The sequence below is a fragment of the Dendrobium catenatum genome, unplaced genomic scaffold (genome assembly GCF_001605985.2).
Source record: "Dendrobium catenatum unplaced genomic scaffold, ASM160598v2 fragScaff_scaffold_716, whole genome shotgun sequence".
Classification (NCBI taxonomy): domain Eukaryota; kingdom Viridiplantae; phylum Streptophyta; class Magnoliopsida; order Asparagales; family Orchidaceae; genus Dendrobium; species Dendrobium catenatum.
Window position 1 is genome coordinate 24,958,223 of NW_021319178.1, and position 69,290 is coordinate 25,027,512.

General features: G+C 34.6%; 5 protein-coding genes across 7 annotated transcripts; 1 reads left to right on the forward strand and 4 right to left on the reverse strand.

The window, feature by feature from the left end:
* Positions 1–5,084: 5,084 nt before the first annotated feature.
* Positions 5,085–5,429, reverse strand: LOC110114169 (aquaporin TIP4-1-like). Its single transcript, XM_020846952.1, has one exon. The coding sequence runs from the start codon at positions 5,427–5,429 to the stop codon at positions 5,085–5,087; it is 345 nt and encodes a 114-aa protein (XP_020702611.1).
* A 6,776-nt stretch (positions 5,430–12,205) lies between these two features.
* Positions 12,206–23,854, reverse strand: LOC110114189 (coronatine-insensitive protein homolog 1a-like). Its single transcript, XM_020846976.2, has 3 exons — positions 22,837–23,854; positions 13,983–14,460; positions 12,206–13,181 (listed from the first exon to the last, which is right to left on the reverse strand). Exons 1-3 carry the CDS (start codon positions 23,322–23,324, stop codon positions 12,387–12,389), a joined length of 1,761 nt encoding a protein of 586 aa, XP_020702635.1. The 5' UTR covers positions 23,325–23,854; the 3' UTR covers positions 12,206–12,386.
* A 458-nt stretch (positions 23,855–24,312) lies between these two features.
* LOC110114188 (pentatricopeptide repeat-containing protein At2g41080) lies at positions 24,313–32,899 on the reverse strand. Of its 2 annotated transcripts, XR_003701249.1 has the most exons (3): positions 30,699–32,899; positions 30,476–30,609; positions 24,313–30,264 (listed from the first exon to the last, which is right to left on the reverse strand). XR_003701249.1 is itself a non-coding variant. In XM_020846975.2 (2 exons), exon 1 carries the CDS (start codon positions 32,664–32,666, stop codon positions 30,708–30,710), a length of 1,959 nt encoding a protein of 652 aa, XP_020702634.1. In that variant the 5' UTR covers positions 32,667–32,899; the 3' UTR covers positions 24,313–30,609; positions 30,699–30,707. The 2 variants fall into 2 exon arrangements, 1 of the variants encoding a protein (XP_020702634.1); XM_020846975.2 differs by having other exon boundaries at positions 24,313–30,609.
* Positions 32,900–38,144: 5,245 nt separating this feature from the next.
* Positions 38,145–50,268, reverse strand: LOC110114150 (peroxisomal nicotinamide adenine dinucleotide carrier). 2 transcript variants are annotated; one of them, XM_020846925.2, is made up of 11 exons: positions 49,989–50,268; positions 49,813–49,890; positions 49,599–49,673; positions 46,380–46,510; positions 45,919–45,973; positions 45,639–45,749; positions 45,194–45,262; positions 40,024–40,146; positions 39,726–39,794; positions 39,504–39,558; positions 38,145–38,375 (listed from the first exon to the last, which is right to left on the reverse strand). In XM_020846925.2, the coding sequence occupies exons 1-11, from the start codon at positions 50,067–50,069 to the stop codon at positions 38,173–38,175; spliced, it is 1,050 nt and encodes a 349-aa protein (XP_020702584.1). In that variant the 5' UTR covers positions 50,070–50,268; the 3' UTR covers positions 38,145–38,172. The 2 variants fall into 2 exon arrangements, with proteins under 2 accessions (XP_020702584.1, XP_020702585.1); XM_020846926.2 differs by having other exon boundaries at positions 40,024–40,131; positions 49,989–50,267.
* A 6,427-nt stretch (positions 50,269–56,695) lies between these two features.
* LOC110114205 (protein SRC2) lies at positions 56,696–58,061 on the forward strand. The gene has a single exon (XM_020846999.2). The coding sequence runs from the start codon at positions 56,839–56,841 to the stop codon at positions 57,796–57,798; it is 960 nt and encodes a 319-aa protein (XP_020702658.1). The 5' UTR covers positions 56,696–56,838; the 3' UTR covers positions 57,799–58,061.
* Positions 58,062–69,290: the final 11,229 nt, after the last annotated feature.

Sequence of the window (69,290 nt, forward strand, 5' to 3'; positions counted from 1 at the left end):
CTCATCTGCGCCCTTTGTTATGATTTCCTCTTCTAATATATATACATGTACCTGGAGAACAAATGATTCATTCAGTGAAATGAAGCTTCACTAATCCTTAAGCCAGTTCTTACTGATTCAGTTTTATTTGATCTTTCTAACCTCTGTTTTACGGATTCTTCATGAACGAGTAGACCTGACCCAACCCGGTTATGTAAAAGAGTTAGAAATTCAGAGCCGAGCCCGACCCATCGGGTTGCCGGGTTGAACCGTCCAGATATGGTTGATCCAATTTTTACAAAGGTAGGTATTCTTATTTATTTCTTGCACTTGGGTTTTCATAAATTTACTAAAATAAATAATAATTTTAGTTTCCACGTAATCATAAGCCTCCAAGGTATAAACATTTGGGTGGATCCGACATTGATTGGATTTAAATTAGTTTGAAAATTTTATTTAAACTTTTCTAAAATTGACATTATTGGAAGCCCAATAAACATTATATAGAGGCCTACAAATCTTCATGGAGAGCCTTAAAAAAATTTATTTCATGAATATTTAAATTCTCTATCTTTATGACATTTTACAATTTTTTGTGGTGCAGTTAAGTTTGAAAATAAAATATTAACAAATTAATTGTGTTAATCGTATTTAAGTTTTTTATACTAAAAAACTCACATTATTTTATTATAGGTGGAGTCTAAAATATTATTTAAAAAATAATCTGAGTCCTAAATAAAATTATTCAAGGGTGCTACTAGAAAACATATTGAGCTTATTTTGCCATTTCAAATTATATTGAGCTTAATTAGCTTGCTAATCATGCATGTTGGCAAATCTTTTGCTTTGGTTTACTTAATTTTACATATATAAGAATCAAACTTATTTTGTAACTTCTTCCACAAAGGATCATAAATCGCTAAATCTTGTGAAGCATGTAATACAAGTGATACACAAGAAATATACTGTCATTAATGATAATTTAATGGTGCACTATGTGATTTTTCCTACTTTTTTTCTTACCAACGCTCCAAGCCATGTACTTAAGAAATTATCTCATGCAAGTGTTCTTGTTCTTTAGAACTTCTCCCCCTTTATCATAATAAAATGGGGGCACCATCAAAAAGACAAAACAAACCAATAATACCACAAGATAATGTGACTAACTATAAGCAAAATACAAATAAGAAATCAAAAGTTTATGTCAAGAAATAACATATCAAGAAAATTATAACCACTTCAAATCCAAAGAAAAATAGGTCAGCCAAAAAATAAATAACCCAACTTAGAACTACCCAAATTCTTCATCATCTCCTTATTCTTTTATTTCTTAAAAATCTTATGCTACTTTTGATGCGGTCATTCATCAATAGGAGTTGATTGATCATCCACGCAATTTGTCAATCTAGATTGCATGCTATCTTTATATAGTGGATAAAGGTTAGGTTTCTTATAAGTAATGATAAACTTAATAAAATGAAAAGGATGAGATTGTGAGAGCACTAATAATTTGGATCTTGAAGCGACATAATTTAATGCATGATTGGAAAAATCATCCTATGAAATTAATGGGTTAATTATAAAAATTATCATAGTTGACAAATGAAAGGGCTTGATTGAGTTTTTCAGAGTCATCAACATTTTAAGGATTGGAGTGATGAAGAAAATACTAGATGTAGTACACTTTCATAGATAATTGTAAAGTGTAAATTGGGTGCAATGAAAATATTTCATTTTAGTTATATTTGTGCAGAAATTGTTTAGGAAAAGCAAAAAAAATTATAAGTACTTAACGAGCACCGCACCGCTTATATTTTAGCACCACAATACTGACATCTATATCATCATAGTGCCTAATTCAGACATTGTAGCACCGGCTGTAGTGTTTCCATCTACAACACCCCGACGCTTAATTTAAACATTGCAGTGTTAGCTGCTCAGGAATTTTAAGGAGATCAACAATGTAGTAGAGCCAAATTTAGCACCACAGCTCCTCACAATGCCAATGTGACAAAAATCAACACCGTAACAATGGAGTCATAATGCTCAACTTTTGCACGTTGACCATGTAGCATTCTACACAGATGAGAAGTCGCATTGAATTAGCCAAAGGATGTGCTAGCTAACCATTAACCATGCCTGGTTAGCCTAATGTCATAGCAGAGCAAGCCCAACAACATTGAGGTGCTAGTTCATTTTATACAATCGCAACGCAACCATGTCTAGCGTCGCGATGTTAGAGGCCATTTTTGCACTTGTATAAACAATTTTGTAGTTCTTTTATTGGAAGAGTTCTATCCTTTTTAGTGGAGTCTTGTACATTTGTGTGCCATCCTTTACTGCCCCCTTTGAGTAAAGTCAAAGGGAGGCTTGGTAAGTACAAAATACTTTTATTTGGAGATCTTAGCCTATATTGTATAAGTAATTTTATTTTTCGAGAAAAGAGTGTGAAGAATATCAATTGATCCTTCCAGGTTACATTTATCTTTATTAATTATCCTTTATCTTTTTATTATGAGAATGAAATGAACATGAGTTTACTTTTTTGTGTTATTAATGTTTGGATGAATCTCTAAGTTTTGGATTAATGATGTAAATATATAATAAGTATTTATATAGATTCTTATCCTTTGATTACTTTATAGATATTTTTAATATCCCTCATTCTTAATTTAATGCATACAATGTCCAAGTATGCAATTAATATCTAGTTAGATGTATTGCCTCGATAGAGGAATATTTGAATTAATAAGAGTATTGAAATGGAATGTTGATATAAGTATACATAGGATGTTAAACCTTCTAGGTTTTATGGAGATATTACCTAGACATAGGATGATAAACCTGACTTTTCACCCCTACAGGTTCAACAAAGATCTAGGGATGCATATGCTATGATCCACAACTACACATACATTTTCCTAGTGAGTGTATAAGCTGTTGTTCAACTGTTCACTAGATGTACACTTGACATGCTTGTTTGAGGACAGAATAGCAGTTCCTTGCCGTTCTAATCAAGGGAGTATGTGTTAGTTCTACCATCATGCATAGCTCCTGTGACAAATTGTCAGGGTCTTCCCAATATGATATAGCACACATCTATATCTAATACATTACAAACGATTTTGCATTACTAATATTTTTCAATGAAAAAAATAACATGACACATTTTTGCTACCACTACATCTAATACTTTCTTAACCCAACTAATTTTATAAGGTTGAGAGTTTTTTGTGGTCTTAAGGTGAAGTTTTTGCACAGCTGCTCTTGAAATTATATCTCGGTACACTCACTATCAATTAGCAAATCACATACCTTTCCATCAATAGTGCACTGGGTCTGGAACAACATATGACGTTGCAAGGTAGCGAGATGTCGTGGCGGAAGCACCAGTTTCTTTAATATGTATGTTAAATATTCTCTGTTATCCCCATGTTCTTCCACCTCAAATTCTGAGGACTTTAGTTTAGATGCCCCCACATCAGCAACAATTTCCTCTCCGTTTCCTTCAATTACTTGTAAATGTGGTTGATTCGAACATTCATTTGATTTGTGGCCTGATTGGAAACACCTATTGCATTTGAGAGTGTTTTCTCTAGCATAAGGATTAGCTTTGATTGGAGCCTTCCATTTAACATATGTTTTTGAATCCAATGGGGTGTTGCTACTCACTGGAGCATTATTGTTTGTAATGGGGTTATAGGTGGTTGTGTACTTGGTTTAGCATTTTTTCTAAATTGGGTTGGTGATGGTCATTTATTGATTCGATGGAAGAACCATCGTAGTAGCTACGATTCTGGTTTCAATGCAACTTTAACAGCCTATGAGAGTGTCTATATCAAATTGAGCTTCAATTTTTCTTCATTCAAATCCCCATTGTAGAGAGTGACCAACAAATTTTCAGATTCCTTCAAATTGTTGTGAGCATTGAGGCAATAGAATTCTTAAGTGTAAACACTAATGGAGCATGATCCTTATAAACAATGCTGATGGCTTTGATATAACATCTTCTCAAAATTAGTAGGAAATAAGTGGCTGCATAGGATTTGCTTAATTTTAGACCAACTTCACAATGGTCCTTTGCCTTCTCTTTGTCGATTCTTCGTCAACTGCATTTGCCAAGCCCCCACACCCCATTTAATCGGCATGCCATGTACTTAACATGTCGCTCTAGAGCAATCTCCATGTATTCAAAGAATGTCTCTGTCACATGTTCCCAATCTAGGTAATCCTCCACATGTAATCGACTATATCGAAGAAAGGTATGTCTAGCTTCACCCAAAATTCTCCATTTTTTTTATGGAGCGTGATGCATGGGATCCTCATAATAACAAAATGATTTGTCATTTGTTGCTCCTATCACCCTATGGTGCATGTGTGGTTTCACTTCCTCCTCCGAATTAGAGACTTCAGTAGCCACAATAGGGATTTGCCTCCAGTGTTGGGTCTTTGCTACAAGGACTAAAATGTCCATAATGGGTACCTGAGATTGCATTCATGAAGCTGGTTGTGAAAGCAACATTGCTCGGAACTGTTGAAGAGCATTTCTCAAATTTGTGGAGAGATGAAAAAGACCCTCTGTCAACTCGTCTAGTTGTATGGTGACGCTCACATGCGCTGCCCACAAGGCTTCCAAACATGGATAACTGTTAAGGGTTGCACTTATGCTTCTTTGTTCCGTGATTTTTTTAGAAGCTTACTAGCTTTGATACGAACTAGCATAAGAGCTCATATTCCTCCACACATGAAGAGAATAATTCAAGTTAAAAAGCTATAATATTATATAATCTTCCCTCTATAAAAACTCCTAAATAAATTATATATTTGAACTGCAAAAAGTTATAAAATGTACTACGTAACTAAAAATAGCAGAAATTGTAAAGAGTAGTGCTAAACATAACAAAAGATAAAGTGTGCAGCGATGCACAATAACTATGATGATCCACATCAGAAAGATACATATATTTATTAATCATAGGTCTCAACCTAGAGCAATAGAAGAAAAATCATCCCATTAACAAAAGTTACAAAGAGACAGTTAAAAAAAAGGGACTCACAAATGACATAAAATAACCATAGAGTAAGGAGAAAGCACATGTGATGCCCTAAAAAGGTTCTTCCCTTGGAAGAGGAACATGTGTATCATTTTTGAAAAAGTATTCATAAATAAGCCCAGCAAGCCCGCCACCTATGAGAGGCCCAACCCAATAGATCCAATGGTCAGTCCAATCACCAGATGCCAACGCTGGCCCGAATGATCGAGCAGGGTTCATTGATGCTCCTGAGAAAACCCCACCTGCCAAAATGTTAGCTCCAACAACAAGCCCAACAAGAAATGGGCCGAACCCAGTAGGGACGTTCTTCTTAGGGTCGACTATAGTAGCATAGACCGTGAATAGGAGTGAAAAGGTGAGAACAATCTCCATGATAACTCCTTGGAGGGCTCCCATCCCAGCAACAAGTGTGTGGACTGGTGTCTCCTGCAAACAAATGATGAAATACACTCTATTATATATAGAAAAAATTATGCATCAAAATAAAGTTCTAAATACCTCTATTTTAAAAGATAAAACATGTTCTAATTCAAAAGTTAAAAAACAGAATTATTTTACTGCTAAAAAACTATGCTATATTGTAGTCTTAGGGCTATATATATATATATAGCCCTTAAGCATTTCTTTTAAAAAACATATAAAGTAATTGAAGAATTAAAATTTACTGCTTTATTCCTTATGCAATGTTATCATTTTAAACAAAGCATAAATTATGCATACACTTACCTTCTTCGTATATAACAAAGAAGTTCAATGAATAGAGAGCTTCTAAAAATTTAATTTAACGATATTGTTTCAGTAAGTTGGGACTAAAGCTTAATTTGGGATAAATTTTTTTAAATCATAATCATGATTTTTATTTGAATTTTTTTAACTAACAAATTATTTTTATAACTTTAAAAAGTATTAACTCTACTGCAGTTTTACAAAATAATAAGAAAGTTGTCGCAAACAAAATCTAAGAATTTGCTTGGGATAGCTTCAATATTTTACGAAAAACAACTTCATAATATAAAAATTTATTGAAAGCAATGAAGTAATAATGGCCAAATAAAAATTATAATTACAGTCTGATAAGCAAAAGTTGTCCCGCAAGGTTTTTTTTGGGACTACCTACTTACTGCTTCTTAAAATAGTTTTCTAATAAAAAATTAATGGTTGCCTGGTTGGTGTCTCTTTCAGTTTCAATAGCCTCTCTTTCTCTTTGCATTGTCTCTTGCTTCTCCTCCCTTTGTAATTATGGCTGATTTTTTTTTAATATTTAAGTTAATTAAGATAAATTTATACATGCACATCACATATTTTAGATTTGAATTCAAAATCTCTTAGTTGATAGCTAAAGCTTCCAACCGATAAATCAAAATGAGTTGCAATTTAGGCTCTATTTGGGACGGCTTTTTATTGCTTCTTAAAATAGTTTTCTAATAAAAAATTAAAATTTATGTACTAAAAAACTATTTTAAAAAATAATAAAAAAATCCATCCCAAATGGAGCATTGTTATGCTTAATTTATGACCAATTGTGCGGTGATTGAGGCTGCCACTTCATGTATGACTGAGGGCAAATTATTACGTCCGGTCACCGGACGTCCAGACACCCAATACAGATGCGCTACGTCACCCGAATATACTGAGTCCCGATGCATTTTGATGACTTGGCGCGTCTGGATTGGTGTCCGGATGAATCCGAACACCATACGTAATAATTTGCCATGACTGAGAGGGTCCCCCACCACACCATAACTAATAAAGAAAGTGGAAGAACTGCCGATCACACTTTAGGAAAGATGCACAGGCATTTTGTCAAGTGGTGTAAAATAAAAGAAGCACTATATGGTTGTTGCCTTTATTCTTATTGAGTACAATTCATAGCTTGGACTTTCTACTTTAAGAGGTCTTTTCATTTTCAACACAATGGTGTTCTTATTCCAATCTCTCCATCTTTTCAAAGTATTTTTAATTAGTTGCTCTCATCATGGAATATCTAAGTTGCTTGCATCATTGATTTATGTTTCATTTGAGACAGATTTCTTATTGCTTTCTAACATATTTTTTTTTAGTATAAAAATTTTTGGTCTAAAAAGCAATCTCAAACACACCCTTATAATATTTATTTATTTATTATTATTTTTTGTTATGTTTCTAAAATATTAGATGTTTCTTATTTCTAATAATTTGTATCATACTTAATGAGAAATATAATGGCTATAAAGTATGAGGTTTAGATGCTTGATAGCTAAACAAATTTTGAGCCTTAAGAACAAAGATTCAAATTCTTCTAATTTTCCATAGGCTTGTGAAGGAATTCATAGAACATTCAAATCTATGTGAGGCTATGAGTGAAGAAAGAAGAAAAGGATGAAAAATCTCCCTTCATAAATCATGAATTGTTGATGGAAGAGGTATTGATGAAAGTCATAGAGGAAAGAACAATAAAGGTGTTGAAGCTCAAGTGAAAGTTCTTGCATATGACAAATAGCCTCTTCAATAAAATGTATCAAAATAATAAATTGTTTTTACAAAATATATTAGAGCAGCAATTATATAATTACATCATAATAAGTTTAATTTTATTATTAAATTATGTTTTGGTGAATGAGTAGGATAAAAATTTGTTGTTCTTAACTTCTTATGATTTTTATTTCTTATTATAAATATTTTCATGTTACCATGTTGAATAGTAGAAATATTATAAGCTTATAAAATATTAAGAATTTACTATTTTTTTCTAAATATATAATAGATGAAAAGCCAATTAAGTGATAAAAAAGTTATGATTTGTCAGAAGAAAGAGCATATGAAAGGAAATTATCAAACTTTAAGGAGTAAGGAGCATCATGCTGATGATAATCATAAGGAGGTTGTTAGTAAATATTAATATTTTTATAGATTGGTCATACGTAGATTTTGTTAGCGCCATTTTGGTAATTATTAGAGTCAGATGTAGTGATTAATAGGTTCTAGATTCAACATATTTGACACATATGTATCCTCTCTCTCACTCTCTCTCTCTCTCTCTCTCTCTCTCTCTCTCTCTCTCTCTCTTTCTCTCTCTCTCTCTCTCTCTCTCTCTCTCTATATATATATATATATATATATATCACTTTTAAGTTATGTGCTAGTACTATAATTATAAGGAACATAATGTGGTACGTAAGACATTTTTGTTTTGGCATAATAGAGATAAGGACACATTATTGTGTGGCTAGAATATTAACAAAAGTGAAGCATGTACCAAGCCTTAAGAAGAGTTTGATATTTTGTTAAGTCTCCCTATGAAGAAAGACAACTTTCTAGAGATTTTTACTATGGGACAACCATGAAAAAAGGTGAAGGAAGTTTATGAACTATATGTTTACTATGGAACAATCATTTCAAAAAACTGTCTAATTTCAATATCACCTATCTTAGAGTATCATGAATAAGGAAGTAGAAAAGAAATATTTTGGCTACATGTCAAATTCTAGAACAAAGGAGAGAACAAGTTGCACAAAATCATATTATAGATGATTGAATGGATCAATCTCATGTTACACAATATATCCTAAATTTAGTACCCCTACTTCTTCCACCAACATAATTATGAGATGATTCAAATTATTTCAATTTCAATCTTGATATGATTAATTGGACCAAAATTAATCATCATGAAAATCTTCTTATTAGTTTAATTCCAAACCTTAACTAATTTTCCTATTAAGACCCTAGCAAGTTAGCTAAAAATCCTAACCTAACTCATAGATTTAGTTGACTAAGACCAACCTTAAAATAACCCTAAGACCTATTTAAATTTCTTATGCCTTATTTGTGTAATTATCTATTTACAAACTTCTTATCCCTTAAATTAATTAATATGATTACTATAAAATTGAATCAATTCAAATTTTAAATTTGTGGGCTCCAAAAATTTCTTCCTTGATCTCTCTGCATATTGGGTTTTAAACAAGGCATTACCTAGAGATTTTGCCTTCATTTTGTGAGGATTTTATGATTTTATGATTTGAGTACATGTTTCCTATAGGTGCAAGCTAGTCATTAAACAGATACATAGTATTTGACATACAATAGTAGCATATCTGGTATTTGAAAATTTGACATTTAAAATTAAAAATTCACCACCATGCACTTCAAGTAAATGATGAGGGGAATGATGATAAACTCTATCAAGATCCCATGTTTCCATCATTTCGTGTCATCATGGTCCCTAGTCTACTTAGTCAGAGTAGGTAGTCGACCCAACTTGACCAAAGGATCCTTATCGGCATAGGTTGCTTCGTCCAAGGGTATTTTGTAGGCATGGGATGAATATTTATCTAATGTGATAAATTTGAATCTTTTAGCTAACAGAGGGCTTTGTGTCCTATCGATCATATCATATTAATTCATTACTCAATAATTTGGAATTTATGGGGAACATACGAGCTCTGACCATGACCATAATTTAATGGTGTCATTTGAAGGCAATACCATACGGTCAGATGGTCCCGATTATAACTATTTACATGTGGTGTCATTTGACGGTGATACCAACAGTTAGAGAACTTGTGCCACATCTTTGCTGACAAGAGACAGATTGAGAATGAATCCTAGTGATATTCTCGACCAGACATTTGCTCTTTGTGAGCCAAAGTGATTTCTCATATTTGTCCACCTCGGCAAATTGTTGTGGAGGATGATTATGTATTTTACTTTAAGTATTTAGGTGCTTTATTTTAATTTTAAATATCCTAGGTTTAGATGATTTTTGAGTTTTAAATTTTAATGGGAATTTGAGAGGCATTTTAAATATATGTGGTCCCCTTGATCAGTTATGAGTTTCTATCAGCACAGTCATTATCAAGATGTTTATGGGTAATTACATTTTCTCGATTGAACCTAATCGACTCTGTCTAATTACCAACAGAAGATCGGGTTTTTTGTAGGCTTTATGTCTTTATTAGTGAATCTTCATTATTATAGATCTTGAAGGCCAAATATGAAGCATAAAACATATATCCCAGACGGCGCTACGCCTGTATATTCGTTCAATGGTTCGAAACGTGTCAACTCCTATCCATTCATGTAGAAGGATCAGATCCAAACTTGAGTTCATTTCTTGATCGCGCAACATTTTTTGACGTTACATGTGTGCTCACATCACTCTCGTCGAGGCTCATACGGGTATATACTTTTATATGTATTTTGCATGATGTGTTTTATATTTTGTAATGTGTATATGTATGATGTGACTATGTCAATGTATAAAGGTTTTTTATAATATCCAACTATAATTAGTTTTGCAGGTGATGATCATTTGAAAAATATGCAAGTTTTGTATTTAAGGGCCTATAAACGCCTTATGTCGGTTTGTGCGAGTGTTGCGGATTGGGTGGCATTGTTTAGCAGTGCATTTTTATACAATATTTGCATATCATCGGCAACGATAACATTAAGGAACAATGTATGGAGAACACAACTTTTTGCCCCCGGAGCTAATGTCTCAATGACCTCAAGCTTTTCCTACTACACTTCGAGTTAAAATTCTGCAACTCAAATTTACTTAAAACTTGACATTCGGGTTTGATTGTAAGACTTTCAAGGTTGCATTTATAGGAAGGCTCAATGAAACCACTGAAATGAAAAATTATTTAGTTGAAAAAGCTTTAGAAACTTTTGCATGGCTCGAAGCCTTCCACCATTTTGGGCCATTAAAGCTACCATGAATATCATGATCAATCTCATAGTTTCTTTCATGAACAAAATGCCCAGTTTCTAAGCTTGCTTTAATCCGACATGCATTTAGAACTCATCTACCATTTAGAATAACCATGAGATATTTTATTGTTCTGATTCAAACTCTATCTTCATTCGTAGCACTGATGACATGGGTCATATTTTGCTTCCATTGATGAGTTACAAGCTTATCACTCAGTCTAGCAAACTTCTCCAAGATTACCTTCTCATCCTTAGAGAGTTTAGATCCATAAATTATCTAATCACTACTTAGACTAGATAAGGACATCCAAATTGCATAAAATCAAAGTCTCCATTGATACACTACTTAGACTAGATAAGGACATCCCAATCTCCTTATCCGCATAACAGAAGACTTAAATTTTTGCGTAAACAGAAACCACCATTGCATGTAAATCATAATAACTTGCAAAACAATGTCTGCAACACATAACACAGAAGAAAGAGCAGCAACTCATTAAATGGATATGTCCATACTCCCCTGTTTTTGGGCGAATTATTACGTCCGGCGTCCGAATCGTCCGGAGGCAAATCCGGACGTGCCACTGGGTGATGTGGCACGTCCGAATTTGCCCTATATTTGAGAAAATAGGGAGATAGAATCCAAATATCACCGCCTTAAAGATGAGAAAGACAAAGGATGACACTCTCTCAATCACCGTCGTATTTAATGAATATAAAATACGTTTCTCTCATCTCCTGATTTCATTCCTTTCATTTTCAGCTTAATGGAAGGCGTGCTGTCTTCTGCCTAATCCAGGTGTCAACAGGTGTCCATTACTCACCAGTCACCAAGCTACCAAGAATGCAATGCAATGTGATATTAATTTTTTTTTGTTGATTTAGACAGTAGGGAACAAGACCATTTCCTAAAATAATAATAATAAAAATTAATCATAAATTTTTTTTTAAAAAAAATTAATTTATTTTCACATGAATTCAATTTCTTAATAATTAATAATATATTTATTTCAAAACAGGTTGAAAAACTTGGTATCTTGGGACAAATTTTAAAGAGTAGTTTGTTATTTATTAAAATTAATATAAGAAGTATATTTAGAAAATAATTTAAAAAAGAGTAAAAATATCAAATGAATTGACGAATTATGAATATGTCAAATCATATTGACGAATTATGAATATGTCAAATCATTTGGCGTATTCTAAATGCGCCATCTAATTTGATGTATTCAAAGTAAAATTTTAAATAATATATAACTATTATTTAACTCAATTTTTCATTCTAAGATTTTATTTTTTAAATATTTAATAATATTATATAAATTTTCTTGTTAAAATATAATTTAAAATATTTATAGTATATATATATATAAGACAATATTCTGAAACCATTAAAAATTTAGACAATCCTGCAGAACTAGCCACTAAACATAACTTCCATTTAATATCAAAGCTCTCTTCATCATCCAGATTCCAGATCAACGGAAAACATGCAGATATTTATATCATATCAATAGGTTTCTAAAACATTTCGTCAAAATATCATAAGAGCTGAGAATACACAGAAAGATCAAGCATTTAAAAGAAAGAGTAGAAGACATGAACTAAAATAACTATCAAGTTCTTCAACTATACTGCAAAAGCAATCCTCTTACCTTATCATTGCAGAAGCGGAATGATAGATGAAGGGTAATCTGTCCTCCTTCCTGCAATCGAATAGTAAGCCAATATCTGAGCCGGATGAACTGTAACTTGATCTCCATTGTTTTCTCCTCCCTCTTGCCTACGAGGGATCAATTCTATGTTCCAGAACGGCCGATCCATAATCATAAGATCTTCGCCATTTGAAGACATAACGTAACCTTGCACCCATATGTACCTCAAGGAAGGTAATTGCAGCACAACAAGGGCCAATGCACGCTCGCTGAAGCAGCAGCCACGAAGCTCCAGCTTCTGAACCTTCGGACAACCTCGCGCAAACCGTAGAAGCCCCTCATCGGATTCGCCAACATGACCGAGAAGCATCCATTTGATGTTGTTGCTGTATTGGCCAAGATAGCCAAGGCCGACGTCCGTTAGGCCACCAGGTCTAAGATAAAGAGAAAACCTCCTGAGCTTTGTACAACCCCTTAGCAATGCAAGAATCCCGTTATCGAGAGGTAATTCTGTTATGCGTTGCTCCCTCTCAAGTAAAACTAGCCGAAAATCACGAAGGTTTTTGCTGTTGGTGCCGAAGGATTCCAAGGCGGAGTTCTTGATGTCAGAGACGTATACAGCCAGATATTCCAGTTCTAGACAACCTTGAGCTACAGCTAATAAGCCTATATGTGAAACCTTGCCGTGTTCATCCTCTAGGCCTAGTTCATCCTCCCCTCTTTCTATCCTAAGCCTTCGCAATTTCGTACAGGTCTTGCCAACAACTTGCAGACCTTTGTCTCCGATCACATCCCTCACCTGTAAATAAGTTTTGAGGAAAAGAGAAGATGACTTAGTAAGATAATTAATATTACAATTAAGATGGTTGAATATATGGAGTGTAATTTTAGTAGTAATAGAAATAGTGAGGGGATTGTGACTTTGGGCAATCAAGTCATTAATACGAGTACACATTTTAGATATTTTGGATCTATTGTTTAGAGTGATGGTGAAATTGATCGGGATATTATTAGCAGAATTCAAGTTGGATGGTTGAAGTGGAGGAATGGATCAGGTTTATTGTGCGATAGAAAAGTCCCCATCAAATTTAAGGGAAAATTCTATAAGATGGTGGTGAGACCTGCAATGCTTTATGGTGCTGAATGTTGGCCATTAAAAGAGAAGCATAATACTAAGTTAAGTGTTGCAGAGATGATGATGCTTAGGTGGATGAGTGGCTTGACCCTTAGAGATAGGATACGAAATGAGCATATACGTGAAAAGGTTGGAGTAGCTCCAGTGAACATAAGATTAGAGAGAGTCGCCTTAGATGGTTTGGTTACATTAAACGGAGGCCTTCCAATGACCCGGTTAGGAAAGTTGAGGTATGAGATTTGACTTATGTTAAGGAAGGTAGCGGTAGACCTAAAAAGACTTGGTTAGAAAATATTAGAAATGATCTCTCTTTATTAGATTTAAATGAGAATTTCACTTTTAACCGGACAAAATGGAGAAAAAGAATTCATGTAGCCAACCCCACGTAGTGGGACAAAAGCTTGATCTTGTTGTTGTTGTCAAATGAAGATGGTGAGGCATTTTGGAGCAACTATTGAAGGATACCTCAAGAACTTCTAAGTTAGGGCAACGCTGAATAAGCTGGCAGTGGTCCTCAGTGCTTAAAAATGTATATTGTAGGTCCAACTTCTTCAGGGCAGCAGCAACTGGAAATATTATGTGCATCTCATCCATCCCCAGGTAGCTGAGACCTAAACTACGTAGCTTTCGTGGAAAAGAAATCTTGCTGTACTTATTATCGTCTCCAGCTTGACCATCAAAAGAACCCCCACCAAACTCTTCTAGCCCAGTAGCCATGTCCAAGACGCCAACTAAGTCAGAGATATCGCATTCACTAATCTTCAGAGAAACAAGAGACTGGCAGTTTTTTGCAATTAACGCGAGGTCTTTCCATGAAACCTGGAGCTCAGTATTATAAAAACTTAACGTCTCAAGAGCAGAATTGTTCATTGCAAGATGATGTAGCCAGTCTCCATTTTTCTCAAAGATGGAGCTCTCGTCCAGAAATAAAGTTCTGAGGGATCTGCAGAGGTTAATAGTAACTTTTGCTAATTAAGAAAAATATAATGTGCTAAAACAAGAATAGTGGCAACTAACAAATTTCATGAAACCGGTAAATTGAGATGACAACAAACGCAAATAAAAAGGACTACCTCGCAATATAGAAACACTTTCAGCAACTTCAAACGAATATTCAAAACAATTTGCATGCCCAAATATAAATAGACTTAATAAAGAATATAACTATACTTCTTAACACCAAGAAACAAGCTTTAAAATAAGTAACTTATAAAACATCAAGTTCTTCCACAAGAAATCTGCGGAATTATTATTCATTCCAATGGAAGCAAGGAAGGATTTTGAAATTAGACAAAGAAGCATACAAGAAATAAGGCTTCTTTACTAGGACAATTTGGAAATAAAAGAAAACATGCAGACTACAAAGAAGAGTTGGATATGGCAATCAGTTGGATCTTTAAAAGAATAAACAACAAAAATGTCACCAAGGAAATAAAATCAGGACAAATAATGATGAAGTTTTTAAAAGGTTCCAAGGTTGTTGGAGTGGTGGTGGAAGGTTTAGTATTGGTGGAAGGCTAAAAAAGATAGTGACTAATTTTAGGATTTGAGGCAGATTTCTGGATAATTTTTTTTTTTCCAATGAATGGTAAACTTTTCTTTGATGGAAAAAAGTGAGAAACTCAAAATCAGATGTTCGGGATATTAAAGAACTAATAGATATGATTTGAGGTCAATTAAATATGTGGATAGTAACATAAGAATTTTTTTTTTTTTTTTTTTTTTTTTTTTTTTTTTGAATGAATTAGGGCTTCTAAATGAGTAGGGTTGAAATTGTTTAATGCTTTAGGAAGATAGTAGGAATGCATAAGAACTATAAACAGGGAAAAATATATTAGAGTTCACAATTTTTAACAATGATTCATAAATCAATCAGAAAGCTAGTAGCAACAACTACTATAAGACAAAATTTTGTAAAAGATTTATGCGATTTTTCATTGAACCAATAGGGGTATAAATAGCACATGATTTTTTTAAGAAAAAGAGGTTAAGATCTCACCAGATTTGAAAACAAATAATGCACTCAATTTTTTAAAAAATCAATTAAATATTTTATTGTTTTTTATTGAATCCTCAATTTAGATTGCATCAACTCTGCTTAACTTGATGAACTCTGCTTCATAGAGTTAAAAGTGTTATGGTGATATGAGAGGCTCAATATTCCATTTGTCTGCAAGTGGAGTATCTATAAATTTAGGAACATCATGTAGTATAATATCTATAGCTACTAAGCTAATTGATAATGACAATAGTTTTAGAAGTAAATCTACATCTCCGATAAGCAGGTTAGTTTGTCAATCCCAATACTTGATAAACACTTAAGATTTGAAGATAGCATATGCAATGAAAATAAAGTAGAAAAAATGTTAGGAAGCAAAACCAGAAAATAAGTAATAAATCAAAAGGTTCTACTCACCATGCTGTATTTGGTGAATTCATAGATACGAAATTCAGTGCAAGTTAAAAAATAATCATTATTACTATAGTTCTGAGGTAAATCATTTTAAAAAAATAGCTTTATTGCTATTTATTTTAACTCAATGATACATATATGAATAAAGGTTGAATATATAAAGTGCCAAGTAAAATGTAGCATCATACAATAAATGATGAGTCCTATAAATTAAATTATTAAGCATTAAGAACAAACCACCAATTCCATAATGCATCATAAGATGCTTAATAAGGCGAGTAAAATCTGACAAAAGAGGGATGATATTTCATCATTGGACTCCCTAATGTGTGCGTGTCAAATAAGATAGATAGGAGATTTGAGATCATAAAAGATATCATTTTTTTTAAATTGCACAATTAGAGTCCGCTTCAAGGTTTGCCTCAACAGTTTAACACAATTATAAAAAAAGGCAATGAATCGCATGCCTCATGCTTGCTTGATGAGGCTTATGCCTTAATCAGGATGACGCATGCCTCAAGTTACGTTGCTACACAATTTGAACTCAATTTTGAATGTGTTAGCCTACAAAATTAATGTTAAGGTTATATATATATATATAAAATTAAACCTATTTACCATGCCTAAACCAGACCAAATTTGCAAAGAATCGCACAAACTCAAACTCACATCTGCATGATGCACACTGCATGACCGCAATCAATCCTATTGTGTGCCTATCCTCACTACCACCGCTATTTCTCCTCCAACACCTCTTCTCTTGTTGTTGAAAACCCATTTCATTATTTATAATATGGGGTAGGACATAAAGCAACTAATTATAATGATGATTCTAATAAAAACCACTTTAAGTTATTAGAGTAGGGGAGACTTTTGAATTCATAAATTATGAACTTAGACTGCTTGTTTATGTTGACCTGGGAGACTATATATGTAACGTAGTTTATATCATTATATGACTTTTAATAGCCTTACTTTGACTTTTATGATCTTATTTTAACATCCTACTTTGATGTTAATATTTTATTTATTATTTTATATTTTTTTATTAATGTAATGGTTTAAGTAAAAGACTTATGCATCAAAATGCCCCAATGCTTGAGTCTTGCCTTAAAAAAAATCTCAATATTTGATTGCAGAATTTCAAACCTTGATAGGTATATGTGAGCTCCGAAAATTCGCGCCCTAACCTCCCCCGCTTTTAGGAAGTTTTAACGCTTTAAGTTCAGGGGGAAAATTTCAGAAGGCATATTGGGTTTAAAATAAGAGACTACCCAAAGATTTTGCCCTCATTTTGCGAGGACTTTATGACCTGAGTTCTAGTTTCTTATAGGCGCAAGCCCCTATAGTTAATTACCCCTCCCGATGCCCCTATAGTAAATTATCCCTCCAGATAACGAGAGAGAACTTTCGATTAAGGTTAGTTGTCAATCAGATTCGTAGAGATACGTGGTATCTGACGTATAGTAGCAGCACGGGTTTGGTATTTGAAATTTTGATATTCAAAATTAAAAATGTCAACATCTTGCACTTAAGGAAGATAGTGGGAGAATGGATGATGGACTCGATCAAGATCCCATGGTTTTGTTATCCTGGGTCATCATTATCCTTGATCTGCCTAGTAAGAAGAGGTAGTCGACCCAACCTAACAGAAGGATCCTTGTCGGCAACCATGGGTTGCATCATCCAAGGGTACCTTCTAGACCTCGGGTGGATGTTTGTCTAAAAGGACAAATTTGAATCCACTTTAGCTGATAAAGAACTTTGTGTCTTATCAATCATATCCTATTGATTCATATATTAAAGATTTAGTATCATTGGGAGCATACGAGCTCTGGTCATGACCATAATTTAATGGTGTCATTTGGTGGCGAATCACCTAGTTCAGAGGGCCCAGTCATAACCTTTTATTTGCAGTGTCATTTGGCGACAAAACCGTCCGTTGGAAGATATGTGACACGTCCTTGATGGCAAAAAACTGTTTGAGAATGAATCTTAGTGATATTCTCGACCAAAAATTAGTTACTTATGAGCTAAAGTGATATTTAAATTTGTCCACCTCGGCAAACTATTGCGGAGCGTGGATGGGTTTTGCTTTAAGCGTTTTGGTGTTAATTTCAATTTTAAATATTTGGTATTTTTGGAGTTCTGAATTTCATAGGCATTTGAGAATTTGGGAGATGTTTTGAATATTTGAAATTAACCTCTTCAGTTGAGATATATATTCAACACAACCATCATCGGGGTATTTATGGGAAATTTCATTCATGGGTTGAACCTTCGACTCTGTCGACTCTGTCTACAGAGGATCGAATTCTTTATTGACTTTATGGCTTTATTAGTGATTTTTCTTGGTTATGTCCTTGAAGGCATAATATGAACGTATTAAAATAAATATCTTGGTCAAATCCGTAACCGTATATTTATTTGATAGTTCGAGCTGTCCAATGTTTAAAATTGCGTAATCGGGTATTAAGGCGTTTTTCGTTCTTGAGACAAGGCGTAAGCCTCAAAATCAAAAAATTGCGTAAACATAACATGATAAATTTTGTATATACTAATGAGTAAATAATATATAAAATATAAAAATGCACAAGATATGAAGTGAAATCAAAATATCCCAATAATAAGACAACATGAAATATAGTTCAACTCAAACTCTATATTTCCCAAATCACAGTATTATTTTCATTAACATGTAATTCCAAAAATAAATAGTAAAGACACATCACATAAGAACCCATAAGTCATTAGCACTGTCATCACTAAGGGGGTCTTCATTTGAATCATCATTATGATGAATTTCTATCTCCCCTTCTTCCTCTCCTATAGAGTCCAATGTCTCCCAATCAGCTCCTTCCTCAATATCGATTATCTTCCTCTCATCTAAATATTTTCAAATAATTATGCTTCACTTATTCTACATTAAGAAAACTTATACAAATGATGCACTCATGAAGAAGTAAACTATCACTAATATTTTTTATTGTAAGAGTTATTTTGAAGTTTTGCTTGTTTTCAAAGTTCATAAGTTATTTTTATGGAAAGATACTGAGCGATACCGAGCATGTACTGAACGGTACCGAACATTTTGTAATATTCCACTATAGCTAGCTATGAAAGTGATTGTTGCCGACGAGCATGCAGGATTTTGTCTTGGAAACCATAGAAGCCTTTTGTCCATTTATATACATGTTGCAAATCCGTTGGTGTGACGTCATGTTTCAGTGGGAATTTATAAATGTCTTCTGTTCGTTTGTATGGATGTTGCCGATCCAGTGGCGTGGCATCATAAGTGTGAGTTGCTTGCTGCTTTATTCAGGCAGGCTATCATGCACTAACGAACCTCCTTTTGTGACATGATTAATCAGCGCGTTGGGCTTCATTTGTCGTGCGTCAGCAATGCAGTTTCGTTCACTTCATCTTCCGCATATTTCCCTCTCCTTCAACATTCATTCTGCAAAATTGTACTTCTACCATCAGATGCACTATACGACATATCATGAACCTTCCACCTGTTGTCTGCAAGTAAACTCATCTATTCGGCGTGACAGCCTGGCATCGTATATGTGATGCTTTAATTTACTAGTGGCCCACAATTTTTAACTACAGATTCTATGCTTTTGCTTATAGGTGAATCGTAGCATTTTGTTGTAGATAGTTCGTTGCCTTTTGTGAGCGAGTTATTGCATATTACAAGTTTTATTGGAGATTTAGGAGTCACCCGTTATTGTATACGAACTACTGTGTACACAACAAATTTTCTGTAGTGGCTCGAAGATGCCCATATTTATCACAGGATCATTGCTTTTTTCTATAGACAATGTATCGCATTCATCGTCCGTTACACACTTACATTATATATGTTTGTAAGAGATTTTGTTATTTGCAGGCAGGACCATTGTATGTATTGCAAACCCTCCATTGTCATATGCAGGCAAGTGGCACTAAATGCAAATCTTCTAGTGCTACCCATAGGTAGAGTGTTGTACACATGACGGATCATCTGTTATTATTCGCAAATGTTACTACGGCTCGTTTGCTGCTTTCTGCATGATGAGCTTCCTGTGGTGGCTCGCCGGGGGGGTTTGAAGGAAAATATAATTTGCATTAATAAAGAAAAGAACTTATTACAACCTACTATGTGATAGAGATTCTATCACAATCCTTTAACAAGAAAAGAAATGTAGGAGGGATCTTATTACAACTCAAATCATCCCAAAAGAAATCACCTAATAAGCCAAGGTTAGCACAATAATCTGCTAACTTATTACATTTTCTATTTGCAAAATGAAAAAAGAACTTTCCAAAGCCTTCCAAGAAAGATAAGTCCTCCCATTCTTCCTTATGCTTGTAGGGGGAGTTAGTGTATTTGGTACTGCTGCATATTCTCCACCTTTCCTGTAGTAGATCGCTATGCTTTATTTGTGAGGTTGATTTCCTCATTGGAGAGAAAGGAGTGAAAATCTTTGAGATAAATTTGTTGTAGTTTTGTTTGGATGGTTGTATTGAATGCATTGTAAGAAGAGGGAAGATCATTTAAATTATAGAGGATGATATTTTTTAGGATCTAGAGGTGTACTAGAAACCTCTATTGTAATGACTTTGGATTATTTCCAAATGATATTATTGCAATGATTGTTTCTTCATGGATAAATGGTGACATTCATTTTGAAGTTGGAGAATGTGGGGATGGTTAGTAGATTGAAGGCAATGGTTTAGATTTGTCCAAATTTCAATGGTGGAGTCTAAGTTGAGAACATAAGTGAGAAGTAACAGTGAGATAATGAAGTTTAGGCTAGCTGTGAGAGGTGGGAAAGGAATTGACAAGGGGGGAAGGTGCTGGTGCGATCGAGGTAGTAGCCTTCAAAGTCATTAGCCCTAAAAAGCATGAGGACTTTTGAGTGCCATATAGGATGGTTATTGGGAGTGAGCTGGGCGTTGATGATGCTTTTGATACTGGACATAAGAAAATTGAGAGAGGGGATAGAGAGTTCATGAAGGCAGCTGCTGGTTCATAAGTGACGGCTCTTTGAAGTACATTAGGATATGACATATGACATTAGATAAGAAGAATGGATGTCATGAAGCTACATGTTCTGATGCAATGAAGGCATTCTACAGTAAATGAGTAAAGGAAGAAGAAGATAAAAAAAGGACAAGAGGAACTGGAAAAGGTTTTTGTATCATTTTTTCAGTAATTTCAAAACACTTACAGTGGCCGTTTTATACTTCTAACTACTGCAGAGTTTGTTACTATAGTACAAAGATTGTTAGAGATCAATGGTGTAAATCAGTGTTGCTATTTCTAATGAATAGCTGATTCATATTGTTGAGTTCTGTTAAAATATATATTATATAAAAACCTGAAAAATTGGCCTCATCAGCAACAACAACAACAACATCAAGCCTTTATCCCACTACGTGGGGTCGGCTACATGAATCTTTTTTCTCCATTGTGTCCTATTAAAAGTCAAATTCTCGTTTAAATCTAATAAAGAAAGGTCATTCCTAATATTTTCTAACCAAGTCTTTTTAGGTCTACCCCTACCTTTCTTAACACAAGTCAAATCTAATACCTCTACTCTCCTAACTGGGTCATCGGAAGGCCACTTTTTTATGTGACCAAACCATCTAAGGCGACTCTCTCTAATCTTATCTTCTATTGGAGCTACTCCAACCTTTTCACGTATATGCTCATTTCGTATCTTATCTCTAAGGGTAAAGCCACTCATCCACCTGAGCATCCTCATCTCTGTCACACTTAACTTAGTATTATGCTTCTCTTTTAATGGCCAACATTCGGCACCATAAAGCATTGCAGGCCTCACTACCATCTTATAGAATTTTCCCTTAAGTTTGAGGGGTACATTTCTATCACATAACAAGCCCGATGCATTCCTCCACTTCAACCATCCAACTTGAATTCTGTTGATAATATCCCCATCTATTTCACCATCACTCTGAACAATAGATCCAAGATATCTAAAACGTGTACTCTTAATACTCTTATTAATGAATTGATCGCCCAAAGTCACAATCCCCTCACTAGGTCTATTACTACTAAAATTACACTCCATATATTCCGTTTTAGATCTACTCAAGCGAAAACCTTTAGACTCTAAGGTTGACCTCCATAATTCAAGTTTACCTTCAACTCCCTCTCTAGTCTTATCAGCAAGAAGAATATCATCAGCAAAAAGCATACACCAAGGTACATCCTCTTGCAAATGTCTAGTGAGAACATCCATGACCAAAGCAAAAAGATATGGGCTTAAGGCTGATCCTTGATGTAACCCAACCGAAATAGGGAAATACTTGGTCAAACCACCTTGTGTTTGAACACAAGTAATAGCTCCTGCATACATATCTTTAATGATTTGAATATAAGCAATATTGACTCCTTTCTTTTCAAGAACTCTCCATAGCACTTCTCTTGGAACTTTATCATATGCTTTTTCTAAATCAATAAATATCATATGTAGATCCTCCTTATTTTCTCTATATTTCTCCATCAAACCTCTTAATGAATGTATGGCTTTCATAGTCGACTTACCCGGCATGAATCCAAATTGATTTTGAGAAACATTAGTATCACGCCGCAACCTATGCTCCATAACTCGCTCCCATAGTTTTAAAGTATGACACATTAACTTAATACCTCTATAATTCGTACAATCCTGTGCATAACCTTTATTCTAAAAAATAAGAATAAAAAATCTCGAGGGGGTTTAACAAAAGAAACAGCAATTATCCAAAGAAGGAAGTAGTTAAATAAGCTCAGTACCTGTAAAAATCTTTCATATTGTGATAACCCGGAAAATTGGCAGCTAAGTGATAGTAAGAAGTAAATATAATAAAAGAAGGCAAAAAAAACACAACTAAAGTTCAGCCAAATTAAATTACCTGCAGGAGTTGGCAATAAAAAGAAGACCGTCTGTTGAAAACCCAGAGCATTTATCCAGCATCAGCGACTGCAAAGTATGACTTCTAGCACGAACCAGGATATCAATGTCTGCATCCTTCACAATCATCCGGCGGAAGTGAAGCGATTTCAAGCACGTAAAGTTAAGAGCAGCCTCGTTGATCCACGGCCCGGCGTAGCCTCCCCAATCTTCAGGGATAAGATTAAAGAACATAGCCGCTCGGGGCTTCCCTTTGACCTTGAGTGACTCCACCCCGGGAAACCTCTTATAGAGTCTCTGCGGGGTTGTCGAGTAGCAGACGGCGATCGTCACGTGCTTCCGCGTCAGACAATCAATTCGGTGCCACTTCTTGCAGACCAGAGAGATCGCAGCTCGGTCGCAAGGATCGTGTATGTAATCCATCACGCATTCGAGCGCCAAATCCCACATCCCTAAGCTAAATACTCTTTTGAGTTCCCTGTTCTCCATCCCCGCCGTTCTTAGTTATCAAGGCTCCCAGCTCGGCAGGTCCCTGTGAATCTTATAAGCTTAAACAGCAAACTACTCCAATCACCGAATCTCACAGCAGAGACAAAAGAATTGAAGGAGACAAGAAGGACGGATCCATGAATCCTTAGTTCAGGTAAGCAACCTGGAAGCTTCAGAACGGCAGACCTATCACGCCCACTCTAACCAAGGCTGAAATCTAAAATTCGGCGGCTCCGTCCACCGGCAATTTCCGCCCAGGAAATCATCGGATTGACGCCCGCCACGGTCTAGAAGTAGACCAAAAGAATCCACTGTAGCTCACAGAGTCTTCCTCATCACAGGATGTCGTCCACTCCTTTTCTTCTTCATTGTTAATTATTATCCGAATTGCAGTGAGAAAAATAAATAAATAAATATAGAACATACGAAAAACAATCATGTGTCCTTCCAAAAAAGAAAAAAAGTTTAAAATTTTTATCTTTTTTAATTTATTGTCACCCACTCACCCAGTAAAAATCGTAAGAGATTGGGATTTTCTTACCTAACCCTTGAAAAATGACTTTTTTTTGTAGTTATAAACACCCACATCTTATTAATAATATAATAAAAAAAAAGAACTTTTGCATCCCATTAGAAGACGACTTCCTCTATTTTGCTACAGATTTAAGAGAGATTATTTTGTGCGGAGGTCGCCTGCATTTCTACTTTTGGAGGTGAATCATGTGCAGTCAAGTCAACGGTACCGAACAGATGGGTGATATGGCGCATTTTGATTGGCCTCCAAACGATGTTCAACATCCGCACAAAATAATTAATACAAATTTAAGATCTGTTTGGCAGTAGCTTTAAGGTAAAATTTAAGTGGGATTTATATTAAATATTATCAAATAACAAAATTGAGGAATTTAAAGCTTAGAAAATATTAAGGCTTCGTTCGAACGACTTTCTTACTGCTTCTTAAAGAACCTTTTTAACACAAAAATTAAAATTGTGTACTAAAAAATTATTTTAAGAAATAGTAAGAAAGCTGTCCCAAATGAAATCTAAATCTCTTTTCCTTCTGTTATATCATCAATCTCTAACTCATTAAACCTATTAAATTTCTTGATTTAATGAAGTTGATGGATTTATGAGAAGAAATATGCGTAATATTCTCCTCACAGTCTTCACTTCTCTTGCATATTTATTCTTGATTAGAAGGAACTCCCATGCATTGCTGCACACTGCAACAGTATTCTCTCCCCTAACTACATTTACATTTAGGGGTGTCAATATTGGACACGACCCGAAAATCCGATCCGAACACGACACGAAAATTTTGGGTGCGGGTTGACTCGAACCCGAACTGGGTCGGGTTCGGGTTAGGGTTTTCGACCCGTTTCAGAAATCGGGTCAGGTTCGGGTAGACCCGAAAACCCGGAAATGACACGAATTGACCCGCTGACTGAGCTGCCCGGTTGACCACCTCTGCCCGTGGCCAATCTCACGTGGCAGCGTGACTCCCCCCTACTTGCCCGCTAAGGTGCTAATCGAGCTGTCGCGTGAGTCACCACTGCCCGTGGCCAATCCCGCCCCTGCCCTGCTTGCCCGCCGCTGCCCGTCAACCAGTGCCAAATCCCGCTCCTGTCCGGCTGCCCCACTCGCCCGCGTGCCTGCATGTCCCGAGGATCCGAGCTCAAGTTCTTCCGCGTGACTGTGTCCAGGCCCGCGTGAGGGGCAGCCAAGCTGGCCAGCTTGCCGGCTGCCGCGTCCAGGCCTGTGCCCGCCTTCCAGGACCTCCAGGTTCAGTTGTCCGGCCGCTGGCGTCCGGCCTCCAGCGTCCCTCTGCTCATGTTGGCACCCGCTTTCGAGTCGTGTCGGGTTGACCCGGTCCAGAAAACTGACCCATTTATAAAAATGGGTCGGGTTCGGGTTGACCTAAACAGTATCGAGTCAGTTTTGGGTTCAGCCCGAACCCGACCCGTGACCCAAAATTGACACCCCTATTTACATTCATCATATCCTTCTAACTATGCCTCTTCTCAGCGGTCACATATTATCACATCCCCTCTTCGTAAAACATTATTCTTAAATATCATTAAGTAATATATTTTCACACAGCCATTCCTCCTTTTCCTTTATTATTTCTATGAAATCATAATCAATTATTTTTAATATGTATTTACATATTACTTGGTGTTCTACATATATATCGTTAGTGAGTGCAATTAGAAACTATCTAGTTAGATTAAATTGCTCCTTCATAGAATTGTGGAAAGGATTCATGAGTCGGGCTCGAAGGGCGTTCATTGAGATGTCGCCGACTTGATGATATTTGAAATCATTGGGCAAGACTAATTTTGATGAGGACATTAGTAGGAAATTCCGGAATGTCTACTGTCGGAAGCATCGTAAATCGACGGCTCCGATGAGGAGTTTATATATTTGATATATTTTATGTATTAGTTCATATTTACTTTATTTATGTTTGTACCCTTACTTGTGTGTTGATTTGAGTTGTAGCCCTATGGGCATGTTAGTCCTTTTTTTTTCTATGAGGCCTATATATTAGGTCATTCATCTTGTATTTGGGATGATGATTATGAAAGAAATTCTAGCTTTTTTTGTTTGATATCTTTGTGAGTTCTTGAGAGGAGAAACTTTAGGAGAGGGCCTTGCAACTCCCGTCAGCCGCCGGTGGATTCCGAGACTCACGGTTAGTACTTAGTATTTCCTTCTTGGTTACCACCATCGGCCACCTAGCCCAAGACCCCTTGCCGCCGGCCGAATCTTCCAAAGTCCAAACCCCTTCTCTTTCCTTCCCTAACCCGCCAACCCTCACCACCTCCCTAAGCCGTCGGCCTCCCCTCACCCGTCCGCCGCCAGTCTCCCCCTAGCCTCCTCCACGCCGGCCTCCCCGAGCCTCCACTAGCCGCCGGCCCCTCCCTCCCTGACCTTTGAATTTTGAATTTCAAAATTCAAATCAACCTTAATTACTTTCCTAATTTCCTTACTATTAATTTGGAAAATTGCCTCATTTGAATTCAAATTATATTTGAATTTCAAAGATTTTCCTATTAATAAACTTAAATTAGGAAACCTTCTAATTACATTAAATTTGAAAGCAATTTCATAATGACAATCCCTAATTAAAATCCTCCCCAGACCCATACATCGAACCTAGACACATCAAATCCCTCCCCCTATGGTCGCCCCCTCTATAGCCCCATTCTCTCTCCAATTAGCCACCTAGACTCTCATTAAATGCCCCATAAATTCCCCTTGGTTGCCGCCCCACTTAAGCCCTCAATTAGGATTAATTTGGATTTCAAATTAATCTTTCCCTCCATAAAAAATCAGAGAATTAATTTCAGATCTCCTTCAACCTAAGCCCTTCTAATTCACCACCCTCCATCCCAACACAACCCACCGTAACCCTAGCCGAAATTCTCCTCCTCTCCAACTCTCCCCCACCTTTCTCCTCCACATACAAGGATTATCTTCAAGCCGACGTCGCCCCCATGCATGACCAATCCAGAACACAATCACGGATTCGTGTATGATGATCAAGGATGAACAGATCTTCTCTGATCCCCTTTCTTCGACTTAAACTTGAACGTTGACGATACCGTGGACGATTACGTGGATCGCATCCTCTTCACATTTGTACCTTCCATCGAAGAGCATCTTCCAACCGGACATTGGCGAATCACCGGTTATCATAGCATTAATGTTTAGTAATGATATAAACAACTCAAACTAAGAGATATGGTTGACCAAATTTATCTTTCCCTTATATGAATCTAAGTGTGAAACCTTGAATTTTATTGGAGGCTATGATCAATAATCTCTCTAGAGAACACACTTGTCATTTGTAGCTAACACTTCTATTCTTTCGAAGTGGAGTTAATTTTGCCCTACTTTTTGAAGAATAAGTATCATCCCTACTTGGAGTCAAGGTCAACACCCTTAGACTTCATGGTTGAGGATGAATGATGACGTTAAAGGATTCTTCTTCAAGAGCTTCTATCCGCGGAATGGTTATGAGAACACGCTCTTAAACTTCTTAGATTATTCTAACGTGTCATTCCTCCATTTGATTGAATTTTCTGTTGGTGACAATGTCTTAGTTCTCCATTTTAATTGATCTCACATTGAGTTTCCTGATGGAGTCAAGGTCTACTAAGAAATGTCCCTAGCTAGCCTATAACTGATCAATCACATTGAATGTGCATAATAATTTCCAAATAAGGAAAGATTTTATGTGAGTCACTGGCTGAATTTGCCAAGGTTGGCCAAGTTAATGAAAAGAGCCTTACAAACTATTGTAAGTTGTAAGACTTAAGTACTTTTTACATTACAACATTCTATGATTCTACATGATTGCTTCCCACCTTGTCTGTCAGATGTATTACATAATAGAATATTTTTCTCAAATGATAATGTTTTTGAAAGCGATATGTTATAAATAAAAGAAGCAGCCAACTATCTACAATTGTTGCTAAAAGTCATATCAAAGCGAGTAATACAATGAATTTAGTGTATGGATATCTTGTTGGTGGTGAGATGTACTGGCATCAATTAGGAGTGATAGTTATTGTAATCGTTAATAAATATCACCCACTAAATCTAGGGTCCTCTTCATGTGAGGACGTACATAGCATGAGTCTGTAAGTTGGCACTAATTTTGATAATACAAATTATTTTAAGAATCTTCTTCGAACAAAAGATATTTCAAAGAGTTTTTCAGCAAAAAATAAAGCTAGTGATAAAAGAAGACTCAAAGCTATTTGATCTTTTGAGATTTTCCTCAAAGAGTTAGAACATTAAAATATAAAGATGATCAAATATTGGAAGTTAGAAAGATCATTCATGTAAATATTTAGGAACATGTAAAGAAAAATTCATTGTAGCACGATCATATATTCATGTGGCTGAGATAGAATAATGATATGAAAAAGGGGAAGCGAATTTGGAGAAAGAAAAAAGCAATTGTGAATTTTGATAAGTCGATCATTTTACTATATAAGCAAATTGCATTTATTGATACAAAGGAACCTATGATGCACCGATACTTCTCCTCAAAAAGCCGTGCAGTGTCCGACCGTATTTAACATGACACGTGTGACAGCCCAAACTCTTAACTATCGAGATATTGTCCGCTTTGTCCTAAGAGTCTCACGATTTTGTAATGTTGGTGTAACTTCCCAGTAGGTCAGCCATCCCAAAATTGCTCTGAAATAAACACGCTTAACTACGAAGTTTCTTAAATGAAATTCAACTATCACATCAAAAGGCGCCTTGATATTTAAGAGTTCAACTTTTTTTACTTAAGCGATTTTACAATCTCCCCCACTTAAGTAACTGACATCCTTAACAATATCTTTATCCCAGAATCATCAAACAGGCAGATAGGATTCTAGAGGTGGCCCTACAAGTTCAAGTGGTGGCTCTCGTCATGTAGCACTTTATCCCATACAAGGTTCAAGAGGTGACTCTCATGGCGTAGCACTTTGTCTTATATGGCACTTAGTTCCCATCTTCCGACTGGTATATTGATCTGATATCATTTTGTAACAATTCAAACTCTTAACTATTGAGATATTATCCGCTTTGGCCTAAGAGTCTCACGGTTTTGTCCTATCGGAGTAACTTCTCAGTACGTCACTCATCCCAGAATTGTTCTGAGATGAGCAAGCTTAATTGCAGAGTTTCTTAATGAAATTCAACCATTACACCAAAAGGCGCCTCAATGTTTAAGAGTTTAGTTTCTTTTAGTTAAGGAGTTTCACAACACACGTCTGACACGCCTCTGACACATGTCGGATACGTCGAAAATGTGTCTGATTAAAAAAATATAAAATACAAATTGGTCACGCGTGTCTTAAATATTTTATGCATTTTTTTAATATAATTTCTTGTATTTAAAATTTTTATTTATTTAAAATATAAAAATTAAATTTCTTATTTCCTATCCACAACACTAAATCAATCGCTTGCACTAAATACCTCATTCATCGTATATTCTCATTTTCATTTCTCTTTAGCGGGTCGCAATTTTGGTTTCACAACAATACCCAATGTCATCTTAACATCGACGTCTAGCGCCATTACAACATCGACATTTCAAATCCATCTCGACATAAAATTCTGACACGATCTTGGCACTGATTCTTGACGCTAGTAACTTCTGCACCCAAAACTTGGTAGCACATCTTGTCTGACGTCCTCTTAACATCGACAACTAATGCCCTCTCAACATCTACGATAGACGCCCTCTTGACATCGATGTCCAATATTTATTGCATAGCATTGATGCCTGACTCTCGACAGCATTGTCACCTCCTCTCTCGATGTCTAATGCACAGCATCGACATCCTAATGTTAATCATTTTAAGCAGAAATTCCAATTAAATGACTTATTATTTCAAAATTATTTTTAATATTATACTAATTCAATTTTTATGAACTATTTTAAAATGTAAAAATTATAATATTGTGTCCAACTCGTGTCTGTATCCTATATTTTCAATAATTGGCGTGTCCCGTGTCCGTGTCCATATTTGTGCATCATAGAAATGAACACTCATTGGCATACTTATAATGATGGGTACTACAATGTGATAAGGTACGCTTAGCTTTATAGATGATTTGTTATATGTGTATTATCCTAACTTATACTAATTATTTATTTCATATCTAGAATAGTATATGAAGGGGCAATATCTACACTCCCATGCAAAAGACCAATGGACCAGACATTGCGATGGATTGAAAATAACAGTTCTAACACTATGAAGCCTAGAGGTAGGCCAAGGAGTAGAATTAGAAGTTCTACAGAGATAAGTTCAAAGACTACACAAATGTAATAGATGCGACATTTACAGTCATCACAAAAATATTTGTAAAGTTACACTTAAATTAGATGTTGGCGTCAGTAAGAAGCATTCTTCAACAGGAACTGAAAAAAGAAAATAGATGTGATAATAACCATATGTTCGGCATTTTGGTTTAATTTTACTTCAAATCCTTTACTTTCTAATCATATTTATGCTATGATAATCTAGGAATTATCCTATGTTTAATGAAGCATTCACATATCATGAAGTCTACACGCAGCATGAAGCAAACACCCTATTACTTGAAGTTATTTTAGTGGATGAAGATGGTACCTTATCTGTCGATAGTGCGCCTTCATTTGCTGAACCAAGAAAAATCAGCCATACCTCAAAGTTGGCCTTTAGAAGGAGACTTGATGGAACAAATGTTTATGCACGCTAAGTTTGCCTTACACATGCTCTTTATCCTGTGCGTAAAGCTCCATTGTTTGTCATATAATTCATTGAATTGCAAGGATTTAATTCATTATTAAAAAAAAAAAGATCAATGTCTTACCATATAATATCACCAATAATCTCCACAAGAACAATTTCCATCTTTGAAATGATGAAACCGACTAACATCCCTCACCACAATCTCTCTATCCATAATTTTAGATATGAATTTAATGGCGTTATGGCAATCACTGCATACACGCAAATTCTTCATTATTCTGATTGGGGATCCGTTGGGCAAGCTTAAAAGTGAGAATGCAATAGCCAGCTTCTCACTGTGATGAGCCAAGCTGCATTCTTTCTCCTCATCTTCCATGTCATGAAGAACCATACTAGTATCTGGCACATAACCCTGTTCTCTCATTTTACCAATCAACTCTCTCAAGTACTCATCAATCTCACTTTGCCTAGGATGTGATCTCTCGCTAGTTGAGAACTGATGGACCTCGCCTTTGAGCTCCATCCAGCTGACTCCAGGTTCCTTCCTCACCTTCCTCTCCCTCATGGAGCTCCTAACATCTGAAACATCACTCCATCTTGCAGCAGCAGCACTAAAATTTGAGATCAGGACATAAGATGCCGAATCCTCAGGGTCCAGCCTCAACACAAGCTCAGCCACCCTCTCCATCATCTCTGTGTTCTTGTGAATTTTGCACGCAGACAAAAGGGTTTTCCATATAACTCCATCTGCTTCCACAGTCATGGATTTGATCAGGGCTTCAGCATCATCAAGTTGTCCTGCCCGGCCTAGGAGATCCACAATGCAAGTGTAGTGCTTTAATGAAGGCTGCAGTTCATACTTCTTGTTCATTAGCTCCAAATAACCTAAACCCTCATCCTTCAATCCACTGTGACAGCAAGCATATAACAGACTCAGGAAGGTAACTTCACTCGGCTCAATTCCATAATTTACCATTTTCTCAAATAGCTCAATCGCCATCCTCCCATGTCCATGAAAACCATAAGCTGCAATCATTGCACTCCACAGAACAAGATCAGATTCTTCTGACGAGTCATCAAATAAATTGATGGAATCCTGTAAACAACCACATTTGGAGTACATGCTGACTAGTGAACTAGTAACTGGCACTGATGAATCAACTCCAGATCTGATTACTTGTGCATGGACCTGCTGCCCCTGGCCAAGGGCTGACAATTCAGAGCAAGAACTTATAGCACTCACAAAAGTGACCTGATCAGGGGCTAAGCCTGCAGCCATCATCAAACTAAAATGCCGAAGAGCACCCTCATAATCTCCATTCTGTGCCCTGCCAGCGATGACAGTGTTGCAGGAAACGACATTAAGAACAGGCATTAGCTTCAATGCTCTCTCACCTTCTTGGAGCCACCCACACTTCATGTACATGTGAGCAAGAGAGCTCCCAACACAGATATCCGCTTCAAACCCAGACAGAATGAGGTAACCATGAATCTGGTGGCCAAAGGTGAGAACTTTCAACCCAGCACAGCACCGCAAAGCACTGGCTAAGCTGAACTCGTCTGGTTGTAGACCCACCCTTCTCATGTCGGCCAAGAGTTCTAAACCCTCTCTATCAAACCCGAAATGTGTATACCCGGTGACCATGGCATTCCAGGTGGCGACGTTCCTCTCGGGCATTTCGTCGAACAGCTTGCGGGCAGAGTTGATGTCCCCGTTTTGAACGAAGCCACCAATGAGAATATTGTATGACATGATGTTCTTTCGAGGCATTCTGGCAAAGAGCGAGGCGGAAGCATGCTGGTCGCCGAGCTTGGAGTACATGTGAAGGAGGTGATTGGCAGTGAAACGGTCGGCCGAGGCGCCGCAAGTGACAATGAAACCGTGGAGTTGCCGACCATGAGACAGGGATTCCTGCGGGATGGAACATCCTTTTAGGAGATAGGAAAAGAGATTTAGGTCAGCAAAGACCTCGGGAATGAAGCCGTAAAGGGCCTGTCGAAGAAATCCTCTGGAGCAGAGATTGGTGAACTCTTCCTTGGATTTTGGAGGGGAAGAGAAGAAGACCTTGGTGAGAAGGGGCTTGGCCATGTGAAGGCTGGGATAAGGAAGCCATGGAGTTAATTGGAGGACAGAGCTCGAACAAGAGGAAGGTGAACATGGCTTCTATGTAAAGTATGTAAACAGAGCCTGGACTGGAGAAAATCCATATTCGCTCTCTGTTACATTAGAAGAAAGGCGCCGCTTACAAACTGCAGTGGTTCGATCGAACAACTTCGGAGTATTTATTTATTTATTTTGTAAGGGGCTTAAGTTTGGTTTGAGATGATATTTTTATTGTTTTCTAATGAATTTTTAGCAAAAAAATAAATATTTTATATTAAAAATTTTAATTTAAAAGGAATAAGAAAAAATTATCCCAAACAAAACATTAATCTCAAATTATTGAAGCAATAAAAAATAGTCTCATTAAAGCTACTCCCTAAGATCTCAAAGCCACTCAAAGAGCTCAACAAGCCTTGGTGAAGTCTAAGATGCTTCACATGGATTTGACCCATGCTATGAAATCAATGTGTTTTATAAGCTACAAGCTAGTTAAGCTCAATTATTTTTCAATAATTATTTGTTAAGTTTTCTATATATAATTTTACTTATAGCACTTAAATGTAGCTTTTCTTGGTGCATTATGCCTTGACATATGTATGATGTAATGGATAAAGTGGTGTTTGATGTGTAGTTTGATGGTGATTAATTTTTTTAGAGTGAAAGAATGTAAGTGAATCTGTTGGGAGTGATTTGAAGCTTAAAAAGCTTTTGGAAGGTTGAGATTTGAAGCTCGCTAAGGTCTACCAAGGGTTAATAGGATTCAGGTTGATTTTTAGGTGGCTTATGAAGACAAAGCTGTTTAAAGTAAGAAACGCGCAGAGATTGCTATGAAATCAATGTCTATTATAAGCTACAAGCTAGTTAAGCTCAATTATTTTACAATAATTGCTTGTTAAGTTGTTTATATATAATTTTACTTATAGCACTTAAATGTAGCTTTTCTTGGTGCATTATGCCTTGACATATGTATGGATAAAGTGGTGTTATATGTATAGTTTGATGGTGATTATTTTTTTAGAGTGAAAGAATGTAAGAGAATCTTTTGGGAGTGATTTGGAGCTTAAAAAGCTTATGGATGGTTGAGATTTGAAGCTTGTTAAGGTCTACCAAGGCCAGGTTAGTAGGATTCAGGCTTATTTTTAGGTGGCTTATGAAGACAAAGTTGTTTAAAATAAGATACACGCAAAGATGAAGAAGAGTAGAAATGGGAATATAATTTTGTATTAATTTGTGGTACATCCCTACTATAGTATTACACAAGCATTGGTATAAATGCAAACAAAAGCAGCTACATAAATAATGAGTTGATAGTGGGTGTTGTTGTCAGGTAAGAGGATGCGAGTTGAAGTTATTATGTGGTGCAGTAGATAGCTTGGCATGTGACACTTGATAAAAGATGGCTTGCTTATCATGATGCTTATCATGGCCCCTCAAATTAGGTCATTGAGGAGAAGAGAGTTAATTTATTTTTGAGAGAGTGAAATATGGACGGAGATAGCTCCTTTATGAAGATATCATCAAGCTGGTCTATAGTGTTCATATGGTGGTTAAAAGACTTCCTTTGATTGAATTGTGACACTAAAAAATGGTAATCGATCTTGGTGTGAGCGTGGAACATCGAATTTGTAGCTAGGGCAAGTGTGGAGATGTTGTCGTAGTAAACAGGGTTGGACGAAGGCCGAGGAATGTTGAACTAGGATAGTGAATAATGAAGCCATACTGTGTTGGATGTTGTACTGGCGAGGGCCTTGTATTCTTCTTATGTTGAAGATTTAGCCATTGTGGGTTTCTTCTTTACACTCCATGAAATTAGGTTGTTACCGAGAAAGGAGCAGTAGTCTTTGGTTGGTTTCATGTCGGATTGATCAGAGTCCCAATTTGAGTCAGAGTAAGAGTAGAGTGTGAGGTTTCCGCAAGTGAGACGAAAACCAAAGGAAATGGTGCCTTTAATGTAAATGAGAAGCCGTTTCATTTTTTTTAGTGTTGGTTTAGTGGATTATGTATGAATTGGCAAATGTAGTTTGTTGTGAAGATGATGCCTAGTCGTGCCGGCTATTTCCCTATAGAAAGCTAGATTGTATAATGGTTCTATGTCATTCGGTGTTTTGGATGGTTTGAGAGAGATGGGGATTCACATGGGTTTGCAGTCTGTTAGGCCAAATTTGTGGAGGATGTCTAAGGCATATTGAGATTATTAAAGGAACAGTGATGAGGGTGTGGAATTGATTTGAATGCCAAGAAAGAGTCATGGTTGGCCAAGATCTTTGAATGAGAAGTTATGGTGTAGACCTTGTGTGAGAGTAGAAAGAAGTTTGGGGTTATTGCAAGTTAGTAGGATGTCATCAAAGTATAAGAGAAGAAAGATGGATTTATTTTGATTAGAGAGTATGAATAATGAAGGATCAGATTTTCTTATTGTGAAGTTATGTTAAAGTAGAAAGTTAAAGAATGTATAAAACTATTGTCTTTGAGCTTGTTTGAGGTCATATATAACCTTATGAAGCTTACAAACGTGATTGGGGTGAAGTGGAACTTTGAAGCCGATTGGTTGGGTCATATAAACAGTTTCATTGAGGGAGCTATGGAGAAAGGCAAAATCTAAATTTTACTATTTAAATATCAAGTTCTAATTTTAATATATTTCAAAGTATTTTCAAATATAATGGATTCTTACTTTTGAAAATATCTTACAAGCTTCAAAATATTTAAAATAAGGTTTCTTTTTTATTTGAATCAATTGCTCATAGACAAATTTTAATTTAGAACACTTTACACACGCTTATATGCTGACTTGGTCATGTTAACCTTAGATCTACGTTAGTTGATCAATCGTTTTAACATCATCTATTCATTGGTCTAACATTGCACCTTAACCTCTCTACTTGATTAATTTTTATCTCAATTGATCGAGCTTAATTAACATGTAATATCAATTGATTTGATTTATAATTACAAGAATTGTAGGTAACCTAGTGAAATATTATCTCTAGAGCCTCATCCCAACCCTTCGTGTCTTGCGTTTTCTATGGTTAGAAGCTTTGAATTTTTAGCATTAGTTTCATTCACGTTTTAGAGCATAGCTCACATTTTGTTTTTCTTCAAATAAATTTAGAATCTTTCAATTTTGATAATTAGTGATTTCACTTCATGTGGGATGATATCTTCTACACATCACTATATTACTTGTTTTATGATCAATCATGTGTTCAAAAAAAGCTCATTTAAAAGTTGTTTGTATCATAAGCTACTTATGGCCTGATTTTTTATGTATATATTGTTTACATATTGATATATTTATTATTAAGGGTGTCAATTTTTGACACGACCCAGACCCGACCCGGAAAAATCCAAGTTAGGGTCAACCCGGACCCGAAACGGGTGGTGTTCGGGTTCAACAAATCAACCTGTTTTAAAAATCGGGTCGGGTTGACCCAGCAAGCCAAAATTGACACTAAAACTCCTAGTTGACCTGAAAACCCGAGATTGACCCGAAAATCGAAAATTGGCCTGATTTTTGTCCCTAAAACTAACAATTTTAAGTCAACTTCGGGTCATTCGTGTCACATCGGGTTGACCTGGACCGAATCAAGTCGGGTTCGGGTCCAGAAACCTGACTCGTTTTTAAAAATGGATCGGATTCGGGTTGACCCGAATAGTGCTGGATTAGTTCTGGATTCAACCCGAACCCGACCCGTTGACCCGAATTGACACCCCTATTTATTATAGATAAAGATGCATCACCAATTCATAAATTAAAAGTTAATCTTAGTTGAACATTTGAGATGAAAAATCTTGACCATGTTAAGGCTTTGTTAGGATATCTTATTTATTACTTTTTAAAGCAATATTTTATTACAAATATTTTTTTAATTAAAAATTTTTATATTAAAAAATTATTTTAAAAAGTAGTAATAAGATTATTCCAGACTATGTTAGATTTTGACAGCAGTTACAGAAATAGAAAGATAAATTTTATTTCTACCACTATATTAATATAATGAAACATTGTTTGAAATATTTGGTTTACAAAATACAAAGCCCATTGCTTCTCCATTCTTTAACCATTTTAATTTGTGAACTACTCCTCTAGATAAGAAGTATATGATTTATTATGTATGTTATGGTGTGCACATTAGTAAATAGTAAAATAAATTTAAAATGCCTCAAAGGCACAATTTGATATATGTGAGGAATGTATCTGATTATATTGCTGTGAAAATTTTTATTCTAACTATACACAGTAGTACTGAGCACAAGTATCGAGCTAAAAGTAACATGAAATGTTCTAATTGATCTATAAATGCCATCCGGTGTCCCCACAGAATAATTTTTCCTTCGAGTGAGCATATCTTCAGTCTTTATGAGTATATCATTAATAAATAAAAAAATCAACCTTTGATTTTTTTTTTTTTCATTGTAAAAATAGGGTTTATTACACTTACTAAACATGATAAATATCAAGTATCAAAAAATCACTCGACCCCATCGTAAAATGTTAACAGAGAATGAAGTTAAAAAAAAAAAAATGCTAACCTATCAAATTTAGGCTTTGTTTAAGATAACTTTCTTACTATTTTTTAAAACAGCTTTTTAGCACAAGAAAGCTATTTTAGAAAACAGTAAGAAAGTTATCTCAAATGAAGTCATAGAATTCCTAAACCGGTTAACCATCTCGCGTTGAGTGATACCCTTCAGTTGAGCAAGCTTAAAACCTACACCATTTTGAGAGAGAATAGATAGGGAAAGTTGGATAGAATTAGGAGTGCAAACGAGTCGTCGAGCTAGTCAGGCCTAACTCAAACTCAACTTGCGAGCCAAATCTCGAGCTCGAACTCAAGTCGAGCTCAAGCTCAACTCGTGCCAGTGAAAACTAGCTCGATGAGCGACTCGCGAGCCTTTCACCGTCTGTGACTCCGTTGATCCACCTTCCGCGATCACAAGCGCAGACAAGCAATCCTACCGCAATTCACACACGTAGACGTTGTCCGTGCTTCCAGCTTTGCCCAGCTTCCTCTCTTTGCTCGCGCCTTCCGCCTTCCACACTTTGCCCGCTATTTACCCATGCTAATTGAGTCACTCAAGAGTAATCGAGCCGCTCAAGAGTAATCGAGTCAAGCATCACCCGAGGTAGATAATCCAACAAGCTCGAAATTCTGCTCGAGCCGGCTCGACTCACCTACACACCTAGACAAACCACACCACCATGCTGATAAATGCTTCTTCTTTTTTTTCAATTTACATTCATCAATAATATTTAATATCTTATACAATTCAAGTGATTTCAAGGAAACTATTGCAGACTGCTCGTTTGCCCAACGTAACTGCTTAAACGAAGCTTAAAAGATAAATAAAAGACTAATTCCTTCTTTTTTTCTGCATATCGAGAAGTACACATTCTAAATTACTTTTCTAATCACCTAAAGGCCATAAAATCAACAATGATAGCTGTAAGCATACACATACCTAGAACATAAAGAATGAGAAACCATAATCACCGGGAAAGCTTCGCTTTTGATTTTTCAACTAGCCTGAGGTCACGGTTCAGAACTAATTTCACCGCCTTCACAAGTTCCTCCTTCACCATGAAGAGGACAGCAGCAGCAAGCACACTCTGCACTATCTTAGTGCGCATTCCCTTGTAGAAGGCAGCAAGGCCTTCGTATCTGATCATTTTCCTAATTGCATCCCAAGTACCTGTAACGTCACAGAAATTTAGGCTGCACGAGCTCACAATAAGCTTGTCATGGCTACCTAATCCATTGATAAAATCTCTACGATTCAGATTTCGTTCGGTGCTTCTTAAAAAAAAAATTTAGTACAAAAATTTTAATTTTTTACTAAAAAGCTGTTATAAAAAACAATAAGAAAGTCATCCCAAACAAAATCTCAATTGCAAATTAGCTTCTAATCACGTGCAGTAGCATATATTCTATATTGAAAACAAATTAACGCACTTGCCATAAGAAAAATGCACTTTTGAAAGCTTCCTGCCGAATCTGATGCGAGAAAATTTTCTAGATCCCAAATGGATTTAAATCTATCCATCTTATCTTAAATTTAATATGGGATAGATTTCTATCCTAAAAAGAAACTTTGTGAACCTTATGAGAATACTCTAAAAAATGGTGATTCTATTTTCACATTCAAAATAAATGAAAATAAAATCTTCATTTTCTAAAAACATTTCTGCTATTTACAAGCAACCAAATGAGGCTCAACTTAGGCTTCGTTTGGGACGACTTTTCTACTACTTCTTGAAGCAATTTTTTAATATAAAAATTTTAATTTTTCTACTAAAAAGCTGCTTCAAAAGCTATAAAAAAGCAGTCTCAAATGAAGCCTAAAATACAAAATATCAATATATGAAAAGTTGATGGCTAAAAGAAAGAGAACCAAAAAAAAGCTAGAACTTCTATTTTGCATTGAAGCCCTTCCAATCATAAACATTAAAAATGAAAAAGAGAAGTAGCTTTGGTAGGATAGAAATTGAATAATATAAACCTAAATGAATAAGATCCAATATGATTTCGGCATATTTTTTTACAAGAAAGTCGTTTTAAGAAACAGTAAAAAAGTCGTCCCAAACGAAACCTTAGTCTTCCAAGAGCTCCGTTAAGGAAAGAAAGAGATTTAGATTCAAGTTCTACCAGGGACTATGTCCAAGTTAGAGAATTGCATTTTTGTCTGAGAATTTCTCTAAAATTGGTTTGATTTGGCGAATTACTGGTCAAGTTCCAACTGAGAAAAATTAGAATGACTGCTATTTTTCTTCAAATAAGAGGATTTCTAGGCATGTTCTTTAAAGAAATGAGGCAGGCTAACCTTGGTAGTGATGCCTCCTATCAATATCAAGAGCTTGCTTTGCTTGAAGCCTTGCCTGAGAGCATGGGAAAAGGTATGTCAGATTCTAAAACCAACAAGAAAGAAGAAAAATTCTAACAAAGCATAGGTAACTACACACAGAGAAAGGACACAACTATGAAATATCTTGACAAGTCTTTGGCACTAACAGAGCTATATAACAGTAAGGATTCATTTATTTACCTTGACAACATTAAGGGGATAAGTCACAACTGTAGCTCCAAGCTTGGCGACAGCCCCAAGAAGAAAAATCTAATAATAGCGTAATACACTATCACTCCACATGAAACTAACAATTGTGAAGATAATGAAGTAGCGCATCAAAACTTCCGGTTACAAACGAAAGGAGCATAAAAGAAATCTCATAATCATATAGAAGATAAGCATAATTCTTTTCAAATCAACAAATTTAATCAAACACCGTCCATTAGTACATGCTATTATCCTATCCATGAGTGAAGTAGAAGATAATGATATCTACCTCAAAAGCTGCCAATCCTTCAGCACCTTTCGCGGTTGAGCCACGTTTTTTCTTCATCTTCTTCAACATTGCTTCATACAACATGAACTGAATAGACGGATTACTGACCTGAAGCCATGGATGCTGAAATTATTGTTATCTAATAAAACAGGTAAGAACTTGCATGTGAGACGATATAATACTTCAATACGAGGAAAAGAAGAAGTAAAGCACCATCAAGGAGTAAAAACAAGGAAGAATGAAAGAAGAAGAAGCTAAAAACGCTTCAACAAAGAAGTCATCAATAGGTTTCATAAGGTTAATCTCCGCTAATTTATTTACAACTTTCAATTAAATCTCCCCTTAGTACACGAAACTTTTTTGTTTCCCGCGTCATATCCCCCTCACTTATCCCTATGTCCATTCACACACAATTGAATAAACCTATCAAAGTTCCTAATTGCAGAAGCCCACCACCTTAAACCCTACAATATAAAATCCATATGGTTTCCACATTTCAAGTATTAATCAAACGTTATAGCTTTGATTATTATATTCATTACTGTCACCATGATACACCCCATTAACATCTAGGGTTAGATATGAAAATTCATCAGTAATCACCCTCCTCTCCAATCCTAAATCATTTTTGGCATTAGCTTTTTGGGCCAGTAGGGTTTAAGGTTTTTAAAAAATGGTTTAAACAAGAGTAGCCCTTTTGGGCCCATTGTGGCCATTTAACCTACTACTGCAGAAAGGAAAACCCTCGTGATTAACAAGGGAGGTTTAGAAGGTAAAATAAATAAACTATGGAATCTTACATCCAAAGTGCTCTCATTGAACTTTACAGAGAACAATACACCTCTAAAACAAAGGAGTGTTGGTGCTACAAGCTATAATCCACATAGCAAAAGAGAAATGTTCCCAAATGACGAAGATAGCACCTTAGAAGTATCATCTAATGATAAGAACAGAGAAGAAAATAATCTCCATTACGTTCAACCATCAACTTACATTTAAAGTGGATGTGAAGTTGGATATTCCCATATGTAATAATACAATTGCTGCGGAGAAGGTGGATAAACGACTTGATTTTCTTAAAATAAGATTTTCAATTTATAGCTAAAATCATTCATAAAGAGTAAGTATATTTTGTTCGACTTAAAATGTCCTCACATGCATCATGCATGTGCACTCATGAAATAGAATATTGAATCCAAGCACAATGATTTATTAAGATAGATTAATTCAGTCTCGATTTTATCCATTAACCATGAGGAGGAGAAGGGAGTCTCATGACAACAACTGAGATAAAAGTACAAACAATTTGTTCAGGAAAGTAACTATAAAGTTTTGTAAGCAATAGATTTGCCTTATGAACCTCCTTAGAGGAAGATTCTGAAGTACATGTCAAGGATTAAATCAAAAAAGAAACGAGGCCTAGGGTTACTAAGCAATATATTGTGAAATTTGTGATTGTTGGGCTATATGTTGATGTTGCACCTATGATCACCGGGCTACATGTCAATACCGTACCTATGATCACTGTATGTATAGCACGCAGATCACTGTATGTATAGCATGCAATGCCAGAGAATCCCTAGTTATTGGAAACAGATGTGTATCAAAGGAGGGAACTACAGTTTATCCAGGTAAAAGGAAGAAATTTGAAGAGTGCAAATCAATTGTACAAAGACCTAAGGTAGCACAGTACGCACAGAGAATGGAGACCATCTAGCAAAGCTACAAAACCCTCTTACTACCTTCATTCAAAAGTAAACATTATTCTAACAGCTTCAAAGAAGAAGTAGGGTGAAAAAAAGAGATTTAAAGAAGCCAGCAGAAAAAGCATCAAAAGCAACTCAAGCAAGAATATAAGAAAAATGCCTCTTTCAGCCCATAAAAACTAGCACCATGCTAATATCTAAAAATTTACAGATGTAAAATCTCATATGCTCCAACATCAACTAATCAAGCACAAATCCAAGTCCTAAGTTAAGTTTAGCCAGACCCAAAGTCAAACCTAAAGACAGACTCAAGATCAAATCCAAAGTTTGAACGTGGGCATGGTTCAAACAAGGGTGGATAATTTGTTGCATTAATTAAGAAAACGTGATGCAATTTATTTAAAATCTCCGAAATTCTCTCCCCATTTATAAGGTTGACCAAGCAAATAGGAGACAGGAGAAGAAGCATTCTTAGGTGATTTAACCAAACAAGGAAGAGTGGCAATCTAGATAAAAAAACTTGCTCATTTGATAATTTACTATACATGCAAAATAAGAAGGGGTTATCTCTCACCTTTTAATTCCTAGGCATGGATATCTAACTAATTTTTATTTCATAATGCTTAACTTGTACTACGATTTTTTTTCCTTCAATCCAATTCAATCATTTGCAGAAATTATTAATCCAAAAAGTTCTACTCCAAATTATTTTCTCTATCCCTTCTAATAGCCACCCAAAACTCTGAGTCAGCCACCATCCTTCTATCTACCCTAGCCAGCCTCACACAACACCCCCCTACCCAAAAAACAGAGGATAGATATTTAGAAGCAATACAAGATGAAACAAGGAATAAACATCTTAGAAAGGATAAGTAGAAAAGAATCAAAAAGTAAAAAATCAAAGAAGAATTAGTGGAGAAGTAGATTAAAGAAGCTTCGATGAAGGAGTTATCAAGAGGTTTAGTAAGGCCATCTCCTTTAATTTACTACTTCAGTGAAATCTCTCCTTAGTGCACATCCCACTTCTGTTTGCTGCATCATCTCAGTCTCTTACCCCTTTGGCCATTCACATACATTAAGGTGAATTTAATTAGGGTAGCCATCTTGGTTATGCATTTTAGTTATTAATCAAGGCTAACCTAATAACCTGGTTATTAATTTTAGAGGTGTTTCAAATATTAAAAAAAAAAATTGGTGTTTCAAATATAAAGGCTAAATGTATAGTCTTGGTCCTTGAAACATGTCCCCGTCATCATTTAGGATTGAAAAAGGAAGGTTCACTAGTGATCATGCTCCTCAACCTTGGATCAACAAAAAGCTCCACCTCACTTGTGTCAACCCATTTACATGTCCATGTGATCAAGGTTGACAGATCCTAATTAAATGAGCTAGGTCATGGGCCAAGCAAAGTGTCAGTAATGGATCTTGTGATAATCTAGTCCCTGATATGTGACTAATAGGGTGGAAGTAATATGAACAAATCTCAAATATCTTGTACAAACACACCATCTCTACAAAAAAGTGTGAGCATGCTATGAGCAGTTACATGATAGCTAAAAGAATGCAAACATTGTGTACATGATGTAACAGCTCACAACAAAGCTAGGGCAAGTCACTCCTTATGTTCAAGTGGAGGGTCAAGGATCATGGAAAGGGTGTTTTTTATTCTCAACTTTAAACTTACTTCTCTCTATGAGAGATATAGGAAGGAGGCTCAACATATAAACCTTCTACGACGAATGTCTCACACCTTAAATCACCAGTAGTTTTCTCTACTCAATGAAACAATAATTATTTGTCCGGAGAAGATTCACATGAGTGATTTATTCAACTAAATTTGACTTCTACAACTTCCTCAATTCCTCCACATAGGAACTTTCTATGTCAAAGGTCTCACACCCTAGAGCCCCAATTGATTTTCAACTCAATAAAGTTGTAATTGTTTGTCCGGACTAGATTCACATTTGTCATCTATAGATTAAATGTGACTTTTAAAACTTCCTCAATTCCCCTCTTTCTATAGGAGCCAAAAGAAGAAGCCGAGAAGGGGAAGGAGGAGCACATGAAAGATATTATAGACTTTTAGTAGTTACAAGTGCCAACCATAGCCTTCTAACTTCAAAAAGGATTGTGCATTATTTGGTTATAACTGAAAAATCGAACCAAACTAATTTATTTCAAATGATTTGCTTATGTTTTTAAATTAGTGGTTTGAATATTGATATAAATAATTGAAACGTTTGATTTTTATTATTGATTTTAAATTCAAATTTTTTTGTAAAATTTAAACCAAATTATTAAAACAATAAAACAAAATTCCTCTAACGATCTAGCCTAATGCAAATAAGAGTCACTCACGAAATAAACCAAAAACACATGCCATGTGCAACAGTGCAGGTGTGAATCGTGTGATGTAGACATCTTCCTCTTAGGCAAAATTGATTTCGAAGAAGCGTCACAATTGAATCAATGTCTTTGAGAGTCTAGGAAAGATTCGAACAAGTGGCATGTGTGCGGATATGGGAAGTCACATCAACATCAAGATAGGGCATCAAGGATACAGGCAGGATTTGCAATCTAAAGCTCTAGGAAACCTAGATGCAACCCTATTGTAAGAACCCTAAACTTTCTTTGGTTCTCCTTAGCTCCTTCATTCCTTCCTATCTCTTGTGTAATCGCACATTTGCAATTTCATGCCTATTCCTCCCTTTTATAATGTCTTGCACCATCCTAGTCAAAGTTTGCTCAAAATTGAAGAAATGCTTCCAGTTTTAATCATACGTCCGACGGTCCAAGCTTGCAATTATGTTGTTCATGCTAGTTGAGGTTCCCCTTCAACTTTCTTCCAAATTTATATAGGATAGATTTTTTTGAAGAAGTTTCTTACAATATTTAAGGTAGGTAATTATATGAGTTTAACTATGCTTTTATAATAATATGATTTTAATTATGTTTCTATAATGAAGAAAATTCAAAAACTAATTTCTTTTGGTAATTGTATCATTTCAATTATGCTTATTGGTTATGACTTATGCAATACAAACAATCCATAGCAATCAAATTTGGTTTACCCAAAACCAAACTGAAATAACTAAACCAAGTAGTTGTTTTAATTGGCTCATTTATGCATTCTGTTTAGTTGGTTGGATTGGTTTTTGGGACATCTAAAACCAATTAGTTTTGCTAATGTCATCCAAACCATAAAAACCAACTGAATGCACACCTCTAACTTTAAACAAGAACTTTTCAGATGAGATTATCATATGAGACCACTAAACTAAATTATTACATTCTGTAACTAACCAAAAAATAAATATTAACTTCAACTTCCTCTATGAAAAAAGCTTTCCTAGGTCTAATAGGCAGCTTTGTAGATTTTGAAAATTTTGGCTGCAGGTTAGTGATATTCAAGCCTCATTATTGGGTTAAAAATCTTCAAAATAAAAACTTTACTATATACTAACCATTATTAATGTTGGTAGTACTCCTTTCCAGAAGCCTAATAAACCTGCTTCACTAAATAGTTCTTGAACCTGTCAATACGTAAATTAAAAATTAATTAGCTGATGTTAAAAACAAACAAAAATTAAAGAGGGTTACATTTGTCAACCAGTGCATTAAGGAATGTAAGGTCAAGCAGCTATGCAGATTTACAAGATGGACCTACCGTGCAAAACAGTTGAATTGTTAATTTCACGTAAAAGATTGATGACCAAGCTTAGTAATACCTCGAAAGGATGTTATTCTAAGGGAAAGGATCTTATTCTAAGGAAAAATCTCTGCAACGTAAGTTCAAATATAGGAGAATAGATCACCACAGAAACGTAGCTGAAACATTGCGCTTCAAATTTGTAAAACTGTGCATTTCTTGGAAACAATCTAGTGAAGTACAGGAACAAAAATACGTACAGCATCAATAGTCCCATAAGGCGGAGGTTCAACAACAACATCTTCAAGCACATCATCAGGAGCATTTGCTAAAACAAGATTTTCTGAGGATATGCTGGCTTTCTTGTGAGTCTGAAAAATAATAGAATCATGAAGCACAAAAAACCATACAGATGCGGCTCAAAAGCAAACTGCTCTCCGGAAAATTTCCAATGCTTAGAGTAACGGAGCAAGGATTCAATATGATAAAAATTAAAAATATATATGGAAGCCTTTGTGTCAAATTTAATAGGCTCGATACCTGCATGCGTGTGACTATTACCCATATAGGATTTGTCATCAGCACATTTACTGATCTGCATCAAAGCTTAGAAGCTAGCATCAATCATGAATATGCAGTAAAATTCTAATGCCTGGAAAATGAAAATAAAAAAAAAGTATATAGGCTAATGGATTTGTCATCTTAGATGGTTTGGTCACATAATATGTCGGCCTGATGACCCAGTTAGGAGAGTAATGTATTAGATTTGACCTATGTTAAAAAAGGTAGAGGTAGAACTAAAATAATTTGATTAGAAAACATTAGAAATAACTTTTTCATTAAATTTAAATGAGAATTTGCCTCATAACAAGATGCAAGATGCAATGGAGAAAAAAGATTCATGTAGCTGACCCCACGTAGTGGGATAAAAACTTGTTGTTGTTGTTGTAGACTAATGAAAATAATAGTTACATAAAAAAACTCAAGTTAATATTAATCACCCAGCAAATGCAGCAACTACAAGTGATTGGAGCATTCCAATAGATCCATCTCCAACACCTTTCATTTGTCGAGCAAGGGAAGTAGCTTCTGCCTTGTCCCTAAATAGTTGATAAAAATAGTAATACACGCCCTGTAAAAAGAGAGTGTTCAATAATGAGGAGAAAAATCTTAAAGTATTTTGAAGTTTCACTCAATCTTAGCTAATCTAATTTTATTGCAAACTACATAAGCAAATGTATACTATTGATCTCTTCTGGAAATGGGAAGAAGGAACAACTGATTATGATTGTTGAACTGGAAATTTTATGGATTTTCTACTACTCAGATAACATATAGGATTCAGCTTTTGTTATTGCCATACTAGAGAGAGAGAAAAAGAGAAAGGTAAAAGGAATTTCAAATACTTCAAAATTTTACTCTATATTTCATTTACTTCAAACCAAACCCAAACATTTTCAAAGCATTTACATTTGGGATACTTTACACCCCTTTTACTTCAAACTAAACGGCCCAATAGTGTTTAGAGGTAATAGGTAACAAGCTTGAATTTATTAAGTAAAAGGTAGTAGATATTATAATATAAATATCAGGCAAATTATAATAGACAATAAATTTATCGGAGTTAAGTAGAGAGTAGTATGTATAAGCTCAAACAATATCTTTAAAAAAATAATGAATTTTTTATAAGATGAAATGGGGAAATATAATCCCCCATCAAGATTGAATGGAGTTTAACTATGGCAAAAGATTTTTGGGATACCCAAAATTATTAAGTTGACTATATTAGCATAATCTAAACTTCAAAATTATGATATCTATCATAAGTGGATAAAGCACGATATTTTTTGAAACACGCCCTAGTTGAGAATGAATTTAATCCGACATAATTTACATGTGACTTATATCAAGAGAAACTTAACAATAATTTTAATATTGTGGTGGATAGCAAAAGTTAAATCAAGGACAATTTAAAAGCCATGATGCATCAAAGTAAATATTGAAGATGAAGAGATTTAGAGGTCCAAGAATTAGGCAAAAGATCTTGAAGCCTACTAAAGGAAAATATACACACATATTAGAACAAAGAAGAGCAATATATAAATGAGTTCAATCCTTGAAAACAAATAAATAAAATTTTAGAGATAATGTGCCATGATATTCATATTCATGGAGTGCTTGCTTCCAACTACAATTATTGTCTTATCATGAGCAATTGGAAATCCATTAATTGAATTAAGTAATTTTTTTCAAGAATCTATGCACCATATGTTTGAAGGAAGATCACATAACATATAGTAAATTGAATATTCCAACTATATTATGCAAATTAGAAAGGATATGTTCAGCTGATTTTTTTCTTCAAATGAACACTTACCGATGTACATGCACTATAAGGTTAGAGTTGGACCACTCCAATATCATTGGATTTATCCATTTGAGAGATATACACAAAAAGATATCATCTTATTCTTCAATATGCATTATATGTATGTATCTACTATGTTTAAATATGATTCCAGATTTCTTATTAAAAAGAAATACAACCATTAAATATTTTTATTTAGGCATTCATAAGATTTGTTGGATCAACATTTCCTCCTAACCACTTTTCTAAATAATGAAATTTTCCTTGACCTGTCAAGCATATAAATTGGACTCTCAAATTAATTATTTTACTGAATTATGTCCATTTCATCTGAGGAGTTCTTTGTACTAAGAGGTCTGATCAAAAAGACCAAAAACCTAAGGCAGCAAGAGGGTTCATGCAATCTTCTTCTCGCAATTTTGTATAATTAGATTTTGAAATGCTTATTAGCTAATTTAGCATCAAATGGATCTTTCGTACTCAGGGAGAAAGTCAACATCTTTTTTGAAACTTATATATAAGATTCAATATGCTCAGAATTGACATATGCACAATTCATTCACCCTATGCGCCTTTTGGATTTAGTGGTAGACTAGTAGAGCCTCCTTTAAAGCCCAGAAGAAAGTTGTAAGGACACGAACACAAAAACAGCATATGATAATAGATCATTGAGCATTATATCAACCTTAAAGACTCTCAATTTAAGGGCTAACATTTCAATACATTCATTTCAAGCTTATGCCTTAAGCAATCCAAATACTACAAGCACTTAAATTCCCAAAACAAGGGTATACTTGGTTTATAACTTCAATAATCCCTAATGGAACACCAATGCAAGAAAATTTGAAGAATATCCCTCATTCTTTGACATGCACCTTAGTCATGTGCAGTACTTATTCCATAAGCATGCTTCCATGATTTAAGATGCAATTTTAGTCCTTGTTTTAGTTAATTATCAATGATTGAAAAAATTATAAAAGCATGTACTATTGTGGCATTAATTGGCAATTGAGCATGGATGGAACCATCAAAAGAAAAACTAAAGATATTCACATAGATTTTTCCCCTGCTCCATGCCTAGACCAAGTAGCAACTCATATTTATGGCATGGCATTCAAGGAGCAATATGCTGAAATAAAGCAATTCAAAAACATTTTCTTCTCTCAACAACAGTTTAGTAAGTGGCAAGTTAAGGCAACTCCATGGTTTTCTTTTTCACCGACAAAGTAAATATCTGTGAAGCTGTTTGGTCGGATTCAAGTGAGTGTGGGTTTGAAGTAAACAAAACATACGTAAGTTTCTTTGTTTTTTGTTTTTTTTTTAAAGCTGTGAAGTTGATAATGATAAATTTAATTTATAACAAGGCCCACTTTAGGCAATCCACTTCACTCGTTGGAGCAAGAAAAAGCCGTCAATCGCCATTATTTACTTACCATGAATCATTTTACATTTAGAAATGTATGCGACCAATCAAACAATCCCTAAAAATAATCCTCTTTGAAACAAAAGAATAATTATCGCAAGTTGGCTTGACATGTACTTCCCCAGTTTTAAGTTCAAGAATACAGAGTTGCTCACCGTAGCAGTCTAAAATGCTCTATCTTTCAAAATCGATATAAATTACGTTCTCAACAATACAAACGGAGCAATGCGACATGACATAATCAAAACTGTCCTGTTGCAGGGCCCCATGCTTTCATGGAAGTTAACAGAGCCGAAGTTAACGGATTAACAGAGCATGGTAAAGACGTCATCGAACAGCAAAGGAGGCAAACGAGAAATGGACGCAGAGCGCGCCAAAAACGCAAGTTAGCCAAAGAGAGAAGATTCAGCTAGGGCAGAGTCCTCTCACCTGGGACGCCGCTGTGCCGACCAGCGACGGCGTCAACCCTCCATAGAGCCGCCTCCATCCCTCCTGTTTCACCACCTGCAAAGATCATTTCAAAAATCGAAACCATTACCGCGGGCAATTAGATCACCAACAATAATTAGTAATAACATAATAAAAAAGACATCAAACTGTTTGAGACGTGGAGAAGAGGGAAAAGAGAAGGAAACCACCTTACCTGGCACATCTGCTTGATAGTTCCATCTCCAGCATTGGACTTGGACGGATCGCGCTCCGTCTGCTGACGAGTATTGACCTGAGATGATGATGAATAGATTCCTAGTTCAGGAGAAACACAATAGGGAAAAAGATGAAAGAGTTGGAATTGGGGTTTTCGAGTAAGAATGATATTACAGTCTGCAAGGGGTAAGTGATGAGCTGAGCGATGATTCCGCCGCCGGCACCCGCAACGCCGTTGATGACGGCGTCTGACATCGCGTCCTCCGCTGCCGAGAAACGGAGGCGGCGTGAAGAGCTCGGATCACAGTGAGAGAAACGACGTGATGTTCGTCGCACAGTACGGCAAAGAGACTTCGTCGCGGACACGAGGTAGCGGGTGGAAAGCAGTTCGATTGGATGGCGACGTGAATTACGCTTCGGGAGAAAGAAACGTCTAAAAAATGTTTGCTGTCCATAACAGTATGACTATAAGTTGAGTTTAATGGTTTCATATCAAGTTTAGAAAATAAATATATATTTTAAAAGAATGTAATTTTATTTATAATTTAAGTTGATATTTTTAATTTATTTATTTTTTATTTTATTATAATATACAGAAGAATGATTACTATATTAATTCAAAATAATTAATTTGGTAAATTAATATGTGATTTTAATAAAATATCAAATTAAGAAATAATATTTAAATGATATTTTTAATTGCCTTTATGAACAACTGTATTATAAATTAAATTTTTAAATTGAAGTTTTCTAATTCAATATCATATCAATAATCAAAATTAAATCTTATTTTAATATCAAAATTATTATTTTAATATTAAAATATATTTAGATAGTTTATTAGTTATAAAAGAAAAGACTCTACAAAATGATTATTTATATTAAAAAATATAATAAGCTATACTTAAAGAAAAATCTTGATGTGTCCAATTTATGAGAGAAAAATTTTTTTTTAAGTATAATGTTGTGCTACCCACTAAGAGAATAAAAAAAATTATTAATGAGTTAACAATGAAAGCCTACCAATAATATGCCATTTTAAGATCCCACTCTCTCCCTTTCTATATATATCTCTCTTTTAAGGCAAGCACAATAATTCTTTTAGGCCTTTAAGTTGGGCAATATATAATCTTTTCTTTTTTAAGAATAGTTATATGGTTGTAGATGTCACACATATTTAATCATTACATTTAATCTCCTTTTAATCATCTTCACCATGATGTGACATTTTTCTTTCTTGATATTATGAATGTGACAACTTAATAATGCGCAATGCATTACTAGTCATAATATTAATTATATGTCCTTCATGTTAGACATCAATTCATATTTATCACTATCGTTCATTATTTGACGTCTGCCTAGAATTCTCTAGTTATGCCTGGAGTATTTTTGGTGTCTAATTTGTCACCAAAGTTTTAGCAGCTGCTCCTAGGTTTAAGTCATAGGATGTACGATTTAAATAAAATTTCATTACTAATTAATTAATTTGGAATTCTCAAATTGTGCCTATATTTGGACCTTAAGGCTTGGCTTAAAAGTGTCTTTAAGGCCACCTTTAACTGACCTGTATTTTTTTGGTTGTATCTAGGTGGAAAGCATATGTTTTGGTTAGAAATCTCCTTTAAATTTTACTTTATTTTGCAAACTTTCTTGATTATGCTTAAGATGAAATATGAAGACGTATATGCTTAAAAATACACCTAAGGCAAGCTTTTTTTTTTTTTCATTTGGCTTTTTTGGATGTACCTAAAGTGATGCCCTAAGATTTGTGGCTATGATTAGGATTAGTTAACTTAAACTTCTAAGAGTAACCATAGTCCTGAAATTTGATGTACGTAAATAAGGTATTGAAGGCCCTACTCAAAGTAACCCTAATCCTACCAATGAATTTGAGCTAAAGTAATGAACCCAACATGTATGACTTTGCACTAGCATAACATTAGATGATGAAAAGAGCTAGTGTCTTTAATTACATGGCAACGAAGAGGTCCCCTGGAATCATAGATGGTGACCACTTAAGAAATTTGATTGGACTGCATAGTCATTCATTTTAGAGAAGTAAGGGAAGCTATGTCGTTCGAACCTGAATGAATGGAATGTTAACTAAAGGTAAAGAGATACTCGCCCTCTAGGGCGAGGTAAAAAGGCAAGGCATCCACCATAAGGGGATTCCCCATTGTGAGTCAAATTTAAGCAATGAAATCTTTGGACTTAGACAATCAAATGGACTTAGAAAATAATTTTATAAATCATTTAAGATAACCTCGCCCATGCAATCTTCTAACATGCACTCTAGGGCTTCATTGTCACTATGTGTAAACAAACACATATATATATAAATTACGTACAACATTGGGATATTATAATAGAGCTTAAAAATATTCTAATAAAATGATGTATAATAAATTTACATTCCCCAAATGGTTCTAAAGCAAGTGTATATAGATTTAATGGTGTTATTTACTAGTACTCCATAATGTAGATGCTGAGAAGGTCTAGATTAAAGTTAAATGGTATATGTAGGCACTAACTATAATCTATAGATGTAGGTGATGGCTGGTGGACATCATCATGATGGTTGGGAAGATATCAATAAGTCAACTAGAATGTCATCATCTTATAGTTAGTTGGTAATGTCGTATTATGGGTGAAGACATGTTGTCCTCATGTGGTTCACATAGATATTGTCCCAAAGTCAATAGACACATCTTGTAGTAGATGATGACTACTTGGAAGAGACTTTGACAATGTACGATGAGTAGGGATAATTTTTATTATTTTTAAAAAGGATATTCTCACTATTTATTTTATTAAAATGCACTATATTATGAGTAATTACTAGTTTTAATTAACACGGGGGATCACAAGTTTAATAAATATTATATTTTGATGTGACAAATTAGATAAGATGAGTTTACAAAGAACGCAAAACTCCAAAATGGCGCGGTGATGCTCCAATCGAACGCCATTTTAGGTGTTTTTGAGAAGGTAACGATCGCCCTCCTTTCACGCGTTTTTCCGGTTGAGAGCAAAAAATGGCGTGAGTGAACAGTGCGACGCCAATATTGACGTCGCACTGTTCATCCGCGATCAAATGACGTAAAAAATGGCCATCGGTTAGAGTAAAACAAGAACGGCAAACAAGTGTTTGCCGTTCGGTTGGAGATGCCCTCATGTGGTTCACATAGATTTTGTCCCAAAGTCAATAGACTCATCTTGTGACACATCTTGTAGTAGATGGTGACTACTCGGAAAAAACTTTGACAATGTACGATGAGTATGGATAATTTTTATTATTTCTAAAAAGGATATTCTCACTATTTATTCTATTAAAATGCACTATATTATGAGTAATTACTAGTTTTAATTAACACGGGGGATCACATGTTTAATAAATATTATATTTTGATGTGACAAATTAGATATGATGAGTTTACAAAGAAGACATAATAATAAAAAAGATATAACAAAAATGAAATTCTTACATTGGAAACTAGGGGAGTCGATATTGGACACGACACGAAAATTTGACTCCAACCCGACACGAAAATTTTGAGTCTGGGGTCAACCCGAACCCGAACGGTTCGGGTCAACCCAAACTCGAACGGGTCGAGTTTGGGTTCGAGTTTTTGACCCGTTTAAAAAATTGGGTCGTGTTCTGGTTGACTTGGAAATCCAAAATCAACCTGTTTTGACCTGGTAAGGCATGTGATCGCGTCAGTCTTCAGCCATCCACGTCAGTGAGTCGTGTATGCACCTAGTCACTATGCATTCACGTTAGGCCGTCTGCATCAAGTTGCCAGCATGGCCCACGCGTCATCCAGGCCATAGCGTCAGGCTATATGCGGCGATGCACTCGCGTTCGTTGCCGCAGTACGGAACCGACCCCTCTGCCTCCGGCAGACCGCAAATAGCAGTCGGAGTCCGAGGTCGCATTCCCTGCCGGCTTGTTGTTTCCATCGCTAACACTGCCTCACCTCTCTATCTCGCGTCCAACACTCCAAACCTTCTGGCTCCGACAGACCATGAATCGCACTGCAAAACCACGTCCAACCCTTTGGCAGATTGCAAACCGTCCCACGATCCATTGACAGTGTCAGGTCGGGTTGACCCGAACCCGAAGCGGGTTAAGTTCGGGTCCCAAAAATCGACCCGTTTGTAAAAACGGGTCGGGTTCGGGTTGACCCGAACAGTGCTAAGCCAGTTTCGAGTTCGACCTTAACCCGACGCGTGACCCAAAATTGACACCCTATTGAAAACTAGACTAATTGTTAATGCATCAAATTATAATGAAGATTGCTTCCACAATCAATCATTCTTCATAGTTGCAATGTTCCTTTCTTAAAAGTTTGTCCAATGGTCATGTCACTTACAATCAAGAAATCATTTATTTAGGTGGATGAAAATATAATAAGAATAAAAGACTAGCAAAAAAAACTTCTTTCAATAATTAAGTGATTAATGTTAGGAGAGACTCCATATTTATATGAATAAAATAGAGAGATCAAAATACACAAATATATCTCCAAATATAAACCTAGCACTATTATTTTCATACATATCATTACCATTGTGCTTACCTTCCTTATCAAATATACCAATCATTATCATTCTAAAAATTTGAAATTTCTTCATGGGCTTTGATTTAAAAAATAACAGATCGAAATCTTATCGGCCCACATCCTCAAAATACATCCTACATCATCTTTTCTATCTTTAAAGAATTTGACAAGCCCCCAAGTACAAAAGGGAGATGTTAAGAAAAAAGTCATAGCCCACTAAGTAATTCATAATCCATATGAAAGAATAGATCTCCCAATCAAAAAAAAAATAATTTATGGGACCTACCTTAACTTAGTGAGCCCAGTTTTTATGGAGATTCTCATTCTTACATTGTGATTCATGATTATTAATAGGCATTACATGGAATTTGTGTGTTTTTAATCAATTATAGGGATAAAGATGAGATGATTTTGCTCATTTAGATGTCAAATCAAGTTTGATTGAGTATATATTTGGGTTTTATATGTAATATACTTATATTTAGTGGATCTCATTTTGATAATAGCATAAATATGCTCACTTCTTCTTTGATATTAAATTATCTTCTCATAGTAATCCACTTAGCACTTAGGATTATTCTCCAAGTAAGAGGTTGTGATGAATGGCAAAATCTAAAATTATCCTATCGAGAAAGAGATCGAGATGAATAGCTAGCAAATATTGAATTATACTCTTGCATAAGAGATTGTGATGAATTGTTAAAATATATACTAATAAATCTTGAATCATAAAAAGGACTTGGCATATTCCTATCTGATTTGGTACATGTTTCATCTCTATATAAATAACCACTATAATACACCATTAGGGTGAAAAATGTGATAAGAAATAAAATTTCAAAATTTAGATTACTAGTAAGTTTTAAATGAGGGCTATTATATTTGAGCCATTTTGAGGGTCAATATGGTTGAAATTGGAAAAACTTTCCTCTAGAAAGTTGTAGATCTCATCTAACTTATAAAAATAAAATACTTACATAGAAAATGTCGGTTAAAAATGGCAGAGTCTTGGCCAATATAATTAGAGCAATTCTAAACATTTTATTGGACAGTTCATGTTGATTCTCTTGACCAAATAATATTTTATAGGCATTTAAATGATTTAATGATATATAATTGGGCAATATTGTGCTCGTTGAATCTATCTCTTCATGATATGTTGTAACCATGTAAGATTCAAAGATCATCTAATTAATTTTTAAGTGCTTGCTAAATGATTATTTGGACTCTGATCAAGATAATTTTGATGCCAGTATATTCGTCTCATTAAAATGTTATTTCAACTATAAGTTTAGTGACAATAAAGGCCAATGATCCTAAATTAGACCCATTTTTTTTTTTAATTCAAACACCTGCATCGTGAATCATGCTTGATTGGATAAATTTTTTGGTAACATATTTATATCAACTATTGAGTTTATGGTTGTCATTGCTTCATCCATCACATGTTTTTTCATGAATGATTCATTTGAATACAATTAGATCAAGATAACTCAGACGATAAGTATTTTACTAGTTTTTGAGAACTTAACTTTTCGTTGCTACAAAGTGTTTCCCTTCAACCTCATGTATGTTAGAATCACTAACAAGCATGCCATGACTTACATATTTGATGTTCTCATTCAATAATATATTTTTTTTCTTTTTTTTTTAATTTTTTTGTTTTTATTTTTTTATTTTAATTTTACATTCAACAATATGTTGAGTACTATATAATGATTAGTCGTCAATAATAGGATTCGAGATGACAATTATTTGAATTTGTAGATAAACTCTGAATATTTGACAAAAACATTAGAGGAATGTATCTTTGAGGGTTTTGCATGAATCAAATGATCACACGCAAAACTTTATGTATAATTTTTGTCCTGAAAAATGATCTCGAAATGACAATTAAAACTTGGTTGAAAGTAGCTTTAAGAGAAACAAAAAATATAAGCTGAAAACCCAAATAAAAACACTTTCAGATTTTGTTTAACATACAATTTAAGTAAGATTTAATAGAAAAGTTAAGATAATCCAATTAAGCATTTTTAAAGCTTCAAAAACCTTGTTTGCTACAATCCTCTTATTATTTTCTAAAGCAACTCTTTAGTACAAAAATATTTATACTAGAAAGTTGATTTAAAAAACAATTAAAAAAATATTCCAAATAAAACTTAAATTTATTATTTAACACATTTAAGATATTTGGAGCTATAGTGTTTTATTTATCATCAATAATTTTTAAAATTTTAATCGTGAAAAATAAAATTTAAAATTTTTATAATATTCACAAAAATCTTCTTTATATTCAAAGCCCTCACGGTATAAATTCAACCAAACGAGCTCCTTGGTGGCGACGCAACGACTGCTTTTTTCCTTTCCCCGTTTATCCAATTTCATATATCTATTAGTTCTGCAATCTCCTTCCTCCGCGACCCGAAACCTAGACGCACTTACGACCGGAATCAGCTTCCATGGCTTCTACCCGTCCCACCTCACCGGCAACGAGGCCTCTTGAAATCGAGATCACCGTCGTCTCGGCAAAGCACCTGAAGAACGTTAATTGGCGCCACGGTGATCTTAAACCCTATGCTGTCGCCTACATCGACCCTGAGCGTCGATCTGCCACCAAGTCCGATGACGCTGGATCCACGCGTCCCGTATGGAACGAGCGCCTTGTTCTCCCACTTCCCTCTCCCCTCCACCATGACTCGCCTCTCATCCTAACCTTAGACATTTTTCACTCCAAGCCCTCGGAAACTCCCAAACCCCTCGTCGGAACAGCGAGGTCACCGCTGAACGACCTTATGGATCTTGAAGATCCTTCTGGAACCCCTACTCCGATTCTCACGCTCGGACTTCAGCGCCCTTCCGGCCGAATCCAAGGCAAAATCCGCATCAAGCTGGCCATTCGTGAGCGACCCTACGCGCCGGAGCCTAATTATTCAATGCCTCCTCCTAATATTGGTTACTATTACTCTGCCCCTCCTCCACCCCATCGTGACTACCGCTCCTTTACTTCTCCTTCTCCATACAACCACCCTATCCCGCCGCCTCCCTCCCAGTATCCTTATAATAACTACTCCGATCCGTACTCTGGGTACTACTCGTCTGCTTCGGGGTACTACTCTGCCCCTCCTGCTCCGGCGGCAGCTGCTCCGCCGGCTAGGCCGCCTTACTACGATAGGGCATCTGGCTATGGGCTAGGTCCTTCCGCTCCACTGGACTACTCGTCCGCGACACCTTATGAACAGAAGCAGAAGGGGCCCAACATGGGATTTGGGGCTGGATTAGCAGTTGGTGCTGTGGCGGGGTCGTTGGCTGGACTGGCGCTGGAAGAAGGGCTGAAGCATGAGGAAGGAAAGATTGCAGAAAGGGTCGAGGGTGATCTGGCTACGAGGGAGGATTACAATGATTATCGTGCTGACTATTGAGAATATGCCTGCTCTTTTTCACGATGTTAAAGATGGTTGAAGTTCGTAGGTTAAGGAGGTAAGGATGAATAAAATTGTTCGAGTTCGCATGAAAATGTTCAAATCCAAGTCTAATATGTAAATAGCCCTATGTTGCCGACTTGATTTTTATGCTATTGTTGTATGGATCTTGCATTGCGTTCTCTTGTTGTGCAAAATTTTATATATCTAAGATGGTGGTTTGTCTTAGTAATATATGCATTCTCTTGGGAAGTTCTCTTGGATTCTGTGTTTTGATACGTGTATGCCGCTTGATCTATTTAAGATTTTGTGCAACTTATGCCATTCTCTTTTAATTGTTATTCTTTATTAGAATAACAATGCCCGCCAATTCATATGGCCAGTTGAAAGTTGAAATAAGCTGCTGTTTAAGAAATGTATTAAAAATTTAGCATGATGCCAAAAAGGACTAGATTGCTACGTTGCTTGGCTTTTGTTGAGCTTGATAAGATGCATTACATGCAAAAACTAATGAAAGATGTTTTCAACATGCGTTTTTTTTTTAATTGCAATCAGAATCAATTTGCATCAAGTCTATCCACCGCATTACCAATTCATTTGCATTTAGCTTTTTTCCCATTAAGTCTGATAATATGATTTTAATTTGTGAGAACTCATTTCAATGTAGGTCTAATATAGTTAATTCTAACATCATAACATAATTTGGTTTCTTTTCTCATTTCATTGGAAAACGGCTCTAAAGTAATGCCCATCTAGATTTCAATGCCAGAATTTATGACAATAATATTTGAAAGGGAAATCAAATTTGTTTGTTAGTACGATGGCACAAAAGATGCTGGAAGGAGGAATTTCGGAGGAACAACAGTGCATGATTTGAGCATCACCATGATTATGTGTGAAAACTGTGAAGTATCATACTTTAATAGGCTAAGTGACGTGTGCTCATAAAAGAGCAGATAACTGTTGATCTTGAAAATAATAATGGTATGAAAGTGATCATTTTGGAAATGCAAGATGATAGTTGCTTTCCTTCTGTTTTCTCTGTGGCCTTTATCCTACTTATAAATATCATGCTATGATATTGCAATCATCATCTGATAAGTTGCGCATGAATAATCTTATGAGCAAAGAATGTTTTAGACCTCTGATGTAGAACCAAATGCAAGGAGCTTCTCTAGAAAATTAAAAGTGAACTGTCTGAACCGTTGATCGATGACCTCATCAACCTCTGTATCTTTTAATAGCCAATGATTAGTGATATCTTTCCAAGTTATTAACATTTTTGTTAAGTTCTAACTAGACTTGATTATTGGATGAATTGGGCCTACTGGATTTCATTTGTTTTTGGTATGCCCTGGGCTGATTAAAGGCCCACCTAAACTTGTTTAATTGAAGGAACATATTTTACATATATAAACATAATATGTTGAACATATGAATTTTAATGATAAATGATCTATTACTCTCTATTGTTCTCATCTCTAAGCACATATCTGGTCTAATTAGGGCTTGCTTAGGTTCACCCATAGGGATTAACTTGAATGGTCTTGCCCAATAGAACCCGGTTGGTACATAGAGCCCCAACAAATGATTTGGTTGAATTGTGTACATAAAAAAATCTATGCTTTGTAATATTTCTATGTAGAATGCAAAATAAAATTGCATAATTGATTATATTTTCTCTTTATTATTTGATTCTTTTTACCCTCACCACTTTCAATGAAATAGTTTGGTTTTAAAATGGTTTCCTTGACCTCTTGCTTTTGTTATATTGGGAAAATTTTGAGTTGCTGCGAGATAGCTTAGACTTTGTGAACACTATCTCTTGGCATTTATACTTGAATCAATATCTTATCTTTGGAAAGTTGCGGCATTTGTGATGAATCGAAAAACCTCTTAAATGGTTTTGTTTGGGCCTTCATGGAATAATGGTGGTATGTGTGAACTTGTTTCATTTTCTCTTGAATCCTCTCTTATAAGCAAGCATTTGTGCTTAAGTGTTTTTTGTTTTGTTTTAATTATTGATATATTTTTCTCATCTTTATTGTTGTTCTTGATACCCCCCTATGTGTGATTTCCTTTGTCGATCTTAATTCCCTATTATTGTTTTTGGAATGTTTAGATAGGGTATTAGTTTTATTCTGTCTTTTTGTAGAACTTTTGGGTATGCTACCTTTTGTTTATTTCTTTTCTTTAATAAGAATTCTCATATTATTTATGCTTTGTTGGTGCATTTTTTACTTTTCATTGTACATGCTCAAATCACCCATGTCTATCTTCACTATGACAGTATCTTATTCTTAATAAGTTCTACACACCGTCCAATTGATATAACAGTTTCTTACTCATGTCGTTTATTTTATTAGACATCCATTTTAGTATTATAATTTGTTTTACACTTAATTATTGATTAATTTTTTTCCCTAAACACTTGAAATCATACCGAACAAACGTTACAATTGCTAACTTATGAATTTTATTTATTTATTCTCATCTTTATGATATTCTTTTATCATTTAGTATTAAAAAATATTTGTTCCCTTTTAACAATACACATTTTAATTTTGAAGTTATGTGCTCATTTATGTCTACATTCTTTTGTCTAATAAAATTATGATATTTAAACTTATCATACGTAGATATCATTTGACGTTTACCAATATTGTCTGTTAATTCCCAATTTGATATCCACTAGAGTTGCATATTTTGCTCTTAGTTTTTGTTTCACTAACCCTAAATTCCATCTCCAAATAATTTCACAGTTATTCTAATTTTTCATTTATGTTGGAAGTGGGCTCACTTATCTTAATTAAATTAACTACAAATATCATAGTTTGAGGAATCTCATTTTTTATCCTTTTTAGGAACAATTTGCTTATCAAATAAAAAGAAGCTACTATTCACTATTGATTTTTTATGTAATCTTACTATCATTGGAAACTTTTTTGTCCATTCCATAGCTACTTATGCTTGTCATTATACCATTATAAGCATCTTTAGTAAATTCAGTATACTTCTAGCACACATATTTTCTCTTTAATGCTGACCATATTCTTGTGGTGGTACTTAATTATGTCTTTCTAATATTAACGAAAATCATATCAAGATCTATTGACTGATATGTATGGTTTTCATAAATTACCTCAACCATCATAGAAAATCCATATGACATAAAATCAATTTTGTTTAAAGCTACTAGAGCACTTAGTTGGGCATTGCGAAAATGTGAGGCCGCCTGGTTTGCTCGGGAGTGGGTGTCATTGCTATGAAATGCCTTGGAGAGTTGATTGAACATATGAGTGCTAATATTTGAAATGGTGTGGATGATTTAATTTTTGATGGTGATCACTTGACGTGGGATGATGTGAAAATAACATAAAAATTTGGAGAAACAAACATGTACCTTTAGAAATAGGTTGATCAAATGCAGGTGTAAGAATTCATGTTCTATAGTAGTAAGTCTTGAAGATGAGAGAATGGGCTGAAAAAGGCACAAAGAGATGGAATTAGTAATATAGAGGAGAGGATAGATGACAGCAAAGACGCAGTTGATAATAATGAAGGTTAGAAGCTTAAGTTATTTAATTGCAGTTGCTTTAAATAGTTAATTTAGTAGCATTATTTCAATGAAATTTAAAATTCATTATTGTGCACAACATAATTTAATGTGTTACATATTACACTCTTTATAATTAATTCTCATTGTTAAAATAAATTTATAAGTTATATAAAAATTTCTCTTTCAGTGCCTTGCTTTGCTTGAGTGATTGTTTATGGTGGTTCTAGGGGCTTGATGTTTTGGGAAGTCATGTCACCTTGAGTTTGACTTGTGCTTTGAAAACACTATATAATCAGAATTAATGCTTTGTTATTGATGTGATTTTTCTAAACTAGTAGTATGTTACCTTGGCATAAGTTTGTTGTGTGATAAAATAATTAGTTCTTCAATAATTATCATAATATTGATACTCTCTTTTGATCTTAAATATTATTATCAAAATGTTTGTTTTTCTATCATAATCATCCTCTTAATCTTTAAGATTTTATTTAAAAGTATTTTTAAAACAATCATTTACCAATCAATTTAATATATCCCAATACTCCCCTAGTCTAATTATTCATTTCATTTGGTTTAAAACATAAACAAATCAATTCAATATGGCTTAGATCTCTTCAAATCTCAGCAGGCATTACAAACCTTTAAATTGGCTCCTATGGATTCCAACAGAGGACTACTCGTAGATCAATGCACTCATTGCATCAATGGAAGGTGGATCAGGCAAGTATAATCCATGGTTTTTCCTCTAAATGAACATTGGATTTAATAGAGTTTATTTTAATTATGTGGGATTGTGGAATCTCAAAAGAGTAATCTCTTAAGGTTAATTATATCCCAGAAGTATTTGAGAAAACTCTCAATGAAGGAATCTGCTTGTGCTCAATATGGGTAATGAAGCTTTAGATCTTAGTTCTCATTAAATTTGGTGAGTGACTGTAGGGAACCTTTGAGCTTTCTAGACCATAAGCATTAGTTTGGCTAAATAAGGACGACAAGGCCATGTTAGAGGGAGGAGATTCTCTCATTTTGCAAGCACCAGATGATAGATATGGTGTTATTAGAATAACCAAGGTTGTCAGTCATTGAGTTGCAAGAAGTTAGACCTCATAACTAAAAGATAGTTGTGAAGAATTGGGTGCTAAAAATACAATTTAACTGAAAGGTTTAGGAGAGCAGTCTCGATTAAGTCCAATGGTTCAATTGTTTTGTCTCATTAGAGCCCTTATTCACTTTATCGAAGGTGGTATTCGACCTAACTGTGTAAACAAGTAGAGCCAAAATGAGGTACCCTGGCTTGAGCTTGATTGATGAATCAAGTTTTAGCTTAGTTTTATAAGTTATAGTCAACTAAGCCAGCTCATTTGTTATGAAAAAGAGAATGATTTTGATTTAAACAATTATTATAATAAAGAAATCACTTGATATATAGAGGTGTGATATGATTTTAAATATTTTTAATAACTTTATACTTAAAATCTTAAATTATAATATATTCTAAGTTACTTTATATTAATATTTTTTAAACGAGACGGCTCACAACATAATAATTCAAGTCAGGTTGGCTTAAGCTTGACTCTTTTTTTATTGAGCTCACTTCATGAACCATTTATCAAGCTGAGCTCGAGCTGGTTTAGAGTCGACTTGACTTAGTTACACCTATAAATTGTTTTACATTGACTATGATGAACTTTATATGTAACTATTGATTGTCATCAAGGGGACATCATAGGCTTGTGAGGTACATAATAGTTGGCAACCAATAAGTTGTGTCATTCAAGGGGACCTCATAGAAATAGGAGGGTATGACAACAAAAAACTAATTCTATTGCGAAAAATGAGAATTATAGTTTATAATCATAGGAGGGAGAAGCCTAGACAGGACTCAACACTACCTTGATAGTAAGTACCTTACCTAACAAGAGGAAACCTAGGCTCCAACGATTGATAGTGGAGAGAAAGGAGTCTTCCATATTGTAGAAGACACCCACACATGAGAATTACAACTTGGTCAAATAAGGAACAAGAAGCTTGATATTAATGGACTTATATCTTACCTGAGTCAAGAATGCCACTAACCCTTCTAATCACATTTGAAAAGTGAGGTCAGGAAGTCTTAGATGGATATGTGGAATGCAGACACATTGAGTAGCATGAGAATAAAATCCTAATAAGCTTAGGGCATTGCTCTAAGTAATTTGGAAATATTCAAATAATGATGATGATGTTAAAATACTAACAATGATTTATATAATTTTCTTAAAGTAATTGCATGAAATAGTGCATGCAATGCTTTTTTTTTAATGGTGATATTTATTTATTTTATAATGCATGAAATTATGCATGATATATCACATACATGATGAAATTATGACAACTAGTTTTTATATTTTAGATAAATATTTTCCTTGATTTATTTAATATTAAAATAGTATTAAATGGAAAAGGAGATTTATTTCAAAAATATATAATTTTGGAATGTATGATAGTTGATGATGCATGCAAGAATTTTCAAGTTATAATACCTTTTTTTTTGCATGACATGTAATGCAAATGATTACAACATACTAAATAAGTTATATACTTAATTACTGCCATTTTCATAATTTGTTTAATACTAAATTTAACACGAAATAAATCAAGAAGGCCAACTTTAATCATAAAATATTAAGTATGCATGAAATGTTATGTGTATGATGAAAATATGTTAATTGTTTAATCTAATTAAATATATAATTTTCATAATTAATTCAATGCTAAAGCAACATTAAGCAAATTAAAGAAAGCTAGAAAATTTATTTTACATAAAAGTAATAATGCATAGCATATAAAATTTATTTTACATAAAAGTAATAATGCATAGCATATAAAATTTATTTTAACAAAGAAAAATATATATTTTCCATTGCAAGAGGTGACATAGTCATCGGTGACGAAGCAATTATTTTGTTTTAATCTATAGGAGAAAACATATAATACATGAGAGGGTTCTAGGGCTTTGGTTGTGCCTAAGTTTTCTTAGACTTGGCACTAACCTAAAAGTTCTACGTCCTAAAGGGATGCTAGGAGGTTTAAGCTATAGTAGACGAGAATCAATGCTTGTTAGATTCTGAAGTTGAGGCTCCAATGAGCTTGATTTTTGCGTCTTATTCCAACTCCAAATCACTCTTCCATGCTCTTTTGAAGCTCCTCTGGGTTGAGGTGGAATGGAATGGATGCTATGACTCTCTTCCTTCTTGGTTTGAACAAAGGGAAGGGAAGAAGGCCAATCTGACTCTTAATGGCGCTTGGGGTCATAAGTTGGGGCTTATGGGTGTCCAACCACTTGGCACAATGTTAAATAAGGCAATATGTGATTGGGATATGGTTTTAAATGGGGCTTAGACCATGGTTGACTAAGCTGTGAGATGGGTGGTTAACCCACGGACCTAGGGATTTACTAGGTAGGCCCCCTTATGTTAGTGGCATGGGAGATGTTGAACGATTTTTATGAGTTTAAAAAAGATATTTTCACTATTTATTCAACTCTGAACTCACGGATGTATGACTAGTTATTTGTTTCAATTAACGTAAGAGATTGTAAGTTCATATAAATATAATTTTTTTTTTTGTGTTTTTATATAAGATCACATGTGAAAAATAAAAGAAGATGATATTATAAAGATGGAAGAACACTGTGAATACAGTGAAAATTAAATGCCTATGGTGAAAACTAGACTAATTTATAGAAATAAGAGGGACTAAAATGCAAAAAACTACTTTCAAATTTAAACTTACCACCAAACTTTCACTTACCATCAATACCTTAACCATCATCATTACCATACCTATCTTCAATATCATGTCTACCACCAATTTTAATAATATGAAATCCCTTTATGGGCCATGATTTTAGAAAAGACTTTTATACCATGAACAATTTGAATAAACATAAAATCCCTTCATTGGCTATCACATCTGATCCAATACATATATGTCCAAAATTATAACATCATGATGCAAATATTCGACAATAATAAAAAAAATCAAATGCATAAAAATAAAACTATAACATCTCATCATACATGGGAACACTCAGACATGGACTTTCATAGGTACTAAAATCGCTTAAGATGCATTTGTATCATCCTCCCCAGCTTCAAGGAATTCGACATTCTCAAATGAAGCCTAAGTACACAAAGGAGATGACAAGGAGAAGTTTCAACTGCTTTAAGTCACATATAATCCTCAAGAGGGATAAAATCTCATTATTGAGTAAATAACTTTTTGGTTCTCCTTCTCACATGAAATATCAATCATTAACTCAATAATTATGACAATATTAATGATGAACATTTATCCATAGGTTCACTTGCATGTTAGTAGGAAAGCTACAAGCAAAAGCATCAACAATATCACTAAAAACATTTTTATGATATAAAGTCAAGTCTACCATACTAAATTTCAATATCTATATGTAGATCAAGTTCATATCCATTAATGCTTATCTTCCTAGCAATCTTATATATTTCAACTTCTCTAATAATCAGCTTTTGAATTAGTTCCATAAGAAATTACTTAGATCTTGTTCTTAGCAACAAAATATATCCTTTGTCAAACTAAAGAAATTCCTTATATAAATAAACATTAGATTTATGCTTATCATAAATAGTCAGTTCTTGTTGAATTTTCTGAGGAGAATCATACAAATTTTGTGCAAAAGATGATGCCAATTGATTTAAAGAATTTAGATATTCATATTCAGTGGATAGACGACCAAAGATAAACTTTATAATGAAAGGCTAGGATATCATGGGCACTTCTTGAAATTTAGTCAATATTTCTCTTTTTAGTTGGAAGGGATGAAGACTCATCTACAAGTTGACTCACCAACGTCATGACATTTAAAATATATATAGGACCAAGAATACTATCAAGCTTAAATTCATGACAATTAATGATATGAATGGGACCTTTCTTCAATAGTGATGGAAGAGTCTAAAGGATGTTGGTTTAAAACTTTTTTAGTTTTTTCACTTTAAAAACTTATTGGCCTCACATGGTTTTTTTTTTTTTTCTTTTTATTTATTGGCCTCACATGGTTCTACCTCAATTAGGTATCAAAATTTTTATGGAGTTTCTTATTCTTTGATTGTGTTGTTACTATTATCAATAGACATAAAGGTGGAATTTGTGGATTTTCTATCAGTTGTGTAGGTAACATTTGGATGATTAGGTTTGATTTTACTTGAATTTGGTTTGATTGGATATGGATTTGATTATTGGCTCAGATAGGCTTATAGTTAATTGATTTAACATTGTTACCAGTAGAAAGAAACTTAAATTTTGAATTATTTGCTCATGATAGTCCTCTTTACACCTATGATTACACTCTCAGGAAAAGGTTTGAGATAAATAGTCAACTTTAAAATTATACTCTTGTAAAAGAGGCCAAGAAGAATAATTGGCAATTCGTGCATCATAATCATAAAAAGAGGTTGTGATGAATAGCTAGCAAGCCTACTTATGAATCTTGAGTCATAATAAGGACTTTACACATTTCTATATGAATGGAATATGTTTTATTTGTGAACAGCCATTATAATATGTCATTGGGATGAATAATATGACAAGGCTTCAAATTTTTAGAATTCTAGCAAGTTTTAAATGTGGGTTCTTGGATCTTGATGATTTTGAAGGACCCTAAATGGTCGGATTTAAGAAAATATTTTCTTCCAAGTTGCAAATGTTGTTGAGGTGACGAAAATCAAGTACTTATGAGAAAAATTTAAAGTAAAAACTATGACCCAACATATTGAGATATATTATAGGAATAGAAAATGCAGACTTTTGGTGCAAACAAATATTTTTCTTTTGGATGATACACAATTATAATGAAATTAAAAACACAATTATATGAGTGAGTAAATGGCCTAATGAAGTTGTAGATGTTGTCGAGGTCATGTACTCATAAGTGAAATTTTGATTAAAATTGACAAAAAATGTGACCAACATATTAAGAGGTATCATTGAAAATGGAAAATATATAATGTTGGTGCAGGAAAATATTTTTCTTTTGGATGATATACAATTGTAATGAAACAAAACACAACTAGATGGGTGAGTACATGACCTAATGAAGTGAAGATTTGAAGTTTTTCAATTAATTTCAATGGTAAAATGACAAGTTTTTCACTTATTACAATGAATCTAACAGTCCAATCTAATAATGAAAATGCAATTACTAGTTGTTCCCAGTGAAGCATACTTGCTCTAATTCTAAAAAAAATTTAGGACAAGTTGGAGTATTTTTATGTTAAAAAAGGGTATTTTTATGATTCATTCAACCTAGAATTCACTATATTATGACTAGATACTAGTTTTAATTAATATAAGAAATTATAAGTTCAAATAAAAATGTTTGGCTTTTTTATATAAGAACAAGGGTGACCGACTAGATAAGATGGGATTAAGCTTAGTAAAATATATAATGTGTTATGTCATATTGGGTTGACCTAATAAAGATAGGATGCCATAGCTTTAATCAATCTAAAGTGGTAAAGCTATTTAGGCTGAGGTAGAGATGGGTATGGACTCCAACATCTAAGCGAGGTGGAAGATGTTCTAGTTGCAAAGAATATGGGTTTAGTAGACCATGAGAAGCAAAGCGAGGTGATGGAGGATGGAGGAGAAGAAATTCATTTAGATCAAGCACGGAAGCTTCATCATGGCTCCAGTAATGAATTTATAGTTGAGCCATCAAGTCCCACTGGCCACTGTAGAAGATCACCAAGCCCTGAACTATCTACATTGTGAACATGTTTGCATATGCAACATAATATATTTTATTCAAAAGATTATATGGGTAATTTAGATTTCAAGTACATGTATCATGCTAGAATTCTAAGAGACATTTGAATAAGATTTATTAGAAGAGATAAGGGGCTCCGTCACATGTTCATGAACCTTGGAATTGGCTCATGCTTTGTTTCTTCATCTTCCACACACTCAGTTCATTTAACTTGATTTATTCTTTCATCTCATAATATATATATATATATATATATATATATATTCTCATTGCATGGTTTTGCATCGTATTTGTAGACTACCTTACTTTTTTATAGAGATTGAATATCTCAATTGCCATGTTTTTTCTATTTTAAAAGAACATTTCTTTATCTTATAACTTATTGTACATTTTCACTTCACTAGCAAGTTTTTGTATGATTTAGTTTAAAATTTTAATTGGTTTTAGTCTGACTAGATGTTTTATTGTCTATCAAATTTGTTATTTTACCTATAAGTTCCAATTTACATCTCTCTGAACTTTTATTAGAAGATTCACTTCTCTTCCTTTAAGTTCCACTATCCTATACTAGGATAAATATTTATTATTCATTTGTAGTATACATTAATAGCTATGTTTTGTGTTCAAAATTTCTTCTAGAATAACTTTAAAATCTTTGTAATTTTTTCTTCTTAATAAAAAAGATATAAAAGATATGTATGTGCTTAAGTAGCCTTTTCACTTAACAAGTTCTCGTTGATCTCTTGGGGAGTTTACCGCTGTGAGCTTGAATGCTAATGTTATAATTTTTTTTTCTATCATAAATTTATCTTCCATTTAATATCCACCCACTGCCAACGCTCCCATGACTCATCCTTAAGTTGTTACATAATAATTCTTTCCTGCCAGATATACATTGTAGTCCATTTATTTATTTTTAAAACTAGTTCAAAATTTTTAAATCCAATTTGGAGGGCAAAGTCACCATTCACCAATATCATCCTATGTCAAACTTGACACAATAATTTAATTGTTTTTTATCTTTTTATTGACCTTGCCAATTTGCAATAACTTGTAACTTTTCTTAATGTTTTTGAATTTTTTTGCTCTTTCCATTTAATTTCTTAAACCATCAAGATTGATGTAAGCAAACCCCCCCCCCCCCCC

Bases quoted from the DNA above. Each gene is read 5' to 3' on its own strand.
- LOC110114169 (XM_020846952.1), bottom strand. From the start codon at position 5,429: ATGGGAGCCCTCCAAGGAGTTATCATGGAGATTGTTCTCACCTTTTCA.
- LOC110114189 (XM_020846976.2), bottom strand. From the start codon at position 23,324: ATGGAGAACAGGGAACTCAAAAGAGTATTTAGCTTAGGGATGTGGGAT. The intron at 14,461-22,836 runs GTAATTTAATTT...TAACCTCTGCAG, and splicing joins TTTATTGCCAACTCCTGCAG to ATCCCTCAGAACTTTATTTC. The intron at 13,182-13,982 runs GTATCCTTCAAT...ACTTATTTACAG, and splicing joins CTAACTTAGAAGTTCTTGAG to GTGAGGGATGTGATCGGAGA.
- LOC110114188 (XM_020846975.2), bottom strand. From the start codon at position 32,666: ATGGCCAAGCCCCTTCTCACCAAGGTCTTCTTCTCTTCCCCTCCAAAA.
- LOC110114150 (XM_020846925.2), bottom strand. From the start codon at position 50,069: ATGTCAGACGCCGTCATCAACGGCGTTGCGGGTGCCGGCGGCGGAATC. The intron at 49,674-49,812 runs GTAAGGTGGTTT...TGATCTTTGCAG, and splicing joins CTATCAAGCAGATGTGCCAG to GTGGTGAAACAGGAGGGATG. The intron at 45,750-45,918 runs GTATCGAGCCTA...ATTATTTTTCAG, and splicing joins TAATAGTCACACGCATGCAG to ACTCACAAGAAAGCCAGCAT.
- LOC110114205 (XM_020846999.2), top strand. From the start codon at position 56,839: ATGGCTTCTACCCGTCCCACCTCACCGGCAACGAGGCCTCTTGAAATC.